The 64,779-nt window shown below is 39.9% G+C and overlaps 2 protein-coding genes across 4 annotated transcripts in view; both read left to right on the top strand.

Annotated features, from left to right (window-relative positions):
• Window positions 1-8,588: 8,588 nt before the first annotated feature.
• LOC143020862 (jmjC domain-containing protein 8-like) lies at window positions 8,589-42,331 on the top strand. The gene is made up of 8 exons (XM_076177714.1): window positions 8,589-8,962; window positions 10,783-10,875; window positions 11,659-11,707; window positions 27,936-28,101; window positions 28,587-28,706; window positions 41,062-41,116; window positions 41,261-41,408; window positions 41,533-42,331. The coding sequence occupies exons 1-8, from the start codon at window positions 8,841-8,843 to the stop codon at window positions 41,614-41,616; spliced, it is 837 nt and encodes a 278-aa protein (XP_076033829.1). The 5' UTR covers window positions 8,589-8,840; the 3' UTR covers window positions 41,617-42,331.
• Window positions 42,332-58,775: 16,444 nt separating this feature from the next.
• The window catches only part of ICA69 (islet cell autoantigen 1-like protein), a 19,371-nt gene continuing 13,367 nt past the window's right edge, over window positions 58,776-64,779 (top strand). Inside the window, exons 1-2 of one of the 3 annotated variants that reach the window (XM_076177694.1) lie at window positions 58,776-58,880; window positions 62,586-62,759. In XM_076177694.1, coding sequence (XP_076033809.1) covers window positions 62,679-62,759 — 81 coding nt within the window. In that variant the 5' untranslated portion in view covers window positions 58,776-58,880; window positions 62,586-62,678. Of the gene's footprint in view, window positions 58,881-59,218; window positions 59,335-59,637; window positions 59,758-62,585; window positions 62,760-64,779 lie in introns of those variants that run through there. The other 2 variants (XM_076177701.1, XM_076177686.1) reach the window with 2 other exon arrangements.

Genomic DNA, 64,779 nt, shown 5'->3' with positions numbered 1-64,779 from the left:
GTGGCGGGCGGGAACTCTACCACCACGCCATCGAATCATGTGTGTGTGTTCACCATAGTCTTTGGATCACGTGTTGGACCCGTGAACGACAGCTATTTCCCTCCCGGAAGAGAGCTCAGAGCTCGTATGACCGATCTAAGGTTAATGCTGTAACCTCACACGCACACACAAACCCAACTCCCCGCCCACGGGAGTTGGAGTAAGGACTCGAAGCGCAGCGATACTGAAACAATTTCAGCCCTGGGCAATATTCGAACCCGGTTAGCCATAGTGACAGTCGGAGACTCTACCAACCGCGCCACCGAGTAGTAAGTTATTGTGTGTTATAACTGCTTGTGATAGTACATAGAGTTGGGTGATAAAGCTCTGGGCGTGTTAGGAGGAAAGAACGGTGAAATGGCTGGTTAATATCTAGTGGAAGGAAGACTGAGAGTGGATGTGAGGTGGAGATAAGATAAGAAAACTGATATAGGTAATGAAATGGCTGGAATAAAAGATGAAAGTAGCAACTGATACAGAGTTAGTCAAATGTTGGGTGTACGAAAAAGAAAGGTATTAAGAATATCACTCATTTTGAACAGTATAGAGCTCGCAAAGATCGATGGAGCTAATTATTTTTAAAGACTTGATAAATGACAACAAACTCTAAATTGTAAGCTAGGCACTAAGACAAACCCTGGAACACGTAATAAACTAAGTGAAAGCACAGTGAGTAGAAATGAAACAAAGGAGACAATTGGCTCGTGAGCAAGCGAGCAGAAAAAAATGTAACAGGAGTGATAAATGAAGATGAGAGAGCTAGAATAGATATTTATAAACGCACAAGAAACTCAGTGATATAAGACATACTTTACTGGATCATTTGACTGAGTTTTCATGGTAAAATAAGATAATTTCCGTATGATTGGTAAAATTTGCTTTCCAATTCAAAACAAGTCGTAACAACATATTGTTACGAAATCAATTACTTTAATGTTACATGTATATCTTAATCTTATAAGTCTCACATTTGGTAAAACATTCAGATACGAGGGTCGTTCCAAAAGTAAAGCCTCCTATTTTTTTTATCCCGCCCAAAGGGATCCGAGGGGATTGCAAATTGCATTGTTATGATGACTGAACTTATGCACTCATGACCTGAAAGTTTCATCTCTCTGTTGCAGATATTGATGGTGTGACACTCTAAGAAAGCAATCCCTGTCATGGACGTGCGTCAGAAGCAGAGATGCGTCATTGAATTCCTCCATGCAGAAAAAATTGAACCAATCAACATTCACCGGCGCCTGGTGAACGTTTACGAAGCCAATGCAGTTGATGTCAGCACAGTTAGGAGATGGGTTCGTCGATTTCAGAGTGGCGACAGAGATGTGAGTGACAAAGTGCGCTCCGGACGCCCATGCACAGCCACCACCCCGGAAAACAAAGTGCGCCTCGATCAACTCATCCGCGCTGATCGGCGGATGACGGTGATGGGTGTCAGTGCATTGGAAATGATGTTGTCATCCCTAGGATATAGCAAACTGTGCGCTAGGTGAGTTCCACGAATCCTCACGCAGGACCAAAAAGACCACCGATGGAATGTCTGTCAGGACTTGTTGGATCGGTATGAAGCCGAAGATGACGGGTTCTTGGACCGCATCATCACAGGTGACGAGACGTGGTGTCACCACTACGAGCCGGAGTCCAAACGGCAGTCGATGGAATGGCAGCACTCACACTCCACAGCAAAGAAGAAGTTCAAGACGCAGACATCTGCAGGCAAAGTGATGTGCACCGTCTTCTGGGACAGGAAGGGCGTCATCCTCCTGGATTTCTTGGAACCAGGGGCGACTGTCAATTCTGATCGTTACGTTGAAACGTTGACCAAGCTGAAGGCCCGGATTGCCCGAGTAAGGCCAGAGAAAAGGGAAACATTTCGTTTGCAACACGACAACACCAGGCCACACACAAGTTTGAAGACCACGGAATGTGTGACAAAGTTCGGCTGGACGGCGCTGTCTCACCCACCGTATAATCCCGACCTGGCACCGTCAGACTTCCACTTGTTCGGACCTCTGAAAGACGCATTACGTGGGTAGCGTGTCCCCGAAAACAACGCTGTAATCGCAGCCGTGAAAAAATGGACCGCCTCGGCAGGCGCTGACTTTTACGACCGAGGCATCAAGGCTCTTCGTTCATCGCTGCCAAAAGTGCATTGAGAATGGTGGTGACTACGTAGAAAAATAAGTTCTGGGGCACAAAAGGTTGCTCGTTTTAATGGTGCCACTCCCGTCTTCGTAGCTCTTCAACTTTTTGAGTTAAAAAATAGGAGGCATTACTTTTGGAACGACCCTTGCACATTAGGGAATATATAAAATATAAAAGGAATACTTCTAGCTCTTCTGACATTTATGTATATGTAAACAATAATAGATGTAGTCTTTTATAGATATCTAAGCAATATTTTGTAACGTCTATTCTTAGAGTGATATATACCGATTAGGTAACATTATTACGACTAATATTTCCAAAATTATTTTAAGATATCTATCATACTGAATGGCCAAATCAAAACAGACACTTGCTAATGCCTTTTGTTTTGGATATATATATATATATATATATATATATATATATATATATATATATATATATACATATACATATAATTTAAAGGGGCAGTGTTTAGTAACTGTCTAATAAGCAGGGGTGAATAAAAGTGAACATGTATATACGCAAGAAAGAATGGTAGTAACTGATCTCAAGAGTTTGGTATATGTTTATCATACGTTAGGGAACGCAACTGCTTAGGTGGTAGCAAGTATTAGTTGCGATATTGCAAAATCTCATGATTACAAAACTATTGCTGAGGCAATTTATTACCAAGGTTGATTCACACTATACCAGCACGTAAACGGAATATGACCTGCACTATCCGGCCGGTCTCCTGCAGTACAGTCCGTGTTCCCAGAGGGATTTTGCCTACAGACATAATTTGATAATTTTAGTATTATAGGGATGGTAGTGATGTCACTCCTTTAGGAAGAGGAACAGGGGCCAGAATAAAAAAAAAAAAAAAAAAAAAAATACTCTGGGTACACAAATCACTGAAAAAAGAGAGAAAAAAGGAAAGTATTTCATGCTTTATAAAGAATTGCTTGATATGATGAACTAGATTTTCATCAGTACTTCAGAATATCGAAGTATCAGTTTTATGAATTACTAATATTTCCTGAGGAAGCTATTGCCAAAAGCAACACTACCTTTATGGAAGTAATACCAAAGGAAAAACTATTGTCAGTGCGCGCAAGCCGTCAGTTCAAGGTGTGGCATACTTTGTGCCAAATCAACCTCAGTACATACCTCTCTTATTTTCCATCTATGTGTTATTTTATATCTTATATGTATTCTGTATATAGTAAGGGAAGCTGTACTCGTATAGTACAATGAGTATAATTTTTTAGGGTTATAACAACAACTGCTCACCCCATCCCACCGATGACACCTGGGCGTTGCAAACAGGGGGGAAAAGCGCTGTGCCACACTTCATAGGTTTTTTTTTTTTTAATCGTTGTCATAATCCTAAAGAGTGACACTCTTTGTACTACACTACAGGCTGGTAGTAAATCGCGATGTATGCCACACCCTGAACGGACTCCTTGGAACGCACAGACTAGCTGTTTGTTTAAGGTGAGTTTATTAAATGATAAATCAAAATTACATCGTTTAATAATGAAACTAAACTTGTTAATTCTGGTACATACGTGTAACTATCTTTGGTGGTTACTCGTACTATAGCGGGAGGTCTACCGCCAAATGTCTCCTACCCAGGTGCAAGCTGAGGTCTACCGCGTGACCCGCGTTTCCCCGGGAACGCTCCCCGCACCTGTCCATCAAACATGTGTCCTGCCCAAATACACAAAAAACGTGACCTGTCCACGTGACCGAATTTAACCTATTTGTGTCATTCTCAGGAGATGTACGAAGTGTATATCGCTAGAATAAATGTATGGAAATACATAACATGTTTATTTTTACATTTCTTCCTTTAACATGAATGTAATTAGAATCCGAATTATCTAATTAATTCCTAGGATATGCACAAAATGTGTTTATTGCTAAAATAAATGTATGGAAATGGTAGACCTCACGGTATAGTGCTGACGGGAGGAAGATCTCACGCTATAGTGTGGTAGACCTCACGCTATAGTAACACCCTATCTTTTTATAATTAATCATAACGGTATGTATTTACGCAGTTAGGTTTATTCTTTAAATCAAATGTCTACATCAGAATGAAAGGAAGTTGCGGTGATATATCTTTAAAATAATCTAATTTACTTTTGAATAAATTTTACGGTGTTACAATAAATCAAAGGTGCCCATCCTCATGTGCAAGTAAATATGTGTTATTTCACGACAGAACTACACAAATATACAAAATGTGAAACTGAGTTTGCAGTTTTGGTTTATTTTCCCTAGATTCACTACCAATGAAATGTCTCAACAGAACCAAGCTGTTCCGCTCTTGGCTCGTTTCTGGAACTGACTCGACTGAAAGCTTCTGTTTTCATTAACACCTAAGTTCAATTTCAGCAACTAAATAAAATATTTTAGATTTGGCCAGGTGTTGATAAAGCGGTGGGAAATATTTTATGGTTGCAGCTATGCCAGAGAGAAAATTATAATTTATTTTTTCTAAGGAGCGCCTATACTTTGTAGTAGTCTGGTATGGACAACCAAGGAAGAAATCAAACTCCTGAATACACATTAATCTTTATCTCTTAATTACCGAGTCAGGCGAGAATATGGTGAGCCTGAAATCTGGAGCTGAAGGTCCTGATCGATGCTAGGAGGAAGAAGGTCTTGGAGCTGGAGGCGAGTTGTTGCTGCGGTGATTGGTGAGGCTGTTCTATAGACTACCTAGGACAGACCAAGGTCCATATAGTATATAGACCTTGGGACAGACCACCCGCTCACGCGGGATCGGTAGTGGTAAGAGGGGAAGAGATGTCTGTACGAAAATGAAGGGCTATTGCCATAGGGCGATTTTTTGGATATTTATTGCATGAGCTCGTGGCTTAGGAGGGGTGGGCAGGAGACTTGGGGTTGGAGGTTGAAATCAATGCATGTAACTGTGAGGTTACTTTAGGGATATTTATTCATCTTAATCTCAACCAACAAAGTTAGAAAGGGAGTAGGAGGCTTAGTCGTAGGGACAGAAAGAAAAATTGGAAATGAAAAGATACAGGAGAGAAAGTTAGAAATTAAGATAATTTCAGTAGAAGGAAAAGTTTATGTAGATGTTTGTGCATGTAGTCGTGTTTTTGTTTGCGATGTGTTTGTGTGTGTATGTTACCCATAGAGGGTTGTTGCCTCTAAGCGGTGTGCATACAGCCTGATAATTAATGGGAGAGACATCAACATTATAATTATTATTATCTCTATTATTATTACTATTGTTCTGATCTCGGTTGGCAAGAGTCCGTCCTTATAAACCCCGTGGCGGGACCATGGACCGGTCTCGTTGAAACATCTACTCTTCTGATTGGCCGCCTTCCCTTTGGCTGTGGTCCACGTGATCGAGCTGTGAGCCTTGACGAGTGGATACGCCTCCGTTCGCGTTGGTGACGTCATCAGTCTATGTTGGACCGGCCAGGGAAGCAGACATCTCCGGTGTGGCCGACATCGACGGTTGAGACAACGTCACCACAACTTTATTAGATTATGGTGTTTCTGCTGTTGAAACTTACGTGCGTCCTCATACTTTTCAAAGCCATAAGATACGTCTGTGGACTTTGTCATGAGCGTGTTTCTCGTTGTTGTCGAATTATATCTGCAGTAACATTCTCTCCCTCTTAATGGGTTGTTTCCGCTTCATCCCGAGAAACTTCTGGAACTACACTGATTTCATTATTATCTGCAATGTCGTATCTTGGTAAATCATTGTCCATTGATGTGTCTGGATCATCTGGTATATTTGACAATGTATGCCGTTCTTGCAGGAAAGATTTTTAAAAAGGACATTTAGTCCTCATATTTCCACTTCCTCTTCTTACCAGCAGCTTGCACACTCGCATTTTTTTTCTTTGTTGCCAGTCGTTATTGATCTCTCAGATAAAACCACATTTTTTGAATGCTGTCCCTTGAAATCTATCTACTGTATATACCAAGGGTTTTCCCCCTTTTATGGGAGGTAGCCAAGTCAAAGGCACGTACCCACTCCCACCAGTCCCCTCCACCACCCTTTCCTCCCTCTCATCTTAGCTCCTCATGGATGATTGGTCATCCCTGTATCCCGCCCACTGTCCTGGGTCAGAAGCAATGTACAAAGACACAGTTCATCCACAGCAAGACCGCTTCACTTAATGGGCAACCCCACCTCTCCGTCCCCTCATGCAGAAAAAAAAGACCGTGAGAAATCTCTTCGGGCCCTGAAATAAGTGAGAAAATATATACGAGTATATAACGTATGCATGTGTTTCACGAAACGTAAAAATATTAATTTAGTTTGAACTGTGAAAAGAATTTTTGGAATATGAAAAAAATGTTCGACGTCTGTTATTTAGTTAATAATTAATTTTGGTTCAAAATATATTTTTGCTGTGTAGCTATACGAATACATGCAATATAGCCGTAATGCAATTTCAAACTACTCATATTTCAACTTTTTCGTTTATATATAGATACAGTATATTTATATATGCATGATGTTAAGAATGTTATGGAAGATATTTCCATCAACGTGGAAAATGTATACATTACAGTGATTACACAATTTAAACTATGCAGTACTAAAACCAAATATACTTTACTTTTGTGTGTTTATTCTCGACCCCTGCACCGTCTTTCCGACACTCTGGGAGTCACCCCTTATATCGATTGTAAGACAATTGGTCCCCTAGGACAACTGGTCCCCGAATGACAAACTGGGTAGTCAACTCGTCCTCAAAATCAATTTTCTAAAAACTGTCCAAATGTGTTCTCTATTGTTCGTATATATGTTTTTTTTTTTATGTTTTGGTGGTTTTTAACTTTAATTTTTTCTATTTTTATTTATGTTACTAAACATAAGATGAAGTCCAATAAAACACATTTGTGCTTCACCAGTAATGTAATGTGCTCTATGTTTGCTCAAAAAATGCTAATCACACCTCTTTCACACCCCACTGCTCTGGCCACACCTCAGATGTGCTCTATGTTTGCTCAAAAAGTGCTAATAACACCTTTTTCACACCCCACTGCTTGGGCCACACCTCAGATGTGCTCTATGTTTGCTCAAAAAGTGCTTATCACACCTCTTTCATACCCCCTCTGCTTGGGTCACACCTCTTTCACACCACAGAATATGCTCAACACCTAGGCAAGGTCAGTATATAAACCTGGCATATCAGGACAAGTCATGTCAGTTTTACTGAGCTACTCAACCATGTAAGACGAGCTACAGGTCATCACTTCACAGAGGGGTGGTCAGAGGATTCTCCTCAATGGCTTCATGTACACAAAGAAGAACATTTCCAAGACGACCGGTGAAGGCATATGGCAGTGTGTCCGGCGTGATCTTAAGTGTCCTGCTCGCCTGTGGACCACTGAAGGCCTGAGTGAACACAGGCTGGATGGTGAGCATGTCCACCTTTCAGACAATGTGGCATGCGAGGTGGAGGCTGCTCGCCAGTCTATGAAGAGGAAGGTTACCGTCACCAACGACCGCCCAAACCAGATCCTCAGCTTCACCATCGCCGACCTGGACGACGAAGTCAAGGCAAGGATGCCTAGACCTGACGTCAGCAAGTGTGTTCTTCGACGAGTCCGGTCTGCTCACCGGCCTCGGGATCCAGTCTCTGCAGGAGTTGGATATCTCAGGTCTGGAACAATAAATTTTCCAGTCTAGTGGGCCACGCCAATCCAACCATATGGAAGCTCATCGAGTGTCTCCAGGCAGAGGCAGCCACCGTAGATGCAGTCCTCCTCCAGGATGACCGTGGAATCCGTCAGCACAAGCGGTCGAAGCGGTGTTACATCGAGCTCCAGGTTCGCCTGTACAACCTGGTGACGGACTACAAAGAAGGCAGGAAAACTATCCCAAACCTACTGCGTGGCATCAGCCAAAACCTGCGAGGTGGTCAACCCAACCTGTGCATTACATGTGTATTATTTAAAAAAAAAAAATGTAAATGATATCTAATGCTATTTTGATTCTTGCTATTTTGAGTAATATATAATACCTGTGTATTAGTTAATAAAGTGTTGTACATAATATATTATGGTATTTTGATTCTTGCTATTTTGAGTAATATATAATACCTGTGTATTATTTAATAAAGTGTTGTACATAATATATTATGGTATTTTGATTCTTGCTAAATATCTCAAAACTATTGTTTGAATAAAAAAAAAAAAAAAATGGGGACGAGATGTCCTACTTTTTGGGGACCAGTTGTCCTAGGGGTGCAGATTTGGGACCAGTTGACCGTTCATACCATTAATTTGCCCTCCAAAGTCGCAGTTCTAGATGTTTATTGTAATCTTTTTATTGTTCATTTTCTTGCTTAGTTTGAACTTTGCAATGTCAGATATCATACGATACTTTGGCAGTTGTTTACATTGCGTCATTGTTTTGTTGGCATCCTCAAAAACACCTGTGACATTCCCAGCCCCACCGTGATATGATGCTGAGAAGGGAAACGCGTTTGTTGGTAACAGTAATGTGTATTATCTCATACCATGTGGGAGCATCACATTGTTAAGAGACATTTGTAACTCCAGGAATTTGTGGGTGCTGCATGCATGTCCAGTGAAGAGTTTTGCAAAGGACTACTAGGGTGTTCAGCCTCCTGTCAACTCTCGCATCGTTGGAAAACATGCTCCCAAACTACTCGACTACGTGGACTACTGTTTTATTTTGTGCTGTTTTAGTTATCCTTCAAGGTGGTTTTGGAAACTGCGAAGTCTGCCATGTAGATGTAGAAGAAGATGGTGGATGGTAAATATGATTGTTTTTCTTTTTATATGATTTATTTTCATTTCAAAGACTCGACCGGTAAAACTCCAGAATCACGCAAACCCGTATATGTAACGTGAAATTTACGTTGTCCAATAACTAATAACCTAATACAGTATATCCTAACCAAACCGAACATAACCTAAGGCTAATGTTACCATTCCATAAATAAATAGAAATTTGAAATGCAAAAACGAAAGAAATGAAAAATCATAAAAATGTGTTTGCATGATATTGTAATATCTAACTACCACATTAGGTAAATTTTCATCTTAGAACAACAACTGTAAGGGTCAATTTATAGTTTCACCCAACCAAGCAGAAAAGCTACACAAGTATAATTAACTGTGGAGGGCAAATGCTTTGGGGGGGATCACTTTAGTGATGTCATGTCCTCATGCAACCACCATTCCCATTCCAGACAGCTCTTGGCAGGATTGGTCAATTCGCTTCACCCATAAATTATGAAGGAGCCCCCATTGTCTTCCCCACCAAAGATTGTCTCTTGTAGAGATTACCTTGTAAATGAATTCAACATCAGGGAAGTGTGCCACATGCCCATAAACAGGGTTGATGTTCACAAATGAGGCTGATCTTTTAGTCCAAGAGCAGTCTTTAGGTTGACGCTGTCACACTTTTATCATATAATTTTCTCAAGGCATTTTGTCCAATTTTAATCTAGATATTAAAACCAGAAAAAGAGAAGACAGGAAGAAATCCCTTCGGGCTGAGTCACATTATTTTTTCACACACACTCCTTCATCCCCTATCCTCTACCCACTCCCTTCCATGCATCACAGCATCATCCATACATAACCATTCTCCATTCACCCCTATCTTCTGTTTTCTCCTGTCTTTCTTTAACAGACATTCCCCTCTTTCCCAATGCCCCTTTCACCCCCTCATGTTCACTCCTTCCACCTGTGCATTCCACACCTCTTTTACTAATCTTTCTTCACTCATTCTTTCCATGTGTCCAAACCATCCCAATACTCTTTCATCAACCCTATCTCCCAACTCCCTTTCCACCTCTGTTCTCCTCCTCACCTCCTTGTTTCTCACTCTATCCAGCCTAGTAACCCCTATCATACTTTTCAGACACCTCATCTCAAACACATTCAAACTCCTTTCTTATGTTTCATGTTTCTGCCCCATACAGTGCTATCAACACAATCACTCCTTCATACAATCTCCTCTTAGCATCCATTCCCAAATGTCTATTTCTCATTACACTTTTTAATCCCCCCAAGGCATTTACTTGCTTCTTTCAACCTACATTCTACCTTCACCTCCACTCCACCCTTTCCTGCCACATTTGCACTTAAGTATCTAGAACTGTCTACTCCCTCCAGTCTCTCTCCTTTAATGCTCACTTCCAGTCTGCTGCCACTTTCTCCCCTTGTACATCTCATCACCTTACATTTACCCACATTTAACTTAAACTTCCTTCTTTCACACACCTTCCCAAACTCTGTCGCTAACTTCCTCAGTCCCTCCTCTCATCACCTTGCTTTTATCCACATTTATCTTCAACTTCCTTCTTTCACACACCTTTCCAAACATTGTCACTAACTTCTTCATTCCCTCCTCTGATCCTGTAAACAACTGGTATGTAAATACATCTCAATGAACCCCTTTCCTTATCAGGGGACACTTTCTATTTTTATTCTAGCCTGTGCCAGATATGTTTTCAGCTTTGTGACAACCCTTTAGTAGCAAAAGGGTTCAAGTGCATAGGGATAAGTTTTTCAGTAGGTAATATTATATTGTCTTTAATGTGGTGTTTGTACCTCCTCCATCAGGACCACAAGACCTGAAGATCGTATAGCACAACCAGGACCTTGCAATATAGAAGTTGTTGACAAGGAGCTGTCTTTTAAAGGTTTTATTGATGAGTAAGTATATTCAGCAATGTATTCCTAAGGAATGTTATAGATTTACATATTGAATTCCCCATATGGGATACTGACTGCATAAATCTTGCAGTCAATATTTTAGGGACTTTAGTGACAATCCTATGGACCAGTCATACAGCATTATTTTATAATTGGAGAATAATCTCCACTCAAAAATGAATGCTGATCACTTTGAACTCTTACTGTTCCTACATTTTGCTGCCTTCCTTAAATCTTTCCTTATATGACTTCACTTCTGTGGCACAGTATTGACACAAATGTTAGATACTTTAGTTTTCATTTGCAAAATATTAATTGCATATTGAAATGGACAAGTGAAATATATATTTTGAAATTGGATGTGCTCAGGGTATACTTAGACACAATTTTATCTGTAGTGCAAGTTGTTAGTTTAGTATTTTTATATGGGAAACTACAAGAATCATAATGAAATATATGGAGTACTTCAACATTTTCTTTCATAAATTGTGTACATGTAAGAGAATGCTAAAATGGACATAAAGTATACTCCAACAAATATATTAACAACTCAATTTCCTGACATTTCAATACAGTGAACTTTTTCAAAGGAATGTGAAATACTTTAAAGTCCTTTGTGATGAAACATCAGGAAATTGGATAGTTTATATATCTCTGTGTGAGTTTCCTTTGTCATCACTGTCCAACTTGAACTGATGCTAATCAGAGAACATTTTGAATATATGTGTAATTGCTTATTGTTCAGTATGTAACTTATACTACTATGTTTCATTTGTCTTTCAGATTTGCATTCACTAAGCCAGTTGTACTACGCCACGTGACCAATAATAAGGTGAGAATTTTTCTCATGCATTTTATTTTGTACTGCTATAGCTTTTTTGCTTCTGTAATTGGAGCAATAAAATACAGAAACATATTGGATACATCATCCTACATGCATCCAACATTAATTCACTGATTTCATCAGTGAATTAGAGCTCATTTGAAGATTATTTTGTTCTCAGTTAATGATAGAGTTATTTTTCATCAGATGGTGTAGCATGAGTTTTGGTATGTTCAGACAAATAAGTGAGTTGCCCCACATATACAATCCTGTGCAGCTGCCTCCCACTCTCCCATTTACCCCTTCAAACAACAATTACACTACACCTAGTTTTAGGTGAAACAATGTCAGTTTTCATACAAAACAGAATATAGAATAAAGATTGAAAGAATACAAAGAGGATGAGTCAAATTTATCCCTATTATTAGTCTTTTTTCTTATATATATATATATATACTACTACTAATAAAAGGTTAATTTCAATCGCAGTAGTACACTGACAATAACACAGTGCAAAAGCTGATTAAAAATATAAAACTTAGAGTATATACACGGTACAAGTTTACATAGAGTTGATTATGTGCACAATGGATGGGATGATACTGTTTTTGTAGCAGTCAGTCCTTGGTGCTTTGAATGATAAGAGCCTATTTCTGTGTCTAGTGGTGTGGCAAGGTGGTGGAGCATCGGGAGGGAGGAAGTGACGGTGTCTAAGGTGGGAAAGCAGGCTTTCCCCAAATTTCTTTAGTGCCTCACCGTGCTGCTGGGACACCCTAGATAGAGTAAGGGTGGTAAGAGCGTGGTCGAAACCGCTGTACCCCATGCCCAGGATGATCCTGCATGCTCTCTTTTGTACCCTCTCCAACTATATGTGTGTGTGTGTATTTACCTAGTTGTATCTTGTGAGAAGGGGAGCTACAATCATGGTGTTTGCCTTTGTATCTCACAGTGTCTAGTTTGCTCTTAAATTCACACTATTGTTTTGCCCAGTTTGTTCCAAGTGTCCAGCACTCTATGTGGAAAACTGTTTTTCTTCAGATCTTTTCTATAACTATCCTTTTTGAGTTTCTATGTCCTCTTGTCCCAGTTTAGTAAGTCTTCTCTTTTAAGTATTTCCATGCCTTTCATGATTCTATAGATGGTCAGTAGGTCGCCTCTCTTTTCTTTGTTCCAAAGTCAGTAATTTCAATTTAGCCAGTCTCTCTTCATATGACAAGTTTAAAAGTATTGGGGCCATTTTCATGGTTGCTCTCTGTATTCTTTCAATTTTCTTTATATTCTTTTTGGTACTGGGTGACCATAATGTTGCAGCATACTCCAGTCTAGGCCTTATTAATGTGACAAATATTTTTCTAATCATTTCTTCATTCAAATAGGTAAACACAATTTTTATTGATCCTAGTAAGTTATAGGATTCTCCGACAATTTTGTTTGTTTATCAGAGGACATGTCGTTTGAGATAATTACTTCCAGATCTTTTTCAGATCCCACTTTCTTTACCTCTTAGTTCCAATTATATATTGTCCTGATATTCTTTTACTTTTTTGAACTCCATTATGCTACGTTCCTTAATGTTGAACTCCACTTCCCACTTCTGACTCCACTATGTGTGTGTGTATTTACCTCGTTTTACCTAGTTGTATCTTACGGGAAGGGGAGCTATGCTCGTGGTGTCCCACCTTTGTATCTTAAATACGTGTATGGTTTTTGCACACACTATTGTTTCATCCAGTTTGTTCCAGGTGTCCACCACTCTGTGTGGAAAACTGTTCTTCTTCAGATCTCTACTATAACTATCTTTTTTGAGTTTCTTACCTCTTGTGTTTCTCTTGTCCCAATTTAACAAGTCCTCTCTCTTTCAAGCATTTCCATGCCCTTCATGATTCTATAAATGGCCAGTAGGTTGCCTCTCTCTCTTCTTTGCTCCAAAGTCAGTAACTCCAGTTTAGCCAGTCTCTCCTCATATGACAAGTTTGAAAGTGCTGAAGCTATTTTTGTGCTTGCTCTCTGTATTCTTTCAATTTTCTTTATATTCTTTTTGGTACTGGGTGACCATAACATCACTGCATATTCCAGTCTAGGCCATATTAGTGTTACTAATATTTTTTTAATAATTTCTTCGTCCAAATAGGTAAATGCCACTTTTATTGATCTTAGCAAGTTATAGGATTCTCTCACAATTTTGTTTATTTGTTTATCAGGTGACAACTCGCTTGAGATAATTACTCCGAAATATTTTTCAGATCCCACTTTCTTTACCTCCTTAGTTCCAATTGTATATTGTCCTGATATTCTATTTTTACTTTTTCTGAACTCCATTATGCTACACTTCTTAATGTTGAAGTCCACTTCCCATTTCTGACTCCATTTCCAAACCTTGTTCAGGTCTCCCTATAGTGATTTGCAATCAGTTTCAGTTTTCACTTTCCGCAATAATTTAGCATTGTCTACAAAGAAGCTCATGTAACATTCCACATCTTCATCCATGTCATTCACATAAAAAGTAAACATTATTGGAGCCAATACAGATCCTTGCAGAACTCCACTAATCACCTCCTTCCAACCTGAATATTTTTCCCTGAGTACTACTCTCATCTTTCTACCATTCAGGAAGGCCTCCATCCAGTTTAGTGATTGCCTTGTATCCCACCTATGTATTCCAATTTTTAAAATAATTTTTTGTGCGGTACCTTTTCGAAGGCTTTTTATAAGTCCAAGAAAGCACAATCAGCCCATCCATCCCTTTCTTGTATTATATCTATTAGTCTTGAGTTAAAAACAGATTAAATTTGTGGTACATGATCTTCCCTGTCTGAGCCCAAATTGTCTTGGGTTTATTATATTATTTTCTTCCAGGTGTTTTACCCATCAATTCTTGATAATTTTCTCACAAACTTAGGCTACAGTGCTTGTTAGTGAGAACAGTCTGTAACTAGTTGGTTCTGCCTTGTTTCCTCGTTATATATTGGTACAATGTTTGCATTTTTCCAGTCTCTTGGTATTTTTCCTTCTTTAAGTGAGCAACTTATGTTATATATTTTGTCCATTAGTTTGCAATTCTGTCCGGGACGTGCAATTTCCTAACATCAAGGTTTGTTAATTGCTTTATTATTTCTTTTTGTGTTATTATTATTTCACTCATGTGGGAAGATCACATTTTCCTTACTTCATCCCAATGCTGTACCTTCTCTCTAGTGAAAACTGATTTGAAATGATTATTCATGACTTCGGCCATTTCTAGATCTTATGTGTATTCTGTATTTTCTTGGTGTAGTTTCACCATTTCCTGTGACACTGCTTCTGACACAGGGCAGATGCAGGAATGACCTGTCATCCAGGAGGTGCCAAGATAAGAGTGAGGGTAGAGGGTGGAGGGGAGTGGAGTGTATTAGGGATGGAATGGGTGAGAATGCTTTTTATGCCTTTGTTTTTGTCTACCTCCCTTGTAAGGGGGAAAAAGCCTTTGGTATATGCATGTATGTACCATTCACATATCTATAGAATAGTTTGGGTTGCTCTTTGCATTTTTCTGTAATGTCTTTTTCATAGTTACTTTTTTCCTCTTTACTTTTTCTAAAGATAAATGTGGGTAAAAGTAAGGTGATGAGATGTACAAGGGGTGAAAGTGGCAGTAGACTGGAAGTGAGCATAAAGGGAGAGCGACTGCAGGAAGTGGATAGTTTTAGATACTTGGCTGCAAATGTGGCAGGAAAAGGTGGAGTGAAGGTGGAGGTAGAATGTAGATTGAGAGAAGCAAGTAAATGCCTTGGTGGATTGAAGAGTGTAATGAGGAATAGACATTTGGGAATGGATGCTAAGAGGAGACTATATGAAGGAGTGATTGTGCCAACAGCACTGTATGGGGCAGAAACATGGAACATAAGAGAGGAAGAGAGAAGGAGTTTGAATGTGTTTGAGATGAGGTGTCTGAGAAGTATGATGGGGGTTACTAGGCTAGATAGAGTGAGAAATGAGGAGGAGAACAAGGGTGGAAAGGGAGTTGGGAGATAGGGTTGATGAAAGAGTATTAGGATGGTTTGGACACATGGAAAGAATGAGTGAAGAAAGACTAGTAAAAGAGGTATGGAAGGCAGATGTGGAGGGAGTGAACATGAGGGAACGTCCTAAGATGAGGTGGATGGATGGGGTGAAGGGGGCTTTGGGGAAGAGGGGAATGTCTGTTGAGGAAGGACAGAAGAGGACAGAAGACAGGAGTGAATGGAGAATGGTTGTATATGGATAATGTTGTGATGCATGAGGTGGAATGGGCTGGGGGATGAGGTAGTATGTGAGAGCAAAATTTGACGCAGCCCAAAGGGATTTCTCCCCGTCTTCTCCTTTTATGCTTGGGGGGACAGAGAGGGGGGGTCGCCGATTTAATGAAGTGGCCTTGCTGTGGATGTGCTGTGTCTTGCGACACTGCTTCTGACCCAGGGCAGTGGACAAGGTGCAGGGATGACCCATCATCCAGGAGGTATTAAGATAAAAGGGAGGGTGGAGGGGGTGTGGAGTGTATTTAGGGATGGAATGGGTGGGAATGATTTTATGCCTTTTCCTTTTTGGCTACCTCCCTTGTAAGGGGGAAAAAGCCTTGGTATATGTATATGTATTTTTTTCCTCCCTGTGCACTTTTACATTCTCAGTTCTATAGTTTATATATTTGCCATTTTCCAGGTTTTCTATCTTTTCCAAGCTTTGTCTCTATCTTTCGCCTCACTGCATCTTCTGTTGAACCAGCATTTAACATACACCCTCTCTTGTTTTTGTCTTGGTACGTACCTATTCACTCCTTCATTATAGATATCCATCAAGATCTCCCATTTCTCTTCCACTTTTGTCTCTTCCATTTAGAATTTTTCCCAATTTGCATTTTGAAAGAATTTCTTAAGTTTTCCAAAGTCTGTGTTGTTGTGTGTCAATCTTCCTTTTCTGTACTTTCCATTTCTCTCCATATAAGTTCCTTCTTTTAGTTCAGTCTACATAAGTATATGGTCATTCTTTCCAAATGGTGTCTTGTATTCAATTTTATCCACAATTTCAGGTTCTTTTGTAAAGATTAAATCTAGTCTCGACGGTTTTTCATTACTTCTGTATCTGGTGTTTTCATTGACCCATTGTGTCATTGTATATTCCATGGTCATGTCCAGTAATACATTGCCCCACAGTTCCTCTCCACCCTTCACTATCATTTCCTCCCAACAAATTTCTTTGCAGTCAAAATCCCCTATAAGTACCAGGTTACCTCTGCCCTTTAGTATCTTGTTTAATGAATGCCTTGTATCTTAACATTTTCGAGTGCTCAGGTAGTATGTGTGAGCAAAATTTGACGCAGCCCGAAGGGATTTCTCCCCGTCTTCTCCTTTTATGCATGGAGGGACGGAGAGGGGGGGTCGGCGATTTAATGAAGCGGCCTTGCTGTGGATGTGCTGTGTCTTGCGACACTGCTTCTGACCCAGGGCAGTGGACAAGGTGCAGGGATGACCCGTCATCCAGGAGGTGCTAAGATAAGAGGGATGGTGGAGGGGTGTGGAGTGTATTTAGGGATGGAATGGGTGGGAATGATTTTATGCCTTTTCCTTTTTGGCTACCTCCCTTGTAAGGGGAAAAAAGCCTTGGTATATGTATGTATACATTCTCTTTCCAAGAGCCTGTTTTTGGGGGCACATCAATCACCACAAACTTTCTTCTTTTCATGTCCCTGTCTTTGACTTTTATCATGATCATTTCTACATTGTTCTTATCTTCAGTAATCTTTGTCACATTCAAGTTCTTCTTGGCCAAGAACATGATTTCTCCTCCTTGTTTCTCATTTCTGTTTTTAATCTAGTAATTGTATAACCCTTGTCCAACATTAATGGATGGCATTGAACCCCTTAATTGCGTCTCCACAATTCCCATTATGTCTGTTTTTTTCTTCTAACAGTTAATCATTTAGTTCATTCAGTCCTCAAATTAATTCATCAATGTTAGTATAGGCCACTTTTAATTTTTCTCTTTCTCCATCTTGTTTTCTGTTTTTGTTATGCCCATTCTGATGTACCATTTTCTCAGCCTCATGTCAATTACCCTACAATAGAATTCCTTGCCTTTGGTCTCCGTTCTCTTTGCATTTTTTTTTCCCTTAGCTTCATCTTTTAGTGCCTTCTCTTTTTCTAATTCCTCAACACTCATTTCCCTTTTTATCCATATCTTGTTGTAGTGTTTGGTCCTTGCCAACTTATTTGCTTTTTTCTAATATGTCTTCTGCTACCATTTGCAATCTTAGTTTTATCTTTAGGGGTTGATTTCTTTCCTCAGAATAATGTCCCAATCTATACACTTCTATATCTTTATCTACTTCTAGATAATCTTTTATTTCTTTTAAAATTGATATTGCTGTTTCTTTTTCTGCTTTTTCTCTCATGTACCTCACCAGATTATGTTTTCTCCTTAGTCCATATACCACAATACATTTTTTCTATCCACTGCATCCCCAATGTGCCTTTTCATTAATTACTTGAATGATTGTATCTTTTGTATTTTCCTGCATCTGTTGTTGGACTATTTCTTTAAAAGTAATTTCTTCATTTTTTCTGTTTTCCTTCCATTTCTTAATCTTTTGCATACTTTCCTCACCTAAGTTTTCTTCAATTTTTCGGTCATTTCTTGTATTTTTTTTTTTTTTTTTTTCTTTTAAGTTTTCACTATTGGTAGTTTACATTGTACTTTGGTGTTGTGCCTCTTGATGTCTCTGCTATTGAGTAAACATTCAATTCAAAATTATCATTATTTTCTTGCATTTTCTCTTATTAAGTCAAACTAGCACTGCAGAGAATTCATTATGGACAACCATAATTGCTTCCCCTCACATCCAATACAAACCAGCCCTCCTTTCATTGTACTATTAAGAATTTTGTCTTCTATGGAGCACAAATGAAGACATGTTTGTGGTTCCGAAGCTTAGGTGTGTGTGTGTGTATTTTACCTAGTTGTATTTACCTAGTTGTATTTTACGGGAAGAGAGCTATGCTCGTAGTGACCTGCTTTTGTATCTTTCAGCATCCAGTTTGTTCTTAGAATCTTGTATAGTTTTAGCACTCACTGTTTCCTCATTCAATTTATTCCAAATATCTATCACTCTGTGTGGGAAGCTATTCTTATTCAGATCTCTTCTGTAACTGTCCTTTTTAAGTTTCTTCTCGTGTCCTCTTATTTTTCTTCTGTCCCACCTTAGTAAGTCGTCTCTATAAAAAATTTCCATCCCTTTCATAATTCTGTAGATGGTTAGCAAATCACCTCTTTCTCTTATTTTTTCCAGGGTTGGTAGATTTAGTTTGTCTAATCTTTGTTCATATGTCAAATTAGAGAGTGTTGGTGCCATCTTTGTTGTTGCTCTTTGAAATCTTTCTAGTTTCTCTATATATTTTTTTAGAATTAGGTGTCCATAGTGTCACAGTGTATTCCAATTTTTGTCGTATCAGTGTAACTAATATTTTCTTTACCATTTCTTTATCCATGTAGTCAAAGGCTACTTTCATTGATCTTAGTAAGTTAAAAGTTTCTCCAACTAATTTGTTGACGTGTTTGTCTGGTGTCATGTCATTAGAGATAGTTACTCCTAGGTCCCCTTTCCAAGTTGACATTTTTAACTTCCTTTGTACCAATTTTATATTGACCCCATATACTATTTTTGCTTTTTCCAAATTCCATTATGCTACATTTCTTGATGTCGAAGTTCACTTCACACTTCTGACTCCATTTCCATATTTTGTCCAGGTCTTCTTGAAAAGATTTGCAGTCTTCCTCTGTACTTACTCTCTTTAGTAGTTTTGCATCATCTGCAAAGAAGTTCATATAATATTCCACACCTTCATCCATGTCATTTATATAAATAGCAAACATCGGAGCCAATACAGAGCCTTGTGGGACTCCACTTATCATATCTTCACAATTTGAGTTCTTGTCTCTAAGTACCACCCTCATTTTTTTCCCATTCAAGAAATCTTTCATCCATTCCAATAACTTTCCTTGTATTTCACCCATTATTTCAATTTTTCTTAGTAGCCTTTTGTAAGTTCAAGAAAGCACAATCTGCCCATCCATCTTTTTCTTGTATTATTTCTATTAACCCCTTCAATACGATGATGCCTACTTAGGCGTCATGAGGAGCAAGTGGGTACGCGAGGATGCCGATATCGGTGTCTTGATTATATATATTGTAGTTGTACCTGTGTGACCCCCATACTCTGTAAACTGGCTTCATCATATTTTCTGTGGTTATCAAAATTCACGGGTGAAGGAGAACGAGCAATATACAGCGGTAACTTTATTTTTTATAATGTGAGTATTATGACGCAACATTGCATGTCTGGCAGCTAATGCTGCCCGCAAGATTTTGGCCCAGAGTGAAGGGGTTAATCTTGAGTAAAAGCATATCAAGTTTGTGGTACATGATCTTCCACTTCTAAAACCAGATTGTCTAGTATTTAGTATTTTGTTCTTTTCCAAGTGTTTAATCCATTTATTCCTAATAACTTTTTTTGCATATTTTTGCTAATGTGCTTGTAAAGGATACCAGTCTATAGTTTGTTGGATTTTCTTTGTCTCCTTTGTATATTGATACAATATTTGCATTTTTCCAATCTTTGAGTGAGAAGTCAATTAACTTGTGTATTTTGTCCATTAGTTCATCTATACACTCTTTCAGTATTCCATTTGCAATTCCATACAGCCCATGTGACTTTCTGATGTCATTTTTTTTTTTTTTTTTTTCACCGATATTTCTTTCATTTTGGGGGATCTTCCTTGCTGTCCTTCCTCCCAAATTTGTGGGCTTTCAATTGTAAATATAGACCTAAAATGCCTGATCATAACTTAGCCATTTCTATATCATCTATATATTCTTATTTCTTTTGCGCAGTTTCACTATTTCGTGTTTGTCTTTTAGTTTATCATTTGCATATCTGAATAGTCTTTATGTGTCATCTGCAAAAAAGCTCATGTAGCGTTCCACACCCTCATCCATGTCATTCACATACATACATACATACATATACCAAGGCTTTTTCCCCCTTACAAGGGAGGTAGCCAAAAAGGAAAAGGCATAAAATCATTCCCACCCATTCCATCCCTGAATACACTCCACACCCCTCCACCATCCCTCTTATCTTAGCACCTCCTGGATGACAGGTCATCCCTGGACCTTGTCCACTGCCCTGGGTCAGAAGCAGTGTCACAAGACACAGCACATCCACAGCAAGGCCGCTTCATCAAATCGGTGACCCCTCCTCTCCATCCCCCCATGCATAAATTGAGAAGACGGGGAGAAATCCCTTCGGGCTGCGTCAAATTTTGCTCACACACACTACCTCACCCCCCATCCCCCAGCCCATTTCACCTCATGCATCACAACATCATCCATATACAACCATTCTCCATTCACTCCTGTCTTCTGTCCTCTCCCGTCCTTCCTCAACAGACATTCCCCTCTTCCCCAAAGCCCCCTTCACCCCATCCATCCACCTCATCGTAGGACGTCCCTTCATGTTCACTCCCTCCATATCTGCCTTCCATACCTCTTTTACTAGTCTTTCTTCACTCATTCTTTCCATGTGTCCAAACCATCCTAATACTCTTTCATCAACCTTATCTCCCAACTCCCTTTCCACCCCTGTTCTCCTCCTCACCTCCTCATTTCTCACTCTATCTAGCCTAGTAACCCCCATCATACTTCTCAGACACCTCATCTCAAACACATTCAAACTCCTTCTCTCTTCCTCTCTCATATTCCATGTTTCTGCCCCATACAGTGCTGTTGGCACAATCACTCCTTCATACAGTCTCCTTTTAGCCTCCATTCCCAAATGTCTATTCCTCATTACACTTTTTAATCCACAAAGGCATTTACTCGCTTCTCTCAATCTACATTCTACCTCCACCTTCACTCCACCCCTTCCTGCCACATTTGCAGCCAAGTATCTAAAACTATCCACTTCCTGCAGTCGCTCTCCCTTAATGCTCACTTCCCGTCTACTGCCACTTTCACCCCTTGTACATCTCATCACCTTACTTTTACCCACATTTATCTTTAGCTTTCTTCTATCACACATTCTCCCAAACTCTGTCACCAACTTCCTCAATCCCTCCTCCGATCCTGCCACAAGCGCAGCATTGTTCGCAAACAACAGCTGGCTCACCTCCCACTTTTCTCCATTTTCTTTAACCATCTCCAATCCCTGACCCACTACCCTTGCATTTACCTCTCGCACTACCCCATCCATGTATAAGTTGAACAGCCAGGGTGACATAACGCATCCTTGACAAAGTCCCACCTTTACCTCGAACCACTCACTCTCTCCATAAATAGTAAACTCTCTCACATAAATAGTAAATGTTATTGGAGCAATACTGATCCCTGTGGAACTCCACTAATCACCTCTTCCCAAGTAGAACTTTTATCTCTGAGCACTACTCTCATTTTTCTTCCATGCAAGAAATCCCCCATCCATTTCAGTAGTTTACCTTGTATCCCTCTTATTTTCCAGTTTTCTTAGTAGTTTTTTGTGTGGTACTTTGTCAAAAGCTTTTTGTAGGCCTAGAAAAGCACAATCAGCCCATCCATCCCTTTCCTGTATTAAATCCAGTAGTCTTGAGTAAAAACAGATCACATTTGTGGCACATGATCTTCCTTGTCAAAATCCAAATTTTCACAGATTTAGTATATTGTTCTCCTCCAGATGTTTTATCCCTGTATTTTTTATAACTTTTTCACAAATTTTAGCTACCATGTTTGTAAGGGAAACCACTCTGTAATTTGTTGGGTGCTCCTTGTTTCCTCCTTTATATATTGGTATGATTTTGGCATTTTTCCTTTGAGTGAGCAACTTATTATATTATATATTTTGTCTATTAGTTCTTTACATTCTTTTAGTAAACAGTTTGTGATTCCATCTGGGACGTGCAATTTCCTGACACCAAGTTTCATTATTTGGTTCATTATTTATTTTCGTGTTACTGTTATTTCCCTCATGGGGGGTGGGATTTTACTTGTCACCCTTCATCCCGATGTTATACATTTTCTCTAGTGATAACCTACTTGAAGTGTTTGCTCATGACTTAAGCCATTTCTGCATCTTCTGTGTATTCCATATTCCCTTGGCCTAGTTTCACTATTTCCTGTTTATTTTTTAGTTTACCATTCACATATCTATAGATGTCAACCTTGTTACATCACCATCTACAATTAGCAAGGCTTCAGTCGTTGATAATTTAGTAATTTCTGGGATTTCCTGAACATCTGAGTTGGGTTCACAAGTTGCTTTACTTTCTGTTGGTCTGGACCGCTCGGCCTCGTTATCTAAGATAGAAATGTTATCAAGGGATTCATTGATTCCTGTCACTGGTCTTAAGTCTGGTTGATTAAAAAATGGGATTAACTGTGACTTCACTAAAATTCCTAAGTCAGCAGGACATATTACCATGTTTTCTTTTCTCATAGTTGCAAATCCTATCAATAAATCTCCTGGAAAAACAGATTCTTCTACCACTATCACTGGAATGTACAAATGTTCATTTGTATATAAGATAACTTCTAGTTCAACCTTACCTAATGTTTTTAACTGATTTCCAGTTACTCCTTGCAATGAGTAACGGATTGGCTCCAACATTTTCACTCCTGGGTTCAACTGGTTTAAAACTTTACTAGTAATTACATTAACTACAGACCCTGTATCAATAAATATTTGAATAGGCTTATTGAATACTCTACCCGCAATGAGAGGTCCTACAGAAGTTTTACCAACAGTAATTATCAGTTTGTCAGTTTCTTTCATCTCTCTTGCATTCCCATATTTAACACAATACCGCCTATCGGTATATATATGGGGAGTTCTGAAATTGTTTATTCTGTGTCTGGGGGTTTTCCTCTTAGCCCTGGGGGTACCCGAAAATTTCGGCATTCATGAGTCCTATGACCTATCTTATTATGATAAATACAGAATGGTGGGTTCCTACATTGATACTCTGTATGACCCTCATATTTGCAATTTCTGCAAATGGTTCCATAAAAACATTCTTGTGCTTTGTGTCCCCAGGTATTACAATTAAAACATAGGATTCTAGCATCCCTGGATGGACTTCTAACATGCCGTCTATGTCCTACTTCTGTTTTCTTAAACTCTCTAGAATTCCTATGTTGGCTTTGTTGACTTACAGGCATTACATATGGGTTTATTGTTCTGGTCTCACTGTATCCTTGAAGAAGATAATCTACTTCTCCTAAACTTATGTTTGATTTTAAATCTCTGTACAGCTTTTCTGCTGTTAAGTCATCAGAATTTTTTACTAATAAGCCAAATGTAATAAATTTGATTACCTGAGAAATTTTCATTTTGTCACTAGATCTTTCTATCCAGTCTGAATCTTTCAAGATAGAATTCATGTCTTTTGATCATTTATCTAATCTAGCTAAGTACTCTGTGTCAGTTTCACTTGTCCTAACTTCTTTTATCATCTTGACTAACGACCTAATAGGATCCTGGTCACATTTGGACATAAAATGTTTAATAAAGGCTTTCTTATAAGCTTCATATTGGTTGATATCTTCCATTTGCTGGAAATTAATGATAAACCTAGCCCTTCCATTTTCAGGGTCGATATTCTCCTTCAGGACCTCTATTTTTCTTTTTTCATCTGTTATATTTTTACTTACAATAAGAGTGTCTATCAAATTAAGATATTTGTTGACCCCATAGGTATTTGCTTCCCCCGTAAATTTGGGGATATTACTATTTGAAGTATGGACCTCATGCCTCAACACGTTAGTCTGGGTGGTCATAACTTACTTTAACCTGGCTGCCTCCACGTATTTGCTTGCGATGTCACTTCGCGATTTTAACTTCTATCTTGACGTCCTCCTTCCTCAGCCTTGTCATTCGCCAGCGACGTTGTTCCTCAGTTGAAGACCGTCTTGTAGATGGATCACCTTGAAAATTTGCTGGTTCCACTCGTAATAGTAGTTGCTCGTAGTTTGTAGATCCCTCGTTCCTCGTCTCTTGAAACCAACCCACTCTTGGTTGTGGTTGCCGTATTCCCGTAGACTTTCTCGCACCACTCTTGAAACCAACACACTCTTGGTTGTGGTTGCCGTATTCCCATAGACTTTCTCGCACCACTTCGCACCAGTCTTATAATCTCTTCGGAGGTGTGTTTAACACTCAGTTCATCCCACCGCTGCCACCACTGTCACCCCCTGTCGCCACTGTTCCACCACGACTCTCAACACTTCAATTAGTCTCGTAATTCACTCGTCACAAGGCCCCATGCCTTTGTTACGTCAGTTTCACTAACTTCCAAGTTCATCTTATTCAGTAGGCCCCATGCCTTGTACTTCTCATACTTCAGTCAAGTCCTTAGGTTAAGTAAAGTGATTTACTTCTTTTTTCTTTTCTTCTCACTAAATTTACACTGTCTTAGGTTACACACAAGGTCTATCTCTTTTCCCGTCTGTCGAGATCTCCATATCATACGCCAAGCCACCTTCGTCTGACGTCACTAATTTTTCTCATCCAATCTCCTCTTCTCAAATAAGTGTCACACCTTATGGGCGTGACTTTAAATCCATCCACCAATAATTTTTCTCCTCCACCTTTTCCTCCATTCCGGAAGGCTGTTACATTGTCACAAGCAATATCGTTTACCTTACCATTTGTCAAACGGAAACTAGCTTAGCGCTTATACATTGTTACATTAGCATATTTCATCGCCGCTCCAACCATTGTTTATAAACAGTCAAATCCAAGCTAACGCGAGTCTGACTCAGCTATGTCGCCTGTCGGCTGTTGTTTACCTAGCCAGGACGGCGACTAAACAAATCCCTGACTCAGCACTTCGCAGTCATAACAACTGATCTTGAATTTGCATTCGTTCTCCATCTACCTCTCCATCTACCTACTGGTAATTGTCTACCTCCATCTACCGGCCTCTTACAATAGTTTTGGCAGATCCTTACATTTCTCTATTATGTCTTTTTCATAGTTTCTTTTTTCCTCCCTATGTATTTTTACATATTCCTTTGATATTTGTCACTTTCTAGGATTTTTTTTTTTTTTTTTTCCATCTTTTCCAAACTTCATCACTTCAATCTTTTGCTTTGGTGTACCTTCTGTTAAACCAGCACTTAATATACACCTTTTCCTGTTTCTGTCTTGGTACATATTCATCCACAAATCCCTGACTCAGCACTTCGCAGTCATAACAACTGATCTTGAATTTGCATTCGTTCTCCATCTACCTCTCCATCTACCTACTGGTAATTGTCTACCTCCATCTACCGGCCTCTTACAATAGTTTTGGCAGATCCTTACATTTCTCTATTATATCTTTTTCATAGTTTCTTTTTTCCTCCCTATGTATTTTTACATATTCCTTTGATATTTGTCACTTTCTAGGATTTTTTTTTTTTTTTTTTTTTTCCCATCTTTTCCAAACTTCATCACTTCAATCTTTTGCTTTGGTGTACCTTCTGTTAAACCAGCACTTAATATACACCTTTTCCTGTTTCTGTCTTGGTACATATTCATCCACAAATCCCTGACTCAGCACTTCGCAGTCATAACAACTGATCTTGAATTTGCATTCGTTCTCCATCTACCTCTCCATCTACCTACTGGTAATTGTCTACCTCCATCTACCGGCCTCTTACAATAGTTTTGGCAGATCCTTACATTTCTCTATTATATCTTTTTCATAGTTTCTTTTTTCCTCCCTATGTATTTTTACATATTCCTTTGATATTTGTCACTTTCTAGGATTTTTTTTTTTTTTTTCCTTTTTTTTTTTCTCCATTTATTCCAAACTTCATCACTTCAATCTTTTGCTTTGGTGTACCTTCTGTTAAACCAGCACTTAATATACACCTTTTCCTGTTTCTGTCTTGGTACATATTCATCCACTCTGTCATTATAGATTTTCATCAGAATTATTAATTTTTCTTCCACTTGTGTTTCTTCATTGTAGAATTTTTCCCGACCGCTTTAAGAATTTTTTTTTTTTAAGTTTCTTAAAGTCCGTTTTATTATACATAAGTCTTCCTTTCCTGTATTTCTCATTTCTCTCCATATATGTTTCCTCCTTTAGTTTTAACTCAAGTAATATGTGGTTACTCTTCCCAATTGGTGTCTTGTATTCAATTTCATCCACAATTTCAGGTTCTGACATTAATAAATCTTGTCTCAAAAGTTCTTCATTATTTCTATATATAGTATTTTCTTTTACCCATTGTGTCATTCATGCTCTATAGTCATGTCAAGTAATACATTTTCCCATAGATCCTCTCCACCTTTCACTGTCATCTCTTCCCAAAAGATTTCTTTACAGTTAAAATCTCCCATAAGTACCAAGTTTCTTCCATCCTTCAGCTCCTCGTTTAATGAAAGCCTTGTATCATCTAACATTTTAGAATAATCTCTAAGACCCCATTTTTGGGGACACACAAATCACCACAAATTTTCTGTTTTTCATGTCACTATCTTCAACTCTTAATGTGATCATTTCCACCCTGTTTTCTCCATTTGTAACTTTCGTCACATTTAAGTTCTCTTACCCAAGAACATGACTCCACCCTGTTTCTCCTTTCTATTTCTAAGCCAGTGATTATATAATCCATGTCCAACACTGGTAATAGTGGACCCCTTAATTTTATCTCCACAATTCCCATTATGTCTGTTTTTTTTTTCTTACAGGTAATCATTTAGTTTATTTAATCCTAAGATTAATCCATCTGTACTAGTATAAGCCACTTTTAATTTTCTACTCTCTCCATCTGTTCTCTGTTCCTTTATTTATTTATTTTTTTAATATGCCATTTTCTCAGTCTCATGTCTGACTCTCTCCAATAAAACTTTGTTTTCTTGGTCTTTTGGTATCTTTTGGTATGTCTTTTCCTCCTCTTATAATGGGATGGTCAGGTCAAAGCATATGCCCACCCTACATCTTGCATTTATATATGTACATACATACATATACCAAGGGCTTTTTCCCCCTTATAAAGGAGGTAACCAAAGTTAAAACACATAAATCCATTCCCACCCATTTCATCCCCACAAACTCCACTCCCATTCACCACCCCTCCCTCTTTCTATTCTCGGCTCCTCCTGGAGCCAAGAATATGTGTATGTAATATATATAATATATATATAATATATATATATATATATATATATATATATGTAATAATGAATTATTTTTTATCTTACAACAGAAATTCAAATGCTTGACCAAAAGGTCTGCATTATTGGACAGATATGGCCACACAACAGTGCGTTTGAGTTCAGCCAACAGCTATAGCTATGACAAGAGAGATATTACATTTGACACATACTGCACTAATCATATTCATCCACAAAAACCCAGTACTCTAGGCAATGGTAAGTTAACAGTGCAGGTGGTATGACAATATATATATATTTTTTTTTTTAATGTATTCCCGATCATATGAAGTGGCATTGCTGTGGATGTGCTGTGCCTTGCTGCATTGCTTCTAACCCAGGGCAATGGGTGAGATGCAGTGATAACATGTCATGTAGGAGGAGCCAAGAAAAGAGGGAGGGAGGGGTGGGGAATGGGAGTGGAGTATGTGGGGATGGAATGGGTGGGAGTGGATTTTTGCCTTTAACTTTGGCTACCTCCCTTGTAAGGGAGTAAAGTATGTATGTATGTATGTATCATGTATGTATATGTATTTCCATTTAATGGAAATTTGCATATAACAGGATGGCTTTTATTCTTGAGATAAACTATTAATACCTACTTTGATAAGGATTTGTACCTTTACATAAGGTACTTTTTTATTTATTTTTGCATGTAACGACAGTATTTTTCTAAAATATGATATTCTTTCTTTTATTTTCAGAAACATTTTATTTCTTTGGAGACAATAATCATGAGGAATGGCAAGATTTGATGGAGTTGTATCAGAAGCCGCCATTTGGTCTACCAGGACACTCCCCAGCCCTGAGCTTTGGGGTTGCAGGTACTTATGATCAATTCATAAACTTGTAAAATGTTATATGTGAAATAGTGCTATCTAATGTAGACTCTCAGTGATAAAATGGTCAGTGAAAAGAACAGATGATTATAATGGCTACCCTTATGTATTTACCTAATTGTGTTTATATAATTGTAGTATATTTACCTAATTGTGTTTATATAATTGTAGTATACAGGAAATTAGCAATGCTCATTGGGCCCTGTCTCCTATTCTCTAATTTTCTAACATACCTAGACTCAAATTCATGTATGGTTCCAACTCAATCTATGTCTTTGATTCCCAATTGTCATATTGAGATTTGAATTCATGTATTGTTTGAACTTGGTATATATCACTTTCTAAGCTATTCCACATATTTATATGTCTATATGGAAAACTGTATTTCTTCACATCCTTTCAACATTTAGTCTCTTAATATACTTCCATGACCTCTTAAAGCCCTCTCATCTTTAATCAGGAGATCTCTTCTGTCAATGCAATCAATCCCCTTTAATGACCTGAACACTGTAATCATGTCACCTCTAACTGTTCGACCTTTCAAAGTTGGCAGATCCAGTACCTTTAGTCTTTCCTCATATGGTTTTATATGCCAGGCTGGGGACCAGTTTGGTTGGTGCCCTTTGTATTCTCTCGATCTTGCTTATATCCTTCACTCTATGTGGGGACCTACTACTGATGCATATGCCGTGGACATATCAGGGTTTCTATGAATTTTTTCATATAATGGAATGCCACTTTAATCTTCTGCAATAGTCCATATCTCTCTCCCACAATCCTGCTGATATGCCTGTCAAGTGACATAAAGATGGGCTTTTGCCACAATTGCCGATGTTGGTGCCACAAAGATAGAAGAAAACAAAACTTAAGGCAAGCCAGCCCTAATTGCAGGGCCTGGGCATGAAAATATATTTACTAAATGGTGTAAGAATGGTGGTAACTGTAAAATATTCATGAATATAAAGAAATAGACTTAATGGTATGAACAATAGTATGAACATGCGGAAGTAGATATTGTTTCCATTCACCAAGGAAAGAATATACATTCTGTGAACTTGTTCCTCGATTTCCAAGATTATAGCAGGGAAGGGGAACTGGAGGTTTTGGTTGAGAGGATTGTTGATGGTTTCTGTTGCAGGAATAGTGTGATTCAGTGTTTGAAAGACAGTCTCTATAAGATTGTGCAAACTGAGTGCTTTGACTTTGTTCTTTGATTGATGTCCAAAGATAGGATAGGTTCCAGAGAGTTTTGGGGAGTGTCGAAGTGGGGGTGCAGTTAAAGATGTAAACAATGTAAACATCAATGGTACTTACAGGGCGTCTTGTCCTGAGTTTCGCTGATTTTGACATGCATGAGGAGTTAGTGTATTTGTTTTGCTTGGAAAGCATGTCTACAGCTGGTCATGAGATGGAAGAGTCAGAGTCGTGGGAATGTGTGTGTGTGTCAGTGCCATCTGTGTTAATAGCTGGCACTTGTGTGATGAAGCAGAGTTAGTTTGAGTAATTGTGCTAGAATTAATTGGCATTAAATCAGGTTTTGCCTGCTTGGCCACCTTGATGTGGTTGAATTTGCTGATGGCAATGTAGGGAGGAAATGATTAGCATAAATGATGCCATGTTGAGCAGGGTAAATGATGATATTATATTGCTTCATCAATGTTAAGCCTATGAGGATATCAGCAGGGAAATGGACGTCAGCTACGTAGGTGGTAACTGGAATGGCTGGGCACTCATCTTTGAAGCTAATGTCTAGTGAGAATTTACCAATGATTGGGAAAGGTACACCATCTAATTTGCAAAGGTTGACATCAGGGGGTTCCAAAATGGTGACACATTTTGTTTCAGTGTAGAATCTGTGGAAACTGTGTAGTGTCGTGATGTTAACGGGGAGCCCGTGTCGAGAGAAATTTTCACTTTGGTGTTACTAGACTTATCAATAAAAATTAAGGAATCTGAAGACATGTCTGGGATTTCCAGGGTGTGTACCAGTAAGGTTGGAGATGGACTATCTTCGTAAGGAGTGACTGTCCTAGGTGTGCACCGAGTCTCTGTATCCTGTAGTCACAAGGGAGATGTGTTACGTGAATGCCTTGCAGGAGATGTGTTACATGAATGTCTAGCAGGAGAGCTATCTGGGTGCTCTTGTCTGTGGTGTCTCCATGCTAACAAGACACGGCAACGATCAGTTGTGTGAAAGCATGTGCCATGATGCTCACAGTATTAGTTCGGTTTGACGGGTATCTGTGATAACGTGTTAATGAGGTGTCCTGGTATGTGGCAGTTTGTAGAAAACATTCCTGTTCTTGAGGGAGAGCGTTATTGTTAGTGATGTGTGCATGATTTATGTCGTGTTATGTGAGGGGGACCATGTGACCTGTGCTATCCTGTGTGTTTACACTATGGTCACTGACTGGCTTTGTATCTGAATGATAAATTGTTCTGTGTCAGAGAATTTTTGTGAGAATTTACCTAATGTGATGCCTGGTGTGAATGTAATGGTGCTGGCTTTTTGGAGTGTATCTGGGTGTAACTGCAAGAGAAGGCAAAAGTATGCAATGAGGAAGACTATATTATCCAATGAAATTGTGTTGTTTGAGACCCAGTCTGAGTTTTTGAGACATTCTCTGAGTTCACTCTTAAATCCTGAAGCTATTTTGATGGGGTTGCAGTGGGGCGAGAAGAGATGGAAGGATGCTCTGCTGGAAATAGGGAAACAATTAGTAAATGGTTGTGGGAAGTGGGTTAGAAAATATATAAGCAAGATGTGACTGGATTATATAAGAATGAGATAAAGGTGAAGATATTCTTGTGCAGCTTAGAAGCAGTGAGTGGTGGAGTGTTGGCTTGTAGATGCTGTAACGCTCTCTGGCTCATAGTGGTGATCGGGCGGAGCATGATGCGATGTTGGAGGAAGGGGGAGATGATGGTGGAGATTTCCTTGTGGATGTTGGAGAATGTGTGTCTATGTTGACATGGGGGGTGGCGTCGTGCTCTGGTGGAAATTTCCTTGTAATGTTGGAAAATGCATCTATGTTGATGTGGAGTGGCAGGCATGGAGCTATGAGGGGTTGCTGCATATGTAAGATGCTTCAGTGAAGATTGAAGTTGTCATTGAATTGTTTGCTTTGGAGTGGTGTGGGTTGTGGGCGATGCACCAAAGAGCATCGGTGCTTTTGGGACATAAGTGGAATGCTGGAAGGTGCTTCGAAGGAAGTAGCATTGCACTGAGCTGCTTCAGTGTCCACGGCTGTAGAGTTAGTGTTGTTTTGCAATCCCACATGTGCCACCACAAATGCAGGTGTAGATTCGTCATCATCCCACTACTGCCACCACAAATGAATGTTGTGTTACTCTACATTTGAATTGGTGATGAAGGAAACTCAGGTGGAGTTCTTGGCTTTAATTTTCCAAGACAAGATCTGTTCTGTTCTGTTCTAACTACAAAATACATGGCAAGCCCTCAGGAAAGCTCAGAGGGTTGCCAGAAACATTCCATCTACATATTTCCAAAGGTTGCCAATTTATGAAATAAGGAGGCTGTTTCCATATCAGTTGAAGGAAATTTGGAAGGCTAGGTCGCGTCAGTTGAGACATCAGCTGATGCAGGTGTTGACCCAAGGTGCAGCAGCAGGTTATTGTTCTTGACCTGAGTGCTAAGAATCTTTTGTTATCAAAAGGGGCATTGTCAAGAAAGGTTGGTTGGCTTGGTCACCGAAACAATGGGAGTCCCTTGGGAGATGGAGTCTTGTTGTTGAAAGGACCACATTACACCATATGTGTGTGTGCAGTGTGCATCGAAGTGCTGCATACACTAAATACAGAGATATATATGATTAGGCATCCTACTCTCTGTAGCCCCAAAAGGGGTCATTCCTAAAAAAAAGCAAAGGCATTAGAGGGGTGTCAGAGGAGTTTTTCAACCAGAACCCTAAAGTTTGGGTCTTTTAACATATATGGATATGGTACAGAAAAAAAGTAAAAGGGAAGAGATAGCCAGTATGTTTGTGAGAAGAAAGATGGATGTGTTGGCATTGAGTGCAACTAAGTTGAAAGGGTGGGGCAAGTTTGAATTTTGGAGTGTAGCTGGGGTCTGGAGTGAAGAGAGGTTGAGGGAGAGAAGGGGTGGCTATATTTGTAAGTGAAAAGATAGGTGGAGTGGAAGGAGGTTTCTTTAAGATTGATGTGGATGAAAATGAAACTGGGAAGGGACATGTGGGTCTTTGAAAGTGCATATGGGCCGGGTAGTGAGGAGAGTGTAGAGGAAAGGGAGGCTTTTTGGATAGATTTAAATGAGTGCATAGAGAGTGTAAGGAGAAATCTTAATGTAGAGGCATTGGGAGATCTCAATACTAGGGTAGGAATCAAGCCTATAGATGGAGTGGTTGGGAAGTGTGAAGTACCAGGAAAAAATTGTAGTGGAGGGATGATGGTGGAGATGTGTCTAGAAAATTGATGATAGCAAATACAGTGTTTCGGAAGAAAGTCAAGCATAAGTACATGTGGTAGAGGGTGGTGGATGGAAGGGTGGTAGATAGGGCTGTAATGAACTGTATAGTAGTAACCAGGAGAAGAGTAGAAAGTGTTTTGGATGTACATGTTCTTAGGGGAGAGAGTGGGGGGGAATATCAAATCATTTTTTGGTGGAAGGTAAGTTGAGAGTGGAGGATAGACAGAGAAAGTGGAAAATGACAGAAGGTAGGGAGGTGCTTAGAGTAAACATCTTAAATGAGAAAGAAAAGGAGGAGTACAAGGAGAAGCTGAGAGACAAGAGGGAGGGAGTGAAGGATAGAGTAGAACTACGAGTGGGGGAGGAATGGGGATGTTTCACGGAGGGAGTCACAAGGTGTGCAAAGATGATGTGTAGAACAAGAAGGACAGGAGGAAATAGAAGAAATGGTAGTAAGTGGTGGGATGATAAAGCAAAAAAGGGTCATAGAATAGAAGAAATGAGTATTCACAGATTGATTGCAAAAATAGGATGAAAGAATTGTATGAGAGATACAAAGAAAAGAGAAGAGAAGTAAAGTATAAGATAAAGGAAAGCAGATGTGAAATGGGGTAAGGGTAGGACAGAAAACTTTGAAAGTAATAAAAAGATGTTTTGGAAGGAAATTAAGAGAGGAAGAGGAGGCAAATCAAGTAGAGAAGGAAAAATAAAAAATGCAGATGGAGAGATAATAATGGAAGAGATGGCAGTAAGAGGAAGATGGTTCAGGGTATTTTAGGGAGTAGTTAAATGTGCAGGACTATAGGGAGGGAAATGTAGTTGTAGGGGAAGTGCTAAGAAAACAACAGTGATGAATGAGGAAAATGGAGGCAAAATAAGAAAAGATAAGGTGAAAGCAATTATTAATATGATGAGAGTAGGCAAGGCACCTGGGTTTGGTATGTGTCTTGCGAAGTGTCTATAAAAGGGAGGTATAAGTATGGTGGACTGGCTGGTGAGGCTTAATATTTGTCAAAAAGAGGGTAGAGTGCTAGAGGACTGGAGGAGTGCCTGTATAATTCCTCTTTACAAGAGAAAAGGGGACAAGTGTGAATGTCCTAGTTTCAGAGGGATCAGTTTGTTGAGTGTAGTTGGGAAGGATTTAATTGAGAGAATTAGAAGAGGAACAGAGGGAGTAATTGATGAGGACCAGTGTGGATTCAGGACAGGTAGGTGTTGTGTGGATCACATTTTTGTGGTAAGGTAGATATGTGAGAAAGCTTTAGGAAAAAGCAAGGATGTCTTTTGGACCTTGATGGATTTGGAAAAGGTTTATGACAGGGTAGAGAGGAAGGCACTGTGGGAGGTACTGGAGATATATGGAATAGGAGGAAAGATGTTAAGAGCAGTCAAGAGTTTTTACAAGAGTAGTAGAGCCTGTGTTAGAATTAGAAATGGAGAGAGTGAGTGGTTTGAGGTAAAGGTGAGACTTCACCAGGGATGTGTCATGTCACCATAGCTATTTCTTTTATACATGGATGGGGTGGTGCAAGAAATAAACACAAGGTTAATGGGTCGGGGATTGGAGATGGTTAAAGAAAATGGGAAAAAAATGGAAGATAAGCCAGTTGTTGTTTGCTGATGACACAGTGCTTGTGGCAGGATCAGAGGAGTGATGAAGGAAGTTAGTGACAGAGTTTAGGAAGGTGTGTGAAAGAAGGAAATTGAAGATAAATATGGGTAAAAGTAGGGTGATGAGATGTACAAGGGGAGAGGATGGCAGCAAATTGGAAGTGAGTATTAAGGGAGAGAGTGGAGGAAGTGGATAGCTTTAAATACATGGGGGCAAATGTGGAGAGAAAGGGAGGAGTGGAGGTGTAGGTAGAATGTAGATTGAGAGAAGCAATTAAATGCCTTGGGGGATTAAAAAGTGTAATGAGAAATAGACATTTGGAAATGGATACTAAGAGGAGATTGTATGAAGGGGTGATTGCACCAACAGCACAGTATGGGGCAGAAACATGGAACACGAGGAAGAGTTTAAATGTGTTTGAGATGAAATGCCTGAGAAGTATGGTAAGGGTTACTAGGCTGGATAGAGTGAGAAACAAGAAGGTGAGGAGGAGGATATATGGGGATGGAAAGGGAGTTGGGTGATAGGGTTGATGAGAGTATTGTGGTGGTTTGGACACATGGAAAGAATGAGTGAAGAAAGATTAGTAAAAGAGGTGTGGAAGGCAGAGGTGGAGGAGTGAACATGAAAGGGCAACCAAGGATGAGATGGTAAGATGGGGGTAAAAGGGGCATTGGGAAAGAGGGGAATGTCTGTTGAGGAAGGAATGGAGAAGACAGAAGATAATGGTGAGTGGAGAGTAGTTGTGTACAGATAATGGTGTGATGCATGGAAGGGAGTGGGTGGGGAATGAGGGTGGTGAGGGAGTATGGGTCGACGGAGATTTTTTTTTTTTTTTTAATCAACATTCAATCCAATATGATTTCTGCCATCTCACTGTTTTATTCTTCCTCTAGATTTGGAGCCCAACGACAGCAACACCCACCTCCTTCCTTTCCCCCTCCCCCTCCTCCACCTCACCAACCCCCACTTGACCAGCGTGGTGTCCCAGCGAGAAGACCTATCTTACCTGACTCCCCCCTCTCCCTCCCCCTCTAAGGCGAAGTGTCCGCCTACACGGGGGGTCGAGTTCCTTCCAGCGTTCCCATGCGGCCTATATTTAAATCCACGTTGTCTGTACAATATTGTCAATTGTGTATCATGTAGCTTTGTAAAACTGTGACTTAATTCTTGTAAACTATTCTGAAGATGACTCCCTGAAGTCGAAACGTCAAATTAAATATGGAAGACTATGGAAGGCTTGTATTTGCCTACCCCCACCCCTCCAAATGAGATCTACTGTGAGAAAAATTTAAAATCTCAGTAAGAAGATTAATCAGTGCCTAAATGTTGTCATGTTTAACACAGTGTGTGTGTATATATATATATATATATATATATATATATATATATATATATATATATATATACATACATACATATATACATATGTACATACACACATACATGTATGAAGTACTTAGGGAATAGATGTGGAAGGAGAATTGTTGAGGATTAATGATAATATTATGCACCCCAACGCTATCTCTTCTCTTTTTCACACGATGGAACAAGGAGGGAAGGTTGCCATGTAAATGAAGTGTCTTGTTGTGGGAAATACAAAGGATTACAAAGGCGGAGCATGCCGACAGGAGACCTTTTGGTCCATATCTAGGTCGGATGCGAAAAAAATCATAATAATGATTTACAAATAAATGAATACATAAAAACAATAATAATGGTTCATCTTATTATTCCATTCTTTACCTTATCCGTTTTTGTTACGCTAAGATCCATTAAACATTTTCATCGTCGGCAAACCTAACGTATCATGTATTACTACTGTCGTGCATAGGCTTCTCTTAGCTCTTACATTGATTTGTCTTAGTGCCGTCATGTATACTCTTCCCCTGCCCCTTGTGGGGTTATCACACTGGGCTGGCTTCACCAGCACCGACAGTTGAGTTCGTTTGAGTAAAAACGATTTTGGTTACAATATTTTATTTTTCAAATCTCCAAATATCAAATTATCTCTCCGTCATATATAGCAAAGCTGAATGGCAGTGGGTAGGAGATGGATGACCCTTCATCCACAAGGTACAAAGAGGAGAGGAAAACAAATGTGTGGTGGATAAGAGTGGAATGGGTTTGTGCCTTTGCTAGCTACCTCTCTTATAAGGAAGAAGAGGCCTATGGTAAACAGGGAGTCCTTGGTTTACATTGGTCTCTATTTCTGCTGTTTTGTTGTTATGACACTTCCAGTGCTTGTCCCTGTATATTTCCCTTTGCTAATATTTTTATTTTTCATATTTTAAATAGTACAAAGAACTGTTGTTGTTGTTCCCTAGACTGTCTGTCTGAGCAGTCCCATCTCTCCAAGGAATGCCACAGCTGAAACAGGGTTTTCCCACAAATCCTTTATGGAGTGTATGTTGTGTTGTTTGCATGTGTGATTGTGTATAATGCAGTCTTCCATGATGTGTTGAATAGTATGGGATGAAGTGTTACATCCTGGGCATTTGTGCACAATGCAGTCATCTAGCCTCCTCTGGTAGCTTAGAAGGGCTGGGTGGTGTCTGCATCACAGTCTGGCCAGGTGGACTCTGGCCTTTAGTGGGAGGGAGGATTCAGAGGGATGGATATCAGGGGGTCTGGCATGCAGCAATGTGTTGTCTTTTAGTGTGTTAATGGAGCAGTGAGTCATGTGATTATGAATATGTTTCCGGAGGCTGGTATTTGGTAGTTTTGGAGGAAAAGAAGAGGGTATTTGTGTGTGATATAGATATATATATATTTTTTTATATATTTCTTGGTGTGTGTGGGTGTTCTGCTATGTAGTGTAGCGGGTGAGCTGTGTTTGTGGAGGCTAGCAAGTGTTTGTGTGCCTCTCTTGTCAAAGTGATCTTTGACTTTGAGGACTTTTGTTTCATAATGTAAGTGGTCTGTAGGCGCTGTATATATGCAGCTTGTATTGTTTTTAGGGTTTTGTATGGTCTGAAGTGTGTTGTCTTACTGAGATTAGGTGCCCATGCTGGACTCTCATAATTCATCACTGAGCGTATGTATTGTATATTGTAATATTAGTTTCTTTGTTTTGTCCAAATGTTGTTCCAGTGATTGATTTAAGTGTGTTGAGTGTAGGTGTGCATTTATTTTTTGTTTGTGATGTGTTGTTTAAATGAGATGGATGTGTTGTATGTTACACCAAGAATTTTTTTTGGGGAGGGGTATTAGAGTGCTGTTGATATAGAGTTGAGGAATGTATTTGTGTTCTTTTGTCCAATTGGTGAGAAGTGTTGCTGTAGATTTGGCTGGGGCTATTTTGAGTCTGTAATAAACCATGTGTTGAGTGTATCAAGGTATGGCTGTATTATTTCTGCAGTATTGTCTGTGTTATGATGTGTACATGTGATTGTTATGTCGTCTGCATAGGAAGAGATTTATATTTCTGAGGTGTCTGGTGGGGAGGGGGTGCAGAGAAGTGTGATTGGGCAGTGTGATATTGGGATTATTGGGTCTTTATTGGGTTTTGGGAATGTGATTATTTTCCCATGCTTCCAGATGTCAGGTATAGTGTTGTGTAAATAGCTGTAGTTTGCAATGTTTGTGAGTGCATGTATACCTTGTGGTCCAATGTGTTTTAGGTGGATGTTACTTATGTTGTCAGGGCCACAGGCGGATGAGTGCTTGAGGTTATGTATTATGTGTTTTGTCTGACTGTCTATGAAGGGTGTATAGTCTGAGTCTGTGGGAAAGTCTTTCTTATGTTGAATGGTGCATCAGTTGTCAGGATGAGAAGTGAGTTGGCTTGTCTGTGCAAAATGATTTATGAGTGTGTTTGCTTGCTGTCTATTTTAGGGTAAATTATCTGCTGTGGTTATTGCTGTGTGAGAGCATGTTGTTTTACTGTTGGACAGTGTAATGCTGTTGAGTGTTTTGTACAATTTGCTGGTGTTTGTCTTTTGATCAAGTATTGACAAACTTTTTTCAATTTTGTGTTTTTTGTTCATGTGTTTTATTTGTAATCTCTGTTTTTAGTGTTTGTATTTGGTCTGCTATATTTAGGGGGATATGTGTGGGGGTATTGTGTTTAAGTTTATCTCGTTGTCTGATGAGGCCTTGGATTTCTGGTGTGAAATTGGGATTGTGTGATTATCTGTTTAGGGATATATCTCTTGTCTGCATTTTGTGTGATTGTATTAAAAGTGATTGGTGTACTATTAAGTGTCTCAAAATGTTGTTCTGTCTCTTCAGTAAAAGCTTCCCAGTTTGCTCTCTTGTAATCGGTGTATGTGTGTCTGTGGCCAACTGGGGTGCATCTTGTTTTGGTGGTGATGATTGGAAGGTGGTCAGATCCCTTGGATCTGACCACTCTCCATGAAGTTGTTGGAGTTAGGCAGGGGGAACAGAAGGTGATATCAGGAGAGGAGGGGGTGTATAGAACTTGGTGTGGGATATGTGTATGATTATGTGTGTTGTTCATGATAGTCAATGAGTCAAGTTGAGTCTGCATATCAAGCCCTCTGTCTGTGTCTGGGTTGTCGACACACCAGGCCGACAACTTGGCGGTGAAGTCACCACCCATGATAAGGTATGGGATTGTGGCTAGTTGATTGAGTTGAGGCCTGAAGCTGTTTGTTGATTTGTTGCCTGTACGGATTAGGATAGATTGGATTTCTGTGGTAGGGAGGAGGGTTTTGGTTGTTGCACTTGTGTCCATAAAATAGATGGATTGGTGGACCAGGGTGATGAGTCCACAGCCATTGCTGTTGGTCCGGTCTTATCTAATGGTGGTGAAGTTGTGAAATGTTGGTGTTTTGTGTGAGTGTCATAGTTTTGTTTCTTGTATAATGGCAACATGTATATTGTTGTTTTCTTTGAGAAACTGTTTGAGTTTGTGTTTTTTTGTGTTGATGCCATCGATGTTGTGTTGTAACATGTTGATGTTGTGTGTTCTGTATGTGTTGTATATTGCCTTCTGGGGTTGGGGTGTTGATGGGGAAGGTATAGGCTCTAGGTTAGAGGGAGGGAAAGGTGGGATTGGGGACAAAGGAGGGGGAGGATTGATTGAGGACAAGGGCAGGGGGAGACTGGGTGTGGGCAAGGGTGCAGGCTGTGGTTGGGAAGATGGGAGTGAGGTTATTGGAGGGCAGGTAGAACATGTCCAAGTGTTTGTGTATTCATTTGTGTTTGCGAGTGTTGTACAAGTGAAGTGGGCCCAGTTTTTTCTTATGTTGCATTGAATTGAGCCCTTTGTCTCTCCACTTGATGTGATGGGGTTGGAGCATGTTGGGCATGTGTATGTTGTGGTGGGCCCAGGATTGCTCTCTACCTCTCCGGCTAATAGTAGAAGAAGAGGAGTGAATGCCGGAATAACACTCCTCACTGCAGAAAAAATGTAACAGTGCATGTTGTGAAAGGAATGTGGTACTTGGCCAGACGACCAAAACCCCTCTTGGGGATAGGTACCACCTGTGTAGCGCCGGTGGCCAGGGATGTTTGCCACTGTGGTCCCACAATGAAGACTTTGCAGCACCAGGACCATACAAAGAATTAGTTGGCGTTGTTTAGCAAGATGGAGAAATATACTGTCATGTGAAATAGACTTGTTTGTATTGTTTTTTTGGTGGAATTTTTTGCCCTTCATTATGGCTCCCAAGCATAAGGCAGACTCTTCTGATGGTAGTGCATCATAAAAAAGGAAAGCAATCACCATGGAAAGTACTTACTTAGGCTGGTTCCAGCTTACACCAAAAAATGGTTTATGATGTTACACAGGACTGGAGTTCCATTGTAACTCAAGGACCCGCTGCTTATATAGATAGACACATACATATAAAAAGATTCAAGTTCATAGATCTACAATAGGACCAGCATAAAATAGGTCTGGTTACTGATTCAATTTGCCTTAGATACAACCATCATACACAGGATACTGAATATATTATACTACACTGCCCCATACTAACCCTTGACAACACTATTTCTTTCCTGTGTGACTTATGGGCCTGTCCAATGGTTGTTGCCAGTTACTTGGGAGCTGTGGGTCTCCAGCAAGTGTGTAACCATGAATGTACAAGATATATAAAACCTATAAAACCCACAAATTGTAATATTTCCCTCTGTGAGGATGACCATGCACAGCCAAAGTCATTTTGGATAATATAGATGAAAAATGTCCTATGGAGTTTGGCTTAACAATGCTAGTCACTGTTGACTCTCTTAAACCAAAGTGTGTAGTAACCAGCTTTTCTCTCTCACTCTCTGTCTCTCTCTCTCTCTCACTCTTTCTTGCTTTACAGGTCCAGGCAGTGGTGTTCCATTTCATTTTCACGGACCAGGATTTGCTGAAACATTGTGGGTATAGTTTTCATGTTAATTTTTTTCTATTCATTATAACTTCTGTGTAGCATTAACATATAATGAAGTGCTGAAACATGAAAACAGAAAAGATAAGCACATTTATAATTTTTTCTTTTTCTTCGTTTGTCTGGACATCAGATGGGGTCGTAAGAGGTGGTTCATGTACCCCCCTGAGGAGAATCCCTCCTTCCATCCAAACCGCACCACACTCCAGTGGTTGTTAGAAGATTACCCCAAACTGAAACATAACCCAAAATTATTTGAGTGTACTCTGAGCCCTGGTGAGGTAAGAAGTACTTTTGTTGAAACCAGCATGAACTAAAACTGTACAAGTTTTATGAAATACTCAATAGGGTTTTTTTTTTCCTGAAAAATTGTATATGTAAACTGTTATACATTTTTTTTTACAGATTATCTACTTCCCCAACAAATGGTGGCATGCAACATTGAATATTGATACCAGTGTTTTTATATCCACTTTTTTAAGCCCTTGAATTGTGCTACTGCACTTTAAAATTTAGTTTTTATATTGAAGAATCTGAAATTTTTGCAGACATTCCATTGTAGTCCTAATCAATGATATAAGAAAATCATTCAATTTTCTTCTGACCTGTGATATCAAGAATTCTTTTTATGATAATTGGTTACATTTTAAAGTATGATATATCACAACAGGAAAACACCTACTCATTCCATAAGTCATGCAGTGAAGAGATATTGTGATGCTGTATAGTATGGGAGAATGTATGATAGTGTGGTATAAAGTGCTCTGTGTCTCTTGTGTGGTGATGACATCTCTTGCCAGACCAATTCTCATTTGGTACTTTCTTAATGCTGAGAGGCATGACTGAGCACAGTCATGCCACTACACTTCTTGCTTATCTTGGGAGTGATTACTTTTGTGAGTTAATTTCTATGGGAGACTGGTGAGGTATAGAGTTTAGTAGTGTATTGTATGCTTGTTTTATGATCTGAGGTGATGAGAGGTATGGGTGAATTCAAGGGTTCTTGCATAATCGAGTGCCTATCATTCCAACCAGTGAAATGTTTCACATTCCTGACTGTAGAAAATTACAATTGGGTAAGTAAATAAATACATGTGATTTTCATGTCAGTCCACTTTTGTAACTCAATAAATTTCCAAAATAATAATATGAATCTATGTTTACAAGTCATAAGTATGAATTCTTGTAAAATAAATCCTTTGAAACAATGGAAATTCTTGAATTATTTTCTTTTCCTTTCCAAGACATTTGTCATCATCAGTGAGGCATTTAATGTCTTCATCTGTACCTCTATGAAGTGAAAAATGTACTGAGTATTCTGAATGTCATCTACAGTATACCTCACTGTAATATGCATTTGTAACAGCATCAAAAGGGGATAATAAATCATGCCAGCAATTACTAGTATTGATGATATTCTAGAATACTACAGGTCATAACAATCTCATGTTTTTGTGTTTCAGCATTTGACAAGAAAAAAATGAACATACAACATTTTTTATATATACACACATAACTTAGTCTGACAGGCCAGACTATCTAGTCACCTCTGGCAGAAGATTACTCTGTGAGTCTGAATATATACACATGTGCTATTCCCTTAATGCCAGCATACATATTATAACATTAACTTCTGTACTTTCTTAATATTAATCCATAACTTCTTAACATCTTGAATATATACACATGTGCTGTTCCCTTAAATGCTGGCATAACTTCTTAACATCTTTGCTGTCTATTATATCCATCCAATGCTCATTCATCACCCTGCCCATGTTAACACTTTGTGAATAGAGGATCATCATTGTCCCTTGCTATACCACTCAGGTCAAATTCAATGTAGTGAGACAACCCTTCTACAACAGGGCATGAAAGTTAGAGTTGGTTCATAACCCCCCTTGTCATTCACTCAATATGATTAATATAGCAGACTAGTGGCAATACTTAGATTGTGCAAGAATTCATGTAGATCCTTGGCCATAAATGAGGATCTGCAATCAAAATGTAGGTAGGAAGGCATGCCAAATATTGCAAAAATCTGATTTAGACAGTGGATTATAGTACCAGTAGTCATGTTCTGATAGGCAAATGCAAATGGAAAATGAGAATATTCGTCCACCACTGTGAGCATATAGTGGTTTCTGGAGTTGAGGGGTAGAGGCCCCTTAAAGTCCTAACTTAGACATTCAAAGGGCTGCATGACCTTTTAAAAGGGAGTTTGGTGTGGTTTGTAGAATGAGGTTTCAATTGAGGACATTGAGGGCATTCAGAATACACCCACCTCATATCTTCCACGGAATAAGGAATATTTCTCACTCTGACAAAATGAACAAGTCTTGTTGCACCAGGATGGCAAAGTTGAGCATGGAGCTCAGATAGTTTCTTGTTAAGTTCAGTAGCTCCACAGTGAGCACATGAAAGAGTCTGCTGGAATGTTGTATTTACCAGGACAGTACATGATGTCATAGTTGTAGCACCCCAACTCGATCCTCCATTGTTGAATTTTATATTTTTCCAAGCTGATTCGTATGGAACATAAAGTTGACAGCCTGTTGTTCTGTAACTAAAGTAAAATGTTGTCCTGTCAAGTAATGAGACCACCTCGTTACAGATTCCACAATTGCACATGCCTCCTTTTCTACTGCAGAGTGTTTGTATTCAGTAGGTGTAAATGTGTGAGAGAAAAAGACAACTGGATGGCCTGCCTGATTCAGAGTAGCAGCAGTGGTTGTATCGGAGGCATCAGTCTCAACTACCAAAGGAATAATTTCATCAGTTGAGTGCATAACAGCCTTTCCAGTCTCTTCTTTGAGATCATTGATAGCTCAGTGGAAAAGTGTCAGTGGTAAGAAGAGGCCTGATCTTGTCAGAGAATCGGGAAACCCATTGTGAATAATAGGAAAACATACCAATAACACAACGTGAGGAAGTACAGTCTAGGGACTGGTAATTCCATTAATGGACATAAACATTTACAATCTGGTTTGAGAGAGCCGTGGGTTATTTTGTAACCAAGAAAATCTATAGATTTTGTAGAAATGGTAGATTTATTCTTGTTGAATGTAAAGTTGTGGAACTGGGCAGCTTCTTGAAACTTCACCAAGTTCTCATTATGTTCCAGCTTAGTCTTCCCTGCCACAACAATATTGTCCACATAAGCATAAGTTCCATGTAGATTGTGTTGCTTGATGATGTCAATAGTACTTTGGAAGCAAGTAATGCCGTTCATAACCCCGAATGTTACTCTGTGGAACTGGTATAGCCATTCACTTCAAAAGCAGTATAAGGCTTGTCCTCTTCTTGTATAGATATTTGATGATAAGCACTTTTCAGGTCCAATGAACTATAGTACTTGTAATGAGACAGTTCTGTGACAAGTTCATCTATTCTTGGAAGAGGATATGCATCCAAACAAGTGAATTCATTAATGGTTTGTCCATAGTCAACAACCAGTCTCCTTCTGTGACATTCATTTGACACAACAAGGATTTGCATACTCTCCTCAATAACACCATCATGTAGCATCTTGTTAATTTTAGACCTTATGAACTTCTTATCATCATCCCCCCAAACCTCCGAGATTTTGTTGCAATGAGGAGCAAGACTTGAAAAGAGATGAAGTGTATCCACCAAAGCAGACAGTACACTGCAAGTGGCAGGGATGGAGATATTTAGATCTTGGATTCGCCAAAGTTCACAGTAACACTAGAGTGCTGGCTCATGAAGTCTTGACCAAGTGTGGTGACGTTGCCTCAAACATGTTGCTGATGCCTTGTCCAGGATCACCTGTAGCATCAACTGCTGACACTGGCCACACCGGAGATATCTGTTTTCCTGGCTGGTCCAACCCAGACTGATGACGTCACCAACGTGAGTGGAGGCGTATCCACTCGTCAGGGCTCACAGCTCGATCACGCAGGCCACAGCCAAAGGGAAGACAGCCAATCAGAAGGCTAGGCATTCCAACGGGACCCGCCCGTGATCCCGCCACGGGATTTATAAGGATGGCCTCTTGCCAACCAAGATCAGAACAGCCTGGAGTGGGTTCTGGGTTTGGGGGTAAGGGTTTGACTTGGGTCGGGGGAGGAAGAGGAGGAGGTCCTGGGTTGAAGCTGAGGTGAAGGACTAGAGGGCTGTGCAAAAAGGAGCAGGTGATGGGGACGGATCTCGCTACAGGTGATGCGGGCTGGGTAGTGATAACTGCCTTTCTCCTTTGGGGGCAGGAATTGGAGGTGGCAGTGTGGGTTCCTCCACAGAGAAGACACTTAAGCTTCGCAGCCGTACATTCCTTGTAATGATACCCTTCGGGTGCACACTTGGAACACCTAGTGAACTTAGGCTGAGGACAGCTTGTGAAGTATGCTTCAAGGAGTAACAGATCAAGCATTGCTTGACCCTAAGCTCCTTTATCTCTCTAATCTATGATGGGGGCACATACATGAAACTGATCTTGAGTCTGACCCAAAGAACTTTCTCCAGATCTGACTTAGACTTGAGAGAAATTCTGACGATGTCAGAGGCCGGAGGCCGGAAGGCATCGACAAAATCAACACCCGCATTCTTCTCCCTTAGGTCACGTAGAATGGCGTCCTTATCTCCAAGAGAGTCAAGGACTATCCTGCCTACAAACAGCTTCTCCAGTCTCCCCACAGTTTTCCTCTCGAAGCAGGCATCGAGACTATCCTGATCCATCAGATGGTGTTCTCTAACGGCCGAGCTTTCTTCCTCAACTCTATTATCTCACCTTGTGCCCCCACCCTCTCCGACCACCTACCCTTAGTTCTTCGCATCTCCACCTCACCCATTCTTATCCCCAGTGAGCCTCGGTTACGCTACAGTCAGGCCGACTGGGAAGGCTTCAAAAACACTCTTATGGCATACAACACAAACATGAACAACGCTCCACATGCAGCGATAGAGCGGCTATGGCGCTCACTCACGAAGTTTGTCAAAAAGGCAGTGAAAAAGCACATTCCTAGAACAAAGTACTGCAAGGTTGCCACATTCATCGCTTCTTTGTGCACTAACAAACTAAGCATTGCACTACAGAACAGATTTACAGACCTACGAGCACCCCCATAGACCCGTGACGCTATCTTACAAGACATGCACTGGCTACAGAGGAGCCTGAGGAAGTCTCTCTACATCGATTCACATCGTGAGAAGGAGCAATTGATGGCTTCGTTCTCAGGCCCCTGTGTGACGGATCCTTCCAAGTTCTAGAGGACCATGAAACGACAGCTGAAGGAGTGCTCTGTGCCTCCACCCAAGGTCTTCAACCATCTCAACCACTTTGCATACACACCCCAACAGCTGGCTGACCTCCTTGAGTCAGCATGAAGTGAGGTCTTTAAGCCCCATCCTGTGCAAGGATCACATTGTTTTAGTACCTTGCAGTGTTAACTCTTTCATGAATAGCTGTAATGACCCCATTCCCGACGAAACTGTTGATCTCTCTCAGATGAAGATGATCCTCTATCTGCCCCATTGTTTTGGAAGAGGTAAAGGGGGTTATCTCGGCTTTAATATCCAAATCCCCTGGCCCTTCAGGCATCGATGCTCACCTACTCAAACGTATGCCAGACAATATAATCTCACACATGACGACACTATACAATAGCTCACTAGCCTCTGGGTACTTCCCACAGCTTTTCAAGGCCTCCCATACCATCCTCATTCCCAAACCCCAGGAACCCGTATCTGCCCTCCTTTCATACCGGCCGATCTCCCTTCTGAAGTACTTTGGTAAAGTGTTTGAGCACGTCCTGTGCCGCCGCCTGATCGAGTACCTGGAGATGGAGAATGTGCTGAGGGACTGCCAGTTTGGTTTTCGGCCGGAGTGCGGTGCAAACGACGTTATTTCTATGATCACTCAATGGGTTCAAAGACCGCCAAACGGTCGCCCTGGTAAGGCCATTTTGGTTTGTAAGGATGTGGAGAAGGCTTTCGATATTGTCTGGCATGAAAGCCATAAGTACAAATTGTACCAAAACTTCGACTTTGCCCTGTCGTTCACAAGATTGCTCTACAACTACCTGGACGACAGGACAATGAGAATAAAATGGTGGGGCTGTCTGTCCCGACCTTTTGTGCCGAAGGCTGGAGTAACGTAAGGGTCAGACCTTGACCCCACTCTGTACAGTTTATATACGAATGACCTGCCAGAGCCGGCTTACCCACGCAACTGAGCTCTTGCTCTTTCGTATGCAGAGGACACTAATCACATTAGCAGACACAAAACGCCGCAGGAAGCGTTGTACGTAATGCAAAAAAAACTAGACGGGCACACGCGTGGGAGCAACAGTGGCGTATTAAGACCAACACGTCAAAATGTAAAGCTGTATACTTCCTCTGCAAGCAAACCAGCAGAACAATCACGAACACTCCTCATAAGATAAACAACACAAACGTTCCAGTGAAAAACCATGTCTGTGTGCTGGGTAGCACATCGGATAGTGGCCTTGCCTGAACCCCACACTTCTGCAGACAGAGAGCGAGGGATAAGGCTGTGTTGGGAAGACTAAAGCGCTTCAAAACCACAACACTGTCCACCAAACGTCGATTGTACCTAGCCCTAGTCAGACCGATTCTGTGCCAGTCCCCGGGATTGAGCCAGCTGACATGTCCCACTAACAACTACGACCATCAGAAGGTTCAGAATGCCGCAGTCAAGTTCACCACGGGTTCGCGATGGAGCGACTTTAGAACCTCTTAGTCCCTACGCCGAGATTCCAACATCCGTCCACTCAACCAACACAAACACAAGCTTCACATGAGACACCTAGAAAGACTCCACGCCAAACACAAACACCTAATACGACACATCACACCTAGACCACATCGTACTGCCTATTTGTCAGCTGCACCTCTCCCATGGGCGGTATACACGAAAAATCGTGTATAGGCGTGCATATCAAGAACGTATCATTTTACCAGTTTTGACTGATCGTGACCAGACATGCCGCGATGTGCTGGGTTCTGTGAGGAAAGGTAACAGATTCTCAGTAGATGTGCTATGGCTGGCCGGGTTCAGTCACCGCTGGTTATAATCATAAGTATAATTTTACTTTTAATTTAATTTTTCTGTAAACACGTTATATGTATTTTTAATATATATTTGCATCTAAACCAAATATATATATATATATATATATATATATATATATATATATATATATATATATATATATATATATATATATATATATATATATGTGTGTGTGTGTATTTACCTAGTTGTATTTTACGGGAAGGGGAGCTATGCTCGTGAGGTCCCGTCTTCATATCTCATTTTATCTAAACTATTTTTAAATTCATGTATTGTTTTTGCACACACCACTTTCTCATCTAACTTGTTCCAACTGTTTATTACTCTGTGAGGAAAGCTGTTCTTTTTCAAGTCTCTTCTATAGCTGTCTTTTTTTATTTTCTTTCCGTGTCCTCTTGTATTTCTGTTATCCCATTTTATCAGATTCTCTCTATCAGTAATTTCTATGCCTTTCATGATCCTGTAAATAGCTATCAAATCTCCTCTCTTCTTTGCTCAAGTTTTTCTAGTCTCTCTTCATATGATAGTTTTGAGAGCTTTGGTGCCAGTTTTGTAATTGCTCTTTGTATTCTTTCAAGTTTTTTTATACATTTTTTTTGTACTTGGTGACCATATCGTTGCTGCATATTCCAATCTTGGTCTTATCAGGGTGATTAGGATTTTCTTCACCATTTCTTCATCCAGGTATGTAAATGCAACTTTGATTGTTCTTATTAAATTATAAGTTTCTCCAAAAATCATATTTATATGTTTCTCAGGTGACATATTATTCATAACAATGACTCCCAGGTCCTTCTCATTTTCTACTTTTTTTTATTCCTTCTTCTCCCAATTTATATGCTCCTGTTATTCTGTTTTTGCTTTTTTCCAAATTCCATTATACTACACTTTTTTGTATTGAACTCCATCTCCCACTTCCTACTCCATTCCTGTACTATATTTAGATCTCTCTGTAGTGATTCACAATCTTCTTCAGTTTCCACTCTTTTCAGTAGTTTTGCATCATCTGCAAAGAAGCTCATATAGCTTTCTATTCCTTCATCCATATCATTAATATATATAGCAAACATTATTGGGGCCAGTACTGTTCCCTGCGGAACACCGCTTATTACTTCATCCCATTTTGAGTGCTGGTTTCTTATTACTACTCTCATTTTTCTTTCTTGCAAAAAGTCTTCCATCCAATTTAGTAGTTTTCCCTGTATTCCTCCTTGAGTTTCTAATTTCTTAAGCAACTTCTTATGTGGTACTTTGTCAAAAGCTTTCTTTAGGCCTAGAAATGCACAGTCCGCCCATCCATCTCTTTCTTGTATTATATCTATTAGCCTTGAATAGAAACATATTAAATTGGTGACGCATGATCGTCCTTGTCTGAATCCAAATTGCCTTGGATTTAACACTTTGTTTTTTTCTAAATATTTTACCCATCTACTTTTGATAATTCTTTCACAAATTTTTGCTATTGTACTTGTTAGAGAGACTGGTCTATAGTTTGTAGGTTCTTCTTTATTTCCTCCTTTATATATAGGTACTATATTTGCTTTTTTCCAATCTTCTGGAACTTTTCCTTCTTTCAAGGAACTGTTTAGTATGCTATGTATTTTGTCTGCCAGTTCATTCCTGCATTCTTTCAGAATCCAGTTTGCTATATCATCTGGTCCATGCGATTTTCTGACATCAAGATTACTCAAGTGTGTCAATATTTCATTCTTTGTTACTTCTATTTCTTCCATAGGGGGGACTTTCTCTTTCCATTCAATCTCTTCAGGTTGTATGGTCTCCCTTGTAAACACTGATTTAAAATGTTTGTTCATAATTTCCGCCATTTCCATTTCCTCAGTGTATTCAACTCCCTCTTGTCTTACTTTCTCCAAGTCTTGTTTGTTTTTCAGTTTATTGTTTACAAATCTGTAGAATAGTTTTGGTTGATCTTTACACTTTTCTATGACATCTTTTTCATATTTTCTCTTTTCCTCTCTGCACGTTTGTACATATTCATTTCTATAACCGGTATACATTTTCCATTTTTCAGGTCTTCTGTCTTTTTTCCATCTGGTCCAGGCTTTGTCTCTTTTGTCTTTTAGCTCCCTACAACTTTTGTTGTACCAGCATTTTACATATTCTTTTTCTTGTTTTTGTCTTGGGACATACTTTTCCACTCCTTTTTTGTAAATTTTTGTCAAAATATTCCATTTCTCTTCCACTGTTGTTTCTTCTTTGTATATTTCTTCCCAGTTTTCTTGTTGAAAGAATTCTCTTATTAAATCAAAGTTTGTTTTTTCATACATCATTCTTCCTTTTCTATATTGCTCATTTCTTTTCCTATATTTTTCTTCATTAAGTTCCAGTTCAATCAATATGTGGTCACTTTTACTTATTGGTGTTTTATATTCAATCTTGTCCACTATTCTAGGTTCAGATGTAATTATTAAGTCTAGTCTCGATGGTTCTTCTTCATTTCTATACCTGGTGTTCTCCTGTATCCATTGTGTCATTGTATGGTCAGTAACCATCTCAAGTAGAGCGTTTCCCCATGAGCCGTCTCCACCCTTTACTGTCATTTCTTCCCAGCAGATTTCTTTGCAATTAAAGTCGCCCATTATAACTATTCTTCCTCCATCTTCCATTATTTTATTTAATGTTATCTTTGTGTCCTCTAACATACTTTTATGTTCACTCTCCTCCCATGAGGCTGTTTTCGGAGGCACATAATTTATCACAACTTTTCTGCTCTTCTTATCTCTGTCTTCCACTTCTATCATAATCATCTCTACTGTCTTCTTTCCATATATGACACCCTTCACGTTTATATCCTTCTTAGTCAGGAACATAACTCCACCCCCTTGCTTTTTCTCTCTGTTTTTAATCCAATAATTATATGCATCATGTCCTACACTGTTGGGTGGTAGTGGGCCTTTTAATTTTGTTTCTACAATTCCCATTATGTCTGGTTCTTTTTCTTTCAAATAATCATTCAGCTCATTCAATCCTGTTATTAATCCATCTATATTTGTGTAAGACACTCTTAGTTTTCTGTCACTTCCATTGTGTTCTCTGTTTCCCTTTTGTTTTTCTCTTGTATGTCGAACTGCCTTAGTTTCATATTCACTACTCTCCAATAGAATCTCTCTTTCTCTGACTCCGTTCTGTTCTCGTTTTTTGTCTTAGCTTCAAGTCTTTTCTGCTTTTCTTCCTCTCTTTCCTCTTTATTCATTTCCCTTTTTATCCATACCTTTTTATATTGTTCACTTGTTGCTAGTTTCCCTGTTTTGGATAAGATATTCTCTGCCGTCGTTTGTGACCTGAATTTAATCTTAATTGGTCTGGTCTTATCTGTACTATACTTTCCGAGCCTGAATTTTTCCTCAATTTCCTTCATAATTTCTGGTTCATCTTCCTGAACTAATTTTAGTAAACTGCTTACTTTTTAATTTTCCTCATTGGTTCTTGAGGTTCTATCTGGGTTATGTTTCTCTTCCATTCCTAATATAATTATACATTTCTTTTTGTCAGCTAAGTCTCCTACTATATTCTCCGTCTGTCTCATCACTTTAATAACTGAGTCTTCAGTTTGTTCTCTCATTTGCTGTTTAATTATATCAGTAAATGCAACTTTACTGTTTTCTTTTATCGACTTCCATCCCTCTCTGTTTTCTTTACTATTCCTCTTCAATTCCTCATTCTCCACCTTTACTTCTTTTAACTGTCTTTTCAGGTTTTCTATTTCATCAGTTAAGTTTTTGTTCGCCTTCTCTAGTTCTTCCAATTTTTCAACCCTCCGTATAATATTGTTAACATGACCGAACCTACGCTCCAAGTCCCCCCCACCCTCTTTAAATCCCTGGAAAATATTCTCATCACTTTCTACTGTATTGCTCTTATCTATACTTCTAATCTTTACGTTTTTATTAGACATTTCATCGTCGTCGGGGGGCCGTTTGTTTACCTTTCGCCTGTCTGTCTGGGCCAAGTCTACTCCTTCCTCATTTCCTTCCATTTCCCTCAGTAATCCCTCCCCTTCTCCTCTTTCCCTACTTTCCTACTACCCCACGAGCAATTTCCCCCCACCCTGTAAATACAATAGGCACTTCTCTTTGCGTTGGGATCCACAATACTTCAATTTTCTTCAGAACGTCTTCTAAGCCGTCCGTTCGTTGAAATGGCTCCACTACTTCAGGGAGTCTGTTTCGTCGGCCGGAACCAGGATATGTCTCGCCCCCTTAGAGGAAACAACCCTCTATCCGTACCATACACACACAAGCATATCGCAAACAAAAACACGACTACATCCACAAACATCTACATAAGCTTCTCCTTTTACTGAAATTATTTTTATTTCTAATGTGGTGACGCGTCGCTGGTCAAAACCAGACTGGCCGACACACATTTTCTGTTCTGTTTAATTTGGGAAAAATATTCCCACGGGCTTTAAATGTGAGCCCGTTTGGAGGGTGATTTGACTTATGAGTGTGTGTGGGCCCAACCACACACACTCATACATTCACAAGATGTGCATACGTATATGATATACGTATGCACATCTCGGTGAATGCACCCTTCCTAACATTTGCTGTGTGTTCAATGATAGTGGTTTATGTAGCAAGTGGTGTAATAATATTTAGAAAAAAGGGGGGGGGTGATTCAATATGTGCATACCAATGTTAAATATGTATGCACATATCGGTGAATTCACCATTCCTGACATGAACGGAGTACACAAGTGCAATAAAATAAGAAAATAATTAAAGGGGGGGGGCTGACACTCCACCAGCCGACGCAGTTCGTATTCGCTTAAGTGGCTGCATAGGCGGCGCACTACCCTCAGATGTTGTCGGAGGCCCTCTCCTCAGAAAAGCAGTTGCGGGGCAATGCTTGAGGTAGTGGACAAGGGTGGCGGCAATGTCGACATCTCTCTTCTGGCGTGGAGTTGTTCTTGATTTGCCAGAAACAACGGTCCTCCAGCCGCAGACGGAAAAGCAGAGTTTCCACTTTTCTAGGTGTGGAGCGAGGAAGTACAAGGGGCTCGTAGTCTGTGACTGCCCTGTACCACCTCGCCCTCTCTGACACCTCTGCCTCCAGTCTGTGCTGAAGGAACCGTTGTACCTGGTTAAGAGCCCTGGTGCGTAGGCGCAACTGATTTCTGCTAAGAGGGACGACAACATCGACTTTGGGTCTTTGGCGCGCCACTTCTGCTGCGGCGTCGGCTAGCTCGTTACCTGGGACACCTACGTGGCTCGGCACCCAGTTGAGCGTAACACTCCTGCCTTGCTGATGCAGCTTCAGCAGGAGTGCTAGGATGGAGGTCAGTAGGCGTACATTGTCGCTGGGCTGTGTCGATTCTAAGCTGCCTAGCAGAGACTGTGAATCCGTGTGGATTACCACAGGACCAGCTCGAGATATTAGAGCATGCTCTAACGCTCCTTAGACCGCTATGGCCTCAGCTTGGAGAGTGGACGCATGATCAGATACTCTCCTGGCGAAGGTCAAACCATCCGTCACGAAGGCAGCTCCCGCACTACGGGGCCTGTTGGGGTCTACGGAGCCATCCGTATGATAGACCGCCATTCCAGGTTCCGACAGTGCCTGGATGCCTTGTAGGGCCTGCGCTCGTACTCTTTCCTGGTCACATAACTTCTTACTGGGAAGCTTCGTGACAACGAAGGTTGCAGGTATCGACAGCCATGGTGGTGGAGGCTTGAACTCTGGGTGTGGAGAGTCCCTACCCTTCTCAAGGAGAACGCTGGTGAGCCTGAAGGAGTCCAGGTATCAGAGTGGATAAAAGTACCCAGCCGTCCCAGACCTATCACAAGGCTCTGACTTAGCTCAGTTATCCTGGGGCTCTGGACTATCTTGGCAAGAAAGTCGACCTCCAGCCTTCTGACCCGTGACGTTAATGAAAGCAATGAAGCCTCCATCTGGAGGTTAACAATCTTGGTCCAAGGTTGAGAGGACGTCCGTGCTCAAGGCAAACCGGCCAATCAGGAGCTCGGAAAACTCGCCGGAGACCGCAGGCATACGACTCGAGCTAGGCCTATGTACCAGCTATAGTTGGTAAGCGTAGTTAGCGAGGACGTCCACGCTCAAACTAAACCGGCCAATCAGGAGCTCAGAAAGTTCGCCGGGTTCCTCACCAGCTTCCTTTATAAGGAGGGGAACCAAGCCGAGACGGGCAGTTCATACACCAACACAAACATGAACAACGCTCCACATGCGGTGATAGAGCAGGAATGGCGCTCACTTACAAAGTTTGTCAAAAAACGCTGTAAAAAAGCACATTCCTAGTGCAAAGCACCGAAAGGTTGCCACATTCACCGCTTCTATGTGCACTAACAGACTACGCATTGCACTATAGAACAGATTTACAGATCTATTACAAGCACCCCTAGAGGCCCGTGTCGCCATCCTACGAAACATGCACTGGCTACAGAGTAGCCTGAGGAAGTCCCTCTACAGCGATTCACATCGTGAGGAGGAGCAATTGATGGCCTCTCTCTCTGGCGCCTGTGAGACGGACCCTTCCAAGTTCTGGAGGACCCTCAAACGTCAGCTGGAGGAGTGCTCTGTGCCTCCACCCAAGGTCATCAACCATCTTAACCACTCTGCACACTCCCCCCAACACCAAGCTGACCTTCTGGCGTCAGCATGGAGTGAGGTCCTTAAACCCCATCCTGTGCAAGGACCACATTGCTTTAGCACCTTGCACAGTGTTAACTCCTTCATGAACAGATGTAGTGACCTCATTCCCGACGAGACTGTTGATCTCTCTCAGTTAGATGAAGATTATCCCCTTATCTGCTCCATCGTTTTGGAGGAGGTAAAGGGGGTTATCTCGGCTTTAATACTAAAATCCCCTGGCCCCTCAGGCATCGATGCACACCTACTCAAACGTATGCCAGACAACATAATCTCACACATGACGACACTATACAATAGCTCACTAGCCTCTGGGTACTTCCCACAACTATTCAAGGCCTCCCACACCATCCTCATTCCTAAACCCCAGAAACCCGCCTCCGCCCCCCTTTCATACCGGCCGATCTCCCTTCTGGAGTACTTTGGTAAGGTGTTTGAGCACGTCCTCTGCCGCCGCCTGACCGTGTACCTGGAGACGGAGAATGTGCTGAGGGATTGCCAATTTGGTTTTCGGCTGGGGCGCGGTGCTCAATGGGTTCAAAGACCGCCAAACGGTCGCCCTGGTAAGGCCATTTTGGTTTGTAAAGATGTGGAGAAGGCATTCGATACTGTCTGACATGAAGGCCTTAAGTACAAATTGTACCACAATTTCGACTTTGCCCTGCCGTTCACAAGGTTGCTCTGCAACTACCTGGACGACAGGACAATGAGAATAAAGTGGTGGGGCTGTCTGTCCCGACCTTTTGTGCCGAAGGCTGGAGTACCGCAAGGGTCAGTCTTTGCCCCCACTCTGTACAATCTATGTACGAATGACCTGTCAGAGCCAGCTTATCCACGCAACCAGGCTCTAACTCTTTCGTATCCAGACGACACTAACCACATCAGCAGACACAAAACGCTGCAGGGAGCGTTACACATAATGTAAAACATCCTTGACGGGCCACACGCGTGGGAGCAACAGTGGCGCATTAAGACCAACGCGTCGATACGCAATGCTGTATACTTCTGCTGCAAGCGAACCAACAGAACAATCACAAACACTCCTCTTAAAATATACAACACAAACATCCCAGTGAAGGACCATACCTCTGTGCTGGGTAGCACACTTAATAGTGACCTTACCTGAACAGAGAAGAATTTGTAACGTGGAATTTAATGAACCATGCCCTTGGTTCATCATCGCCGGTGGCTGGGTTCGAATTTAACCCGCCCAGCCAGTAAAACGAGAAAAAGACTCAGAGGTTTTCTGAGCAACATCGATTACCCTGGCTTGATCAAGAGCCGTACTTAGGTCCAAAGTTTTGTTTTCAAACAGTCGTTGCCTCATTGTATAAGAGAGCAAACCATTGATGAAAGAATCCCGTATGTTGTCATACCGATTCTGTGTAGCAGTAACAGCCTTAAAGTTACAATCCTTGCTGAGCAGATGAAGCTCTTGTAGACAGTGGCGGATCCAGGATAAAAATTGGGGTGGGGGGGCTAACCTGAATTTCTTCCTCTGAGTAGTCTGATGTATAAGAAATCTGAGGTATACTTAACTTAGTAATGTTTTTCAGATTTTTCTGTATTTTAGACATATATAATAGAATGTATATTCGTTTTATATTGTTACACGCTTGTGCTAGTCAGTGATAAGGCACTGGCACGCGTATACTCTCGCATAGAGAGAAATTATTGCAGGATCCGTGTGTAGTGTTAGTGCACATGGACTCATGGAAGTAATAAAAAATAAAAGTAGCTTTAAAAAACAGAAATACAAACAAAAACGTGTATGAACTTCTGAACCTGTTAATAAAAGTATCTAAATTACATTAATAACACACAGCATTGTTCATGGGATCTCACACGAACATCAACCTTCTGTTTTTTTTTTGGGGGGGCAAATACATTGATTACACTATTTCAATATTGATTTCATTGTGAACGCTGAGTAGCGCCAGGCCGTTGAGGCGATCTTGACCCATAGTATTCCTTAGGTAGGTCTTCAGTCGCTTCAGGGTTGAAAATGAACGCTCGGCCTCTGCGTTCGAGACTGGGAGCGTGATCAAAACTCGGAGGAGTTTGGCCAGGTTTAGATACATTCGGGTCTGGGCGTGTGCAAGGGCATCTCCAATGGATTCGAACTTCATTGTTGTTCAATACCAGCGCTCTGCTTCCGCCTTCACGAGCCTCAAGGTCTCGATGTCAGCCTCATAAACCTTTGCCGCTTCCAGTACAGCAGCAACATCTCCGTCAGCGCTGCTGAGCAGATTCTTGATCTTGAAGCCAACAGGAATAGTATCATTCCCGAACCGGGTCTGCAGCTCAGTCAATACATGGTCGATGAATGGGACATATACAGATCTTCGGTAATACTCCTCAGTTGTCTGGAAGGGTAAATTCGCTCGCTGCGTTTGGCGCTTGCAAACTCGAGGTACAGGAATGGTGTCGTGTGATGAGCCGATCTCCTGGAGGAGCCCCTCTGCCTTCTTGAAGATGTCCTGGAAGCTGGTCAGTGCACCTTCCCGGGTCTTGTTTAGATGCGTCACCACATCAATCGTAGCGTACGCTGAGACTAGATCGACCATAGGGGACTGCAGGGCTCGGCTCGGCTCCACAGTGTGAGCTAGCACAGACTCAGCGACGGCGAGACCAATCAGAAAGCGCGGCTCTCGGATTGCTATTAGTAGTAGTCCCGCCGTCGCGTCCGAGTTGCTCTCGTTCTCCAGAAAGACGGCAATAACTGGCAGGAATTCCATAAACACAATGACTGAGTCGTGTCGCTCAACACATCTAGTAGCGCAGAGGCTGACCAGCTTCTTCCGCTTCGTGGACGTGTGGTCTTTTACGAGCTCAGTAAACCTCATCGAGCGCATGTTTGAGGAATAGATGTAGTTATACACCTCGCTGAGAGTCTGGAGAGCGAGCTTTACCTCCTTGGTGTCACAGGCCTTGGTCAAGACGAGGTTGAGACGATGACTGAAACAATGAATCGTCTTTGCGAGCGGGTGTTCTCGCACTACCACAGCTGCACACCCGATATGATTGCCTTAATTTAATACAAAGATCCTTAAACTTGTTGCTCCCAAAATTATTCATTTACTCATGCATTTAATCTCTTTGTGCTTTCAACAGAGTTGCTTTCCTAATGTCCCAAGAATTGCTGTAGTACACCCGATCCATAAAGATGGGCCCACATCAAACGTATCAAATTTTCTTCCGATTTCGATCCTTCCGGTATTGTCTAAAGTACTTGAAACCGTTATTCTTGAGCAATTGGTAGATTACCTTGAGTATCATGGGATCATTTTCGATAATCAATTTGGATTCCGTAAAAACCACTCAACATATATGCCTGTTGTTCTCTTACATGAATATATTGCAACTCGACTATCTAATAAAAAATATGTGCCGCAGTTTTTCTAGACATTAAAAAGGCTTTTGACACAGTTGATCATAATATTCTATTGATGAAAATGGCTGAGTACGGAATAAGAGACTTTGAACTTCAGATGTTTCAGTCATATTTATCTAATCGTAATCAAGTTGTCTTATTTAACGGTGTTAAATCGAGATTAATGGGTGTAAGTATGGGGGTACCTCAAGGTTGTATTCTAGGTCCTATTTTGTTTTTTATTTACATTAAATGTGTCACGAAAGTAATTTGCCAGTTTTCGCGTCGAGCGACATTTATTTGGGTCATGGGGATTTTTAAGAATTACTCATTAAAATAATGTCTATATTAATATAAAAAAACGTGCTTGTCTATTCTCTATATTTCTTGTCCTTTAAGACGTGCTACTTTGAATCCTGTAAATGATTTTGAAGTAAAAATGCGACTTGAGAATGAGGATTGTTATGATACAATAGATAAAAGAAAGTTGCAAGGGATGACAAAAAATACAATAGATTTGAAGGCATATAAGAAATGTAAGCCTACTATTGAGCCATCAAGCTATCCAAATATATAATCTAATACTTTAAACTCATGTTGATAGCGTAACCTTTGTATACCATATATATCAGCAGCTGTCGACGTATACAAGAACTGTCAAAGTACGTCTAGGACTCTAGGACTAGGTTTTCAAATGAGGTAAAATATATTTTTCACATTGAAGTAAGTTAAACTTGATCCTCGAACTTACTATGCGAAAACATTTCACTATAAATATTTAAGATGATTTATTGTAGAGTAAACAAAAACCCTGTTAATGCGAAAGATATTTAAAACCCTATGAGTCTCGCCTTTTTCACTTCGTGTAGATCAGTTGTTGATTTAATTGGCAGTTAGACAAATTTTACCCCGTATCAGTGTTAAATATAATAAGTTTTGTATTTTAGAAAGTGGTTGTGAAGGGGTAAGAGCTGCCCAACCCCCCTTTTTCCCCATCTCCCAACGATAAATCTGAGAACGTATTGTCACAATACGTTCTATAACTTTATTCACACAATAATTGTGTGAATAATGTTATTAGACACGATAAATATGAGGACGTATTTGGTTGTGATTACAAGTTATTAGACAATAGTTCTGACCTGAAACGAAAGTAAGTTGTGTACAAATAAGGATAGTTTCTCAATACTTTGTGAATTAATATTTTGCTGGGTAGTAAAACTCAAAAGGGCATTCAAAGAATTTTATTTAGATATGTTGTTTTAAATGCATAAAACTAAGTAAAATATGGATATAAATATTTGAGGGTATAATTGCTATTTTCACCATATGTAGATTTTAGACCAGTCCTTTATTCATAAATAAAAGGGGTTTTACACAGTCAAACATGTTGGCCAAAAGGTTTGACAACACAATGTTAGAGAGTATGTTTGAACATGTGAAAGGGGTAAACATGTTGGACAGATGTCTGATCTGGTCTGACTTTTGTGGGCGGAGCTTGCTCGTTCATGTCCATGCATGAACGTCTGAACACGCATCAGTTTCCAACCATCATACATACTCAGATCTCATGGAGGTAACATCTATAGCAGCTCCTTCAGTGACAAACTTGCTGATTATTTCCAAAATGAATGATACGTGTGCCATTAAGGACAAGGAAAGGGAAATTATGGTGGATTTCATTGACATATATAGTAAGCATATGGCAATGTGGAAGGTGAAATCAGAAGAATAGTTTAATAGGAATTTAAGAAATAAAGGTATAGATGAATTGCATGGAAAGCTAAAAGAACCTGACCCTCAGTGCAAGCAGGATGATGTGATGAAAAAAATCAACTGTCTTCATAGCATGACAAGTTTCTGGTATAATCCTAGATAAGGTGCTAGTTGCAATGAGAGCTGAAAATCTCAAGTCTTGCAGAGATCTTCCCGTTGCTAAAAAACACAATGTTGCGCTCAGCCATTCATGAGGGCTAATGGGCTTTCTTATAACGGTGTCTTTACAAGTAATGAATGGAGTGACCAAATTAAAAAGTTCTAAATATGTTGATCCATCCATTCGCACATGATTGTGCCACTCATCTGGGTGTAATTTCAGCTCCTTCATTAAGTTGGTATGAGAAATGTGGTCCCTTTTCAGTAACCAGTCCTTTGTCCATTTTGAACGGTTCCTTTTCTTTTTGTTGAGGGCAATCACTATCCCAATTGCCATCACCTCGTCTTGAGTAAGGGCCATGTTGCCCCCTTCTCCTCTTGGCACTGACTGAGGTTGTCTGTTTGTTTGGTCTGAACATGTGACAACTCTTCAAACATGTTGTGTTTGAGGTTTGATGAGCAAGTTGGCCAACATGTTAGATTGTGTAAAAACCCCTTAAGTGTATCCATATAATAAGTCTCACCATTTCACTAATATGTATTTCAGAGATTTTTGTATATAGAGAGATTATTTCAATAACTTTTAATAGCATTACTTAATTCTTAGAGTCATAGAATTTAAACTCTATGAATAGAAACATGCATCATTTTTGTTATTTGTGAAGTTAAAGATGATAATTAATCTAACCTAACCTAGAATGTATATACCTAATTTAGGAGAAGTTCATGTGATCTCCCTCACTTCCCTGGGTGGATTCAACTAATGATGTAAAAATTGGCATGCTCATATACTTAGGCATATATGATCTCTAAATCTAATTTGCTGTTTATTTCAATTATACATTGGCAGACTTGGGAGTGAGAGTGAGTGGTCCAGAGAGATGTCATATGGTCATATTTTATTTCTTGATCGTTCCATGATGGACATGTAAAATTTATAGTTTTAGAAATTGAATTATTGTATCACTATTTGTTTCCAACATTTGTATTGGAGTCAGTTTTCTTGAAAGAAATAGATCTAAGAGCAAAAAAATAAACAAACAAAAAACAAAGAAACTCAGTGCTAGTTTTGTTAATTGACACTGTGATTATTTTTTTTATGATTTGTAACTATTTTGAAAGCAAAAATTTGTAAGGGTAATACTGATTATTTAAAACCTTGTAAATACAGTAGAACCTCAGGTCTCAACCACAATCTGTTCAGGTAACCTTTACCAAAACTAATGTGGTGGAGAATTGAAACAAATTTGCTGGTCTACTGGATGCATCTTTATCAGGTTGATATTTTTCCCTTCAACTTTGAATTTTGACCCATTTTTCTCCCTTTGGGTTGGTCAAGAACCAATATTTTGTTCGACTACCAGAGCAAAATTTTTGCTTGACTTTGAGATGTTTGAGAAACGAGTGTTCTACTGTACTTCACTATTTTTGCTGTATGGTGATCAAAGACTAGGGTAATACTGTCATCTTGATGAGACTTTTTTTCACATTTACTTTTGTTTGGGTGGATGATAATTAAGTAAATTATGGTGATGTTATTGCTATGTAAACAATATGCCATGTTCAATCAACATCAATATTGGTATGGTGGATTCTGGCAGTTTTTGCCAGAACTCAATCTATTTCTGTCTATCTGTATCACAGTGGCTCCCTTCCCCCTTATAAGGGAGGTAGCCAAGTCAAAAGCACGTACCTACTCCCACCCATTCCACTTCCACCCATCCACCACCCTTATTTCCCTTTCGTCTTGGCTCCTCATGGATAAAGGTTCATCCCTGTCTCCTGCTCACTGCTCAAGTCAGAAGCAATGCAACAAGACAGCACATCCACAGCTCAAATGTTGCCAGAGCTCAAATTTTGGAGATACCAGCCATACTTAATAACATATATCCTATCCTAATGTAACCTAACCATAGGTTTGTTTATTGACATAATGAAGTACTAGATAATGCTAACACCTGGCCATTATCTTTTCCACCTGAAAAGCCCATGACATTTCAATCTGATCAGAAACAGCCAGACTGTACTTTATGGTGTCATTTTGGTTTATGGTAATTGCAGCGAAATTCTCTGAAAAATGACTGTCATCTGACATATTTTGATGTGCCGATAAACTTTAGTTCAAGCTTTTGGTGAAAAGGCAAAAATCATTGATTAAACATCAGAAATGAGGGCAATATTATCTTAATTTACTAAGATTAAGATATTATTTGTAAATTTTAACAAGAGCTGTAGATATCAATAAGTTTTTCTTAGATTTTTGTCCTGCAGTTCAGACAATTTTTTTTTTTTTTTTCAATAAAGTAAGTAATTTTCAATAGAAACAAACATTGAATTTGTACAAATTAAAAAGAAAACTAATGTATTTTCTGTAGATTTGTACCTTTCCAATCATTTCTGCAAAAGATTGAAACTAACTTTTTTCACTCTGAGTAAGTCCTTGTAGAATGAAATGTTACCAGTAAAACTCCAATGATTTTTGGTGTTTACCATCCTTCCACTCATTAATTTTTTCTCTTTGATCAACAGAATGGACTGCCACTGATACATAGAAGTTGTAGCAGTAAGAGAAACAGTAGATCTTCAGGCTATTCTTCTAGGTTTTGGCTGATTGTCATAACAATGACACATCTTCAGAGTTACTCGGGTAGCAGTTATGACCGATGGGTTGAACGCAGCAGCAACAACTCTGCATTTGGAAAGGTTTGGTTCCTATACTTCTCTAAGTTTTTTTCTAAATTACAAACCTTCACTAAGAAATTGAAAGAACATTGTACTAGTTCAGAAGGCAGCTGAGAACTAGGAGTATTGGTTATGGGCAATTTGTCACTCAATAAGCACATTAAATAGATTTTTGGGAAGATGCATAAACTATTGACAAACATGAGAGTTATGTTGCACTTCATGGACTCCTTGGGAACCTAGCTGCAGATTATATATGATACACTATGCTTAATTATGTATATTAGTTTTCCTTAGTATGTATATTCATTTTTCCATCATTAAGACAATACCAACACAGAATAGGCATGACCACAGATTCACAGTGCCCCAGGCAACCACCACACAGGCGACACAGAACATCTCATACTACTGTGCCCCACACTAACAGTATCTAGACAGCAGCACAATATATCTCTTCTGAAAGTTATTCATGGTACCAACCAGAGGCTGTTGCTGGTTTTCTGGAGGCTGTGGGTCTTCTAAAAGAGAGACCAAGGGCAAGAGATTGATTGATTCCTTTGAATTTCTTGCTAAAATGGGGTGTTTTATACGGTTATACCAGTGTGCGCTATGTACCATCAGCCAGAGGAGTTAGAGTATGTGTATTTCAGGGTGCTCGGACAATTCGTCGACGGACACTTCGTCGACGGACACTTCGTCGAACAGACGATTCGTCGAATGGACATTTAGTCGAACACCCTTTTTGTCGAACGGTCGTTTCGTCGCGAACGATTGTTTTGTTGCATAAAGGCAATTTCTATCTATCTATATATATATATATATATATATATATATATATATATATATATATATATATATATAATATAATATCTCTATATATATGATATATATATAGAGAGAGAGCTTTTACTTCAGAATTTTTTAAAAGGAACTTTAACATATCAAAATAAAACGCAATAGAAAATTTATTAAACATTTTTATTTGAGGTATTAGCACTGGTTCTACTGAAATATAAAATACATTTTATGAAAATAGATATAAACTTACAAATTATGTGCAATGGCTTGTAGGTATTCTAGTGTATCTCTGTTTGCATAGTCATCCGTGAGTTTTTTCAACCGTTCATTAACAATTGCGTATTTCTTTTTAGTGTTTCTAGGCATAATACCACATGAAGCCTGTTGTATTGTTAGTTCCCAATCATTTTGCTCTTTTTTGAGTTTGGTCATAAGGCGAGATAAATTTGGATGGACGACTGACATTCTTTGTTGAAATGCGCGGTGCCAACCTTCAACAGAATTATTTGTGCGTGGTATTCCTAGCAAGGTCTTTTCTCTTACATTCCATAAGGAGATATCAAAACTTGGGCAGCGTCGCCTTCCTCTTTGTACAGCACCTAACCAAGTAGTCTCAAAGTAGACGAGAAATTCTCCTAGGACTTCATCTGTTTCCTCATCTAATGAAGCCATTAATTCATTAAATACGCCTATGACATCCTCCAGTGCATACTTTTTGCTAATAAATCGAGATTAGTGTCAGTTGCCATTAAAACGATATCTTCCTCTTCGACTAAAACAAATCTCTCCCCTCTTAACGAAACCCTAAGTTATTTTGTTCCCATCTGTGAATTTTCTTTGTCTTCTAATCATTCTGCCAAGACTTTCTTTTTTTGGGAAGAGATCCAGTGGCTTCCAAGGGAAAATCAGATATGCAGTTCTGAATTATAGTACTCGTAATTTCTTCAGTATTATAGGCTCGTTCCTTCATCTTCTCTACTGTCTTGAGTACCACAGTTCTACTGGCATCTGGTCGGTGAGAATGTGGCAGTGGAGTACCTTGTAGTATATCATTCACTGTCTTAAGTCGCCCTCCACATCTCCCTCTTTCTTCGCATTTCCAATAGGTAATGCTATCCCTCATTTTGTCAACTGTATAAGCATACCCATTGTACAGTAGTTTCCTTCCACCACGTTTAGTAACAGTGAACTCCATGGCCTTATTATCATTCATATCTTGAAATAATTACCTCAAGAATAG

The sequence above is a fragment of the Oratosquilla oratoria genome, chromosome 3 (genome assembly GCF_046742065.1).
Source record: "Oratosquilla oratoria isolate Oo_2021 chromosome 3, ASM4674206v1, whole genome shotgun sequence".
NCBI lineage: Eukaryota > Metazoa > Arthropoda > Malacostraca > Stomatopoda > Squillidae > Oratosquilla > Oratosquilla oratoria.
Note: the sequence above shows the minus strand (reverse complement) of the source record. Positions and strands in the feature narration are given on the sequence as shown.

Excerpts from the sequence above, each read along its gene's own strand:
- LOC143020862 (XM_076177714.1), top strand. The coding sequence starts at position 8,841 with ATGCTCCCAAACTACTCGACTACGTGGACTACTGTTTTATTTTGTGCT. Across the intron at positions 10,876-11,658 it reads TTTAAAGGTTTTATTGATGA|ATTTGCATTCACTAAGCCAG; the intron begins GTAAGTATATTC and ends TTTGTCTTTCAG. Across the intron at positions 41,117-41,260 it reads CCAGGATTTGCTGAAACATT|ATGGGGTCGTAAGAGGTGGT; the intron begins GTGGGTATAGTT and ends TCTGGACATCAG.